The following is a 65211-nucleotide window of genomic DNA, read 5'->3' as shown; positions in this document are numbered from 1 at the left end:
AGTGCCCACATCCGCTTCCCAAAATGTCATTTGAAGAGCAACTCCGTTTGGTTCATACTTGGGCTGAATTTCTACCAACAGCTAAAAAGGCATTTGAAGAAGAATTCGGTCTGGAGAGACGCGGCAGCCAGTTACAGGGTGGCATTCCAGCTATATTAGGATTTGGCCTACACGTACGTTGCTTCAGTCTTATTTAAGCTCCGTCTTAACTTTCGAAAGCCCTCCCTAACAAAGGCAGACCCGTGGCGTTGGGGCGCTGCCTGGGCAGGTGGAGGAGCCAGCAGCTCCTCCCAGGGCCGAGCGAGGACTGGTGAGGGCGGTGTTCAGGCAGCGCAGAGCTGTGTCTGAGGTGGCAGTGGTGGGTGCGGGAGGAGCACCTGGTGGGCACCGCCCCGTCCGTCGCTCAGCGGCAGCATCCCTCGCAGAGCTCGCGGCTCACGAACCCAAGGTACGAACCCCGGCTTTGTGGGTGCCGCTCGTGGGCTGGTCGCTGGGCTTTGCTGTCCGAGCTGGCTCCTGACCCGCTTGAATCGGTACGTTCGTGTGACAGGGGGGACAAACCTGTAATTGGGGTCTCCCACGCTTGGGGGTTAATGAGCTGATGCCAGTGGGAGCCTTTGCAGAGCAGGTGAGGCCGGCACACCTGATTCTTCTCGTCAGGACACTTTCTCCATCTCCATTGAAAATCTCTGTTGTTGTCCCCTTTTTTACATCCCGACACATACTATAACCAAGAAGTTCACAACAAGGATCTGCACCTTCACCTGACCTCCCACCATCTGGGGAGCCCTGGCAGCACCCTCTGGAGTCAATGAATCTGAGGTGGGAGATGACAGCGCGGTCTGTTTGCAGCCTTAATCCGGCAGTTCCCCAGTGGTATTGGACTGCACCCAAAGGATGCCTGTCTCATCCCGAGTTTATTCCACCCTGATGGAGCAGGAAAGGAAATCTCATGTTTAGCTCATGCCTCTCCTTCAACAAACCCTCTGACCCTTCACATCCTCTTCCCAGGAGTGTTGCTCCGTCGCATTCTCCTCCCCACTGGTTGAGGTGAAGATGACAAGGGACAGGCTGCGGTTCAACCTGCTCCTCACCAGCAGCCTGATTTTCTTGCCAGGGCAAACCCGTGGGTTCAGCACAGTAAGGGCACCTTCCCTTAGGGCTGCTGCTGGCGGGGGACAGCCACCCGCTACCCCTGAGCTCAAGCCTGGCAGCCGTGTCTCCACTCGCCCTCAGCCCAACGTGATGCTTTCAAAGCTTACCCTTTTCTGTGAGCATCGTGGTGGATTTTACCCTGAATGTCTTCTGTGGCAAAAGATTCCAGCAGACAACCTCTAAATTACAGCATTCATCAGCGCTGCTGCCTAATGGCTGCGAAACTGGAACCTCGTACAGGACTAAGATACAGGGCTACGTGTCCTTGGCATGTCAGGATTTTACTGGGATGGCCACAACTCAAAAAACATGTAGCTGCCCTGAAAATAGCTTACTGCAGTTTTCCTATAATGCTCGTCTCCAAAACAAATGAGGGAATGAAAAAAAAAAATACCAAAGGGTGGGGGAGGGACAGTCTTCTGTGTGTTTTGGATGGTTCAACGATTTCAGTGACCAAGCAGAGGTTTACACAAGGGCCTGACCTCAGCCTTAGCTTCCCTTCTTACCAAAAGCGTCAGGAGTGCCGGTGACCCTGCAGTTCAGCTGGCCATTTGTCTCCTGGGCTGGCGCTCTGAAGCCAAATAACCAGGGAGCAGGCAGCCTTTGAGAATTTCCCGCTTGGGACTACATAAAAAGCATTTTACAAAGGTCGGTTTTGTTGCTGTACAATGCCAGCTGCTCTGAAAAGGCACGGTGGCGCGCAGCACGGCAACGGAGGTGGGAGAAGAAAGGTGACGGGAGAGGGAACAAAGTCCAAATGGGAGGAGAAGATTCATCCCGTGAATCTCCCCAGCTACGTGAGCCGAAGCACTGGCTAGGGTTGGCTTGGTGGCAAAATTCATTTTGACTTGTAGGAAGCCTGGACTTCATTGCAGCTGTTTGTTATTAAAGGGTTGACTGAACATCCTGCTCTCCTTGCCACGTTTTTCAGAGCTTACATCTGCCAAGGAGGAAACTTCTGGTGTGTGCCTATAAGCTTATGTTCCTTTGGAGCAGAGAATGCTGCAAATACTTGCGGCCAGCAATTACAGCTCATTTTCACTTCTCTGTCCTGGAGAATCTGAGCTGCTGCCGGTGATTCCAGGCACCTAGGAGCTCCCACCCGGCTGGCAGCAGTGCTGGCAGAGACCAGGGCTGCTGCCCGGGGCTGCGCAGCCGCCCCTGAGCCCTTCCACAAAGCCCGTGACCTGCAGTCCGAGACACGCTGAGCTGCCTCCGGCTCTGGCCAAAGGCACAGCACAAGTGCCAACAGATGAGAGTTTCTTGGCCCACTGCCCTGCCAACACAGGAGTGCTGCTTCTTGCTTGGCTTCTGTTTTGCCCTCTCTTGTCTCTCCTCTCACCGAGAGCGAGCCTTGCTGCCCCAGAATGTCACATGGTGTCGTATTAGCGAGAAGACATAAAGTCGCAAGGACATAGCTAGGTGTCAGGTGCTTGCTTTCACTGGGCACCCCTGGCATACTAAATTTCATGCTGATCGTGTCTGCATTTCCTCCAGAAACCACTAAAAGGAGTTGAGAAAGAGGGGAAAAAAAAAAAATCCCAGATGAAATAATTTGGAGTGCCCAATTTTTGGTCAAGTTGTACCATATCTCTGCCACCAGCCTTGACCCAAGCTTTGGGTCAAACTGCTGATTTTGGTATCAACTCAGCTGAATCTGTGGAAATCCTGCAACAGCTCCAGGGAAGCGCCTCATCACCAAGATGTCACCAGTAACATTACAGAAGCACAGATGACTATGAACAAGCTCAGCAAAGTATGCTCCAGCATGGTCTTTCCACCAGCTGGTGCAAAACCAGCCCTGCTGGGAGCAAGCAGCACTTGCTTATGGCTTAGATGAATCAGCTTCTGCCCTGTAGCACCATGTGGTCCCTTGTCACTGATGCTTCTGCACCTCTCTGCCAGGAATGATGTTTGCTTCCCCCATTCACAGCATGGCACCAAGCTGGGTCACTCCATCCTGCAGCCATGCTCCAGTGACTGAGACCTCTCCCTGCCCAGGTAGCCACTGGTCTAGGTCCCTTCTAAGGCTCCCCAGGGCTCTTGGGGATTGGTGTTGACAGATGGAGCAGGAACCGGGACCTGGCAAGTTGGGCATGAGCTTGCCCACCTCCAGCCCAGCCTGCTCCAGCGCTGGGCTTGCTCTTTTACAGGAAGGTTTCCCCTCCCGGGCTACTGACTCTCTCACAGCAGCATGGTTTGTTATTGCAGAAGCAGCTTAGGGAAAGGCCCTGTGCCAGGATGGGATGCTTTTCCTGAGAGGCATTCAGCTGTCGGCAGCCAGGCACCAGAGCCCACCTGCAGCCCACGGGTGCCATCCTCCTGAGCCCCAGTGCGGAAAAGCACTTCATCCTGAGCAGTCAGCCGCTCCCCAGCTCTCTGCCTTCCTGCAAAGCTCCTACCCCTGCAGCAAGCACCTCGGGGCCAGGCCACAACGAGGCTTCACCAGTCCCAGCAACAGCTCCAAAAACACTTGGTTTAAAACTCCCTGTGCAAATTCTCACGCATGCCTGGAAAATCAGGCACAGAAGTATTTGCAAAACGCGGCCATTATGAGACCGCTGGATTTTTGTGGGCATGCTTTAAACATGTTATTTCTGTCTGTCTCCACCTCTTTTGTTTCTGCCCTAAAGGGCGCAGAGCCCTGAGACGTGCAGAGCCAGCCCTCGGCCCTTCTGCTGGCATCAGCCCAGAGGTGGGCGCTGGGGACCCCAAGGTCACCAGCCTCCTGCTGCCCTTCCCTCACACTAACGCCCAGTTCTTTCCTCACTCCAATGCCGCTCCGTGAGGTCAAATGACTTCCACCAGTGTAGAGACAGAAGCATCGATAGAGATACTGGGCCGTGATCATAATGTCCTCATGAGGGAAGTTACACGATGACGAACAAGAGAATCAGGGGTGGCTTCCGAATCTGGTCTCACAGGTTTTACCCGGCAGTCGGTGACCACAGTTACAGAGGACTTCAACACACATGATTAAAAATTCCAAATCCCGACTCCTTTCAACTGTACGGATTCAGTTAAAACCCAGAAAAGCAGCAGCACTGGGCCCTTCTTGGTTCATTTGCAACCAAGTCCCCCAAGACATCACTTTCTGCTAGAAATGCCATTAGCATTTACTGTTAAGTTCACTGGGAGGCACTTCTGGTTTTAATTATGTAGCCTTATAATGCTTCCTCTGGCACTCTGAGTATGGAAAAAAATAAGCATAGGATGTAGCCAGATAAAAAAGCTATTAATTCCAGGGCTAACGATGCTAGATCAGTATAGTTACGAGCAGGTTTGTCTCCGTAACCTAACCCAAGCAGCTGGCTTTCACTGTTTGGATAGGAATGTAGCAAATATGACAAAAATGTCTTTATCTGGGGAAGCTAATGTCAGATACCATTTTTGGCCAGGCAGTAGGAATACTTAGAGAAGAAATTATTAAAATTCCAATTAGAAAAATGTGTTTGTAGGGTGCATTGCACGCGGCGTTTCAGAAGCAGTGTCCCTGCTATGTCCATCACAGAGAGACTCCGGAGCGGCTGCTCGGCGCGTGCTGCCACGCACAGCCACCGGCACCCGTCCACCCCCTCCCCACTGCCGCTCATCCCTGTGTCTGCAATGCCACAAGCCTGTAGACCCCCTCTGGCTCTCCGGGTACTCCTAGGACACGCAGCCCAGCTTGACCAGCACCCAGCCGAAACATGCAGGCTCCAGAGGTGCTGCATCTGCCTGTGGCCCCCACGAGGCTTGGACAGGTGATTGCCAGCACCGGCAGCATCTCAGCCTCCAGGCCAGCACCATGCCCACCCCACATCCTCATCACCCCTGGAAAGCCAAGGGTCAGGCACTGCGCCCAGTGGGAGCAAAGTTCCGGCCCCATGGAAGGGGAAAATACAGCATTTCAGAGTTTCCCCCTGCCTCAAGATGAGGCCAGGGTATTTAATGGTTTAAATTTTAAAGAAAGGCAGCAGAAGCAAGGCAGAACCCAACGGCCCCAGCACCCTCCTGGCACACAGGTGGTGCAGCTCAAATCCCTGCACTGCTCACCCTGCTGAGCCGCCCGTGATGAGCTGAGCAGCTGCAAACCAGCCCCGGTGAGGGCAGCAGCTTTCCTGGGATGGGGGAGAATCAGATCTGAGATGCCATGACTCGAGAAGAGTGGGCAAGACATGCAAGTGCATTTGCCATGCGCAGCATTGTAAATAGGATAATTATAACCCGATTAGAGACAGAGGAAATCACGTGGCACACAGGCAAGTTGTTACTGGAGAGGTGCACGGGAAAGATTTTTGCGTGATCCAGAGCTCTGCTGTTTAAAAATTCATAGGAATAGCTTTTGACTTCCACAGCCTCAGCACTTGCAGCCAGCTACCTCCAAAATGTGCTCACTTCAAAAGCCCGGATGTACAGCCGATCCGTTTTTGTGTACGTGCGTTCCCTTCCCGTGCTCGGTCACTGCAGGAGGCAGCAGGGCTCAGCACCGGTGGTGGATGTAGGGAAGGAGCATTCACAGTCCTGAAGGACACCAAGAGCCAACAGGATGCAAACAAATCTATAAACCCAAGAAATTGGGGCTTAGAAACACTCTTGGTAACAGCAATTGAACAGCTGAAAATCTGCCAGTGTTCCCCTTTCAGCAAAACTCTGAGGGATTGGGGCCAGCTCCATATGTCATGTCGCTCTCAGAGCTGATTGCGACACGGCCGGCTCTTTGCTGTCCCTTCAGGTGGCAGGGCTGGGCTTCCACCCCAAAACACCTCCTCCTGCTCCAGTGCCAAAGGGATGAGCTGGGATGGGAGTTGTGGGCAGCTGAGCTACAGTGGTCTGGACATGGCTGCAGGATAACTCCACTCGGATCTTTGTCTGACAGCAAACTTGGCATGACCTCGGATCACTTGCACCCTTCCAGGCTTTCCTAAGGTGATGCTGGCCCTGCACATAGAAGTGTCATGACAGCAATGTTGACATTTGCTGTTATCTTTTGAGGACCAACTAGGTAAAGGCCATAGGGGCCTGTGAATTAATGTTTTACATATGAAATAGAGAATGAAAATGAAAATAGAACATGAAAACTTCCTGGTAAAAGTCATTGTAAGTAGCTATGGCAAAGACCAGGTGCTCGTACCCCTCGTGGCCCCCCTCAGCCTCAGTGGGACTCGTGATGGCAGTATGTCCTTCCCCAAACTGCTCACAGCCCACAGGCCTTCATGGTGAAGAGACAATGGACTTGTAAATTTTGTTATTAAAGACATCATTTTGTTCGAGTGTTGAAGTTAATCCAGAGAGGTTTTCTGCGCTGAAATCCTTCAGATACTCTTTTGATAACGGGAGGTATGCTGGGAGACTTCCAGTTCACGCAGGAGGCTCTGGTCCTGGTGTCAAACATCAACACTCACCTCAGGCTGGGCGCTGGCACGCGACTCCAAGCATCACTCAACCTCCTGAAAAGACTGCAAAAAAGGATCAGCTGGAGTCACTTGGATGTGGCTGCATGGTGGGGAGTGTAAGAAATAGACCTTTTAAAGTCATTTGAGGTGGTGGCACGGGTCACCTGCCAAAAGCATGGGCTAGCGCTGGAGGAAGTGTCCCCACACTTGGCTAGGCTTCGTGCTGAGGCCTGCACAGGGACACTGCCACAGTACGAAATCAGGGCTGACCAGTTCACCACCAGGAACCCAAAAGCATTTCCCCCACCAGGGTGTCCTGCAGAGGCACCCACCGCTATGCAACAAAAGCAAGGGTTTGCTGGAGCAAGTGGTTCTCCGTACAGTTTATGGAGAAACTTACATTCAAAATACACTGATGAACAGAAAAGGCCACCTCAGCTGCCAAACATGCCTGAAAAGCAGCTTTCTGTGGCCCACAGGTGTTCCAGGACACACACGCATAGTGGGAATGGAATGGATGGGGGACAGGACACATCCGGGCTGTGTGTACGTGGTGGTGGCCCTTTCTGGGGGAGGGATTCCCAACCCTCAGCCAGGGCAGTGACAGTGGTCCTCTCTCTCTGGTATTTGTGTGCTCCGTGGTCCTGGCTGGCAGCTGCCACCCCAAAATCCTGCACTGGGAAAACAGCATCACACTGTGCCTCCAAGGGAAGGCAGATCCAGCATTTCACCCATGCTCATGCTGACGGCTGGGGGACAGAGAGTTAAATATCCTGCCCCATGCCCAGAGATGGAGCAAGGGCTCTCCACCAATGATGTCCCACTGAAGGTCAGTTTTGTGGCCTTCCAGGTGATCTGCAGGGCAGAACCCCTTGGGGCTCTGGGAGTCACCCCTCTGCTGAGCATCTCATCCTGGCACAACAGCCCCAGGGCCAGCTGGAGCAGGGGCGGGCACCATGCGCCACCAGTGCCAGAAGGTAGCTGGCAGATCTTATTTACCCTCAAGAGCACTGAAAACGCTCTTGAGCTGCACCTTACCTTGATAAATCATCTAAATCGATGCTGCTTGCCCTAAAGCTGTGTTTCAGATGGGAAAGTCTAAGTGCTGAATTTTAAACCTAATGTTGAGTGAAGCGGCAGTGTCTGCCTGCAGCATGCAGTTAGCCAGGGTGTCTGAGGCTGGCAGGGGCTGGGAACCCAGAGACACTAAGGAGAGGCAAAAATGCCTGGGATATTTTTGGTTTGCTGTCTAATTCCAATTTGACTGAGAATAAACCTACATGTATAAGGTATATGCAGGATGAAAGCTAGAGGCACAGAAATAAGCAGCAAGTACCTGCAGGGCGCAGCATATCCTTCAGGTCTGTGGATGGACACCAGGGCCTGCTTGTCCCGGCCATTTGGCCACGGCTAGAGGCAAAACAAGTGATGCAAGTTGGATAGAGCCTTTGGCATGATGGGGTTTGTTGATGGAGAGCACCCACATGTCCGGTTCCTGCTTGCTGTGGGCACTGGCCACAGTGGGATCTTCCTTACAGCCACCACAGCTGGGTTCCCCACTTGGGCACAAGGGCACGTCCTACGTCATTCCCTTCAGGGATCCATGAAACCCAGGGGATATTTCTGTTGGCTTTTCAAGCCCAATGTGCTACTGAGTAACAGGATAAACTGAATTTTCCCCTCAGGACAGAGGTGGGTCTGTGGCTACAAGCAATTGTCTGCGCAGAGCAGGCTTGGAGCTTTGGAATCCTCTCCCAGTTAATTGTGAAGCTGGATAATCCGTGCATGGCGAATGAGAAGTTGGCTGTCAGTACCTTCAGGTGACCAACTGCATCATTACCGTGGTTTGTTACTGAAGCCTTGCACACAAGCTGTCCAATATATATCTAAAATACATGTATATATATAAAAACCCTATCAATGTATATATCAATATGCCCCTGAAGCAGTGGTTTTCCATGTCTCCCTCCCTTGTTTGTGCATCTGAGAGATGCCCAAGATCAGAGAGACTATGGAGAGAAAAGAAACATGGCCTAGTTAAAAATGCAGCATTAGAAAACTCATGGTAGGTCTTCAGAGGTCTTTAAACCACTAATTCCCACTCTTGTGGTAGTTTGGTGTTGCTGTTTTTCAAGAGCTGGCTGTTAGTGATCAGGGAAACTACTAAATTAACAGCTCTGGTGACTTAATTGTCTGAACGCTTTCCATCATTTATTAGGGAAGGAAATCCCTGCCTGTAAACAAAGCCCACGTAGGGTTATTTCATGTCAGGAGCCGTAACAACACATCAAAGCATTCACAAGCCATGAGTTATGGCCACCAAAGTTATCAGCAGGTTTTAGACTTCAAAAACCAATAAATTGGGGTTGATATCTATTTGTATTCTGGTTTCTGAACCTTTAAGGCCTGCTCAAATGCCATCTTCTAGATACTCTCTGTAATCATAACAGCTGAAACTTGCAGTAGAAAAGCTGGCAATTCTCACTTTCTCAGAGGCTTCTGGAAAAGATGAAATCCTGTGGCACTGACAGCACAACCATAAGGCTGCCAGCAAGGAAGGTGCCTTTCTAGTGCAGATGAAATTCTGAGCAGCAGTGGAGTGATTTTCACCCCACACGTGGCAGAGAGCATCTTTTCAGCAAGCCCAAATCATGGGCTGTGGCTTTTTGCCGTAACCAGGGCAGAGGCACCTTGTCTGGTGCCCCTGGGCTGCCGTAGGTCCCAGCTGTTGCATGGTGATGGCACCTTGCCGGACAGATTTGTTGTGGTCCATAAGGATGGGCCACGTTTGCCTTAGGCAGGTGCATTATCCCTGTGCCTTGAGTGTGTGAGTACCTCCCTGCACCCACCCGCAGCACAGGGGTTCAGCCGCTGCCTACCCAGCCCCTCATGCCATCCTCATCGGGGCGTTTGGGGTGCAACGTGGCTGTACCCCGGCAGCAAAGATGCTCTGTGCGCTCAGCTCTTCAAATGGGCTTTGACACCCTGAGGAGTTCTTTTACTCCCAAATAGGCACCTCTTTTTAGGCAATGTAGAAGTCGGATGGCTGCCCTCTAGGACGGGCCTGGAAGAGCATGCGGTGAGCTTGAATGCAAAATTTATGTGCAATCGGGAAAGTTTCTTCCCAGTGCCACCCAGAGGTATTTGGCTAAGCAGGTTAACTGGATTTCCTGGAGGTTTTACAGGCTAAAGTAACGAAGACAAGTGTCCCATCCCCAGAAGCTACACACAGCCAGCCCCCTTTCCCCAGAAGGACTTGCCCCATCCATTGTTCCTCAGTGTCAATGGATTCTGTGGGACCTCCATCCCCCTGACACACAGCTCTCTCCTCCTCAGGTCCTTTGGGGTAGGGATGGAGCCTTTGCTTGTGGATCGCCAGGCTCAAACCCGTGACCAAGGCTGCTGTTTATGGCTTGCATGCTTTCGTCACGCTGCCAGAAGGGAGCAGCGTGTTTGCTCCCCAGTGGGCTGAGTGTACTGGAACGCCACCCAGTTGAGCCAGGCTCGTAATGCAATGTTTGCAGACCGTGGTGCGAGCTGCTGAGGGAGCTGCAGGCTCACCATGTCACACCCAACCCAGCGCTCATTTTCTTTTCCTCACATTGGGCTCATGTCTTTCCCCCAGGGTTATGCAAACTGCACCATGACTCTTTTTCAGCTGGCTGGCCAGCCATGCACCTGTTTTTGATCAAAACCTTTCTACTGTAGCTCTTGTTGGCTCAGAAAAGTGCGTTGACAGGCTTGAAATTTCCTGCCTCGGAAGGAATAACATCCCTCTAAAAGAGAGCCATGGGTTCTGTTGGAGACGTGTTACCCGTGAGCTGCAGAGAAAGCTGGACCTGCTAAAAGGATCAGAAACTGCAACAGACCCTGTATAGTGCCAGTACTGAAGATGCACCAGAGCCCCTGGCTCCAGCACGGGACACAGCTTGGGTCACTGCCTTTGCGGCACCTTCGTAAAGACACTCATCGACCTCTGTTTCTTGCGCCCCAATGTTTGCCTACCCCCATTCAAGAAAATGTGGCATATATGACGTCTTTGTGAGGATCAGAATCAGTTGCTCTTCAGCTGAGCCTGGTGGGGCAGAAGGCCAAGCTGAGGCTGCAGCTGGTTGCGACTCATCCACTCCCCTTGCCCCAGCGACATGAAGAAACCCTCCCTGAAACAGGAGGAATATTTACGTGTGCTTTCATGCTGGAGAAGAAGTCTGTGAAGATGGCAGTTTATGTACAAGCCCCTTGAGTTTTGTCTCCACTCTCCTTGACCTGTGTCCTGCTAAAACTTCCAGTAAGCTATTTATCAGGTAAATATGTAAGCTAGCCATCATCATATCAGCATATGGTGACAGTGACTGAGAGCTACCCTATTAATTGCTGACCCCATTTCTATTTCAGCCACTTGGCGTGTCCTCTAGGAAATGAATGGGATCAGTCATGATAAATCCATTCACTGTGGCACCAGATAATCTGTGTTCAAGCTAGAGCAGACGCTGAGAAGCCTGTCCCGGCAGCCTGCTGCTGCATAACCAAGGGGGGTGTAGTGTGGTGGTGGCCGCATCCCTGAAGGCTTGTGCTGGTGCCCCCTTGTACAATAAATGGTTTTGCTACACCATACCCTAGTGTCCTAAAATGCCTTGCTGAGGTATGGCACATCCCACTCCTGCATGCTGCATGGGAAGGATACATCTTTCTAAAGGTCCAACAGATTAATTCCTGGATGGCTGACAGCCTTTGATTTGGGTATTAAACTGATGCAGAAAGGCTAAGTGTCTGACAACTAGAGGAGGCTGGAAAAAGGTAAATGTTATTTGAACTGCTGAAGGGCTTGGAGCCCAGATGTCCTGTTTCTGCTGTAACCAGTGGGATATGAGGCACTGTGGTGCGGTGGTAGGCATCTTCTCAGCTCCTGGTGCTGGAGCTGCTCTGCTTTGCACAGAGACAAAGTAGAAACACTTCACCCTCGAGAGGAGCAGAAACTGCACCCCAGCAGTGGGTGCCCTGAGTGCTGGGCGGGAGAGCTGGCCACGGCTTTGCTCTCTGGCCCCGGTGGTGTTTAATGCTGCCCCACGCAGCCATGGCTGCAGGCTGGTGGGGCTGGAGGAGCCAGGTCTGTGCCTCAGCTGCGTGCGGCAGGCAGGGGCAGCAGGGGCTGCCACTCCTTTGGGCGGAGGCAGGAGCTCAGTTTGGACCCCAGCTGTGCAGCCCCTCGAGCAAACACCCTCGTGCTGGTTCTGGGATGGGCCTGGCACAGCCCCACGAAGCTGTGAGGGCCTGAGCGAGGAGGGAAGAGGAAGACATGAGGGTCCAAAGTGGCACTCTCCCTCCTAGAGCAGGCAGGGGCAGCAGGGGCTGCCACTCCTTTGGGCGGAGGCAGGAGCTCAGTTTGGACCCCAGCTGTGCAGCCCCTCGAGCAAACACCCTCGTGCTGGTTCTGGGATGGGCCTGGCACAGCCCCACGAAGCTGTGAGGGCCTGAGCGAGGAGGGAAGAGGAAGACATGAGGGTCCAAAGTGGCACTCTCCCTCCTAGAGCAGCGCAGCCGTTTCCCTCTGGGCGGTTTGTTTTCACTGTATTTGTGCCCCTGGGACCCAGCTGCTTAGCAACTGGATAAAATTGTCACAAAACGCTGGCAGTGCCCTCCTTACCAGGGCAGGGCCTGGGCTCTGTCCCTGGGGGGGCTGTCTGCCAGGCAATGTAGCCATGCGGCGCTGATGGGGAGGCCCCCATCCCTGTTGCTGTCTCCCCGGCTGGGCTGTCCCAAAGGTGCGAGGGAATTTGGCCCTCACTCGCTCTTGGCAAACGCTGTACTGCAGGCAAGGCACGCGGGCAGCTCCCCAGCTCCTCCGGCTGCCTGCAGACCCGGCAGCACCCCGGGGGCACACAAAACAGAGACACTCCTGGTCGCAACGCCTTGTTGGAGCCGAGTGGATAAATGCTTTTTCCTCTCTGAAAAAAAGTACATTTGGGGTATTCTCGTGAAGTACCTGAAAATTTAAATATTCACCGTTCCTGTGTGTTTGAGGGAGATGGGGATGAATACATCGTCTTACTTGGGCTCAGGGCATTTTAAATAAAAAAGAAGAGTTTTTATTTAAGATATATTCTTTGGGCCAGATGAAGAACAGGCATGAGACTGGTGGCTGTTGCTTGCCCTTGCCCTGTTTGACTCCTCTGCCTCTGTGGGTAATACTCAAAGAGGTGTCCAGGCTACCCAGGGGGCCGAACCCTGCCCAGCTGAGCTGACTGCCCCTGAAGGGCTGTGCAAAGGGCAAGGGATAAAAAGCAACTGAAGCTTTTAGGAAAGCAGTGTATAACACACTTGCCCTTATAAGTGGCTGACGTGCAAGTGGGAGTTGTTGGCAATTGCTGAGAGCTTGTGTGTTTACCTCAATCAGCAAGTATTTGTAATTATTTTAAAAATGCTGAAGTTCCAACCTTACGCAGAACATTAAAAACTGTGCTCGGCCCTCTGATGTGCTTCCAAAACATACCCTGCCACGAGTCAAAATGCACAAAGACTCAAATATTTCAGGGGAGAGGCGGGGGAGAAGCAAGGAGATGATGCATGTGAAATTAAAATTATTTAGATAGCTCGGTATCTATTCACAAATATTTAATTTTCATGACTGGAAACAATTACAACTCTTATAAATGGGATGAACTGCTGCATCACTTCTAGCACCTATTCTGCTTGACACCACAGCACCACAACATGGAGGCTTTGCCAGCAGCAGGATGGCTAAACTTCACCCCTGCTCTCCACCCCTGCAATGCTTCATAGAATCATAGAATGGTTTGGGTTGGAAGGGACCTTAAAGACCATCCAGTTCCAACCCCCCTGCCATGGGCAGGGACACCTTCCACTAGACCAGGTTGCTCAAAGCCTCGTCCAGCCTGGCCTTGAACACTTCCAGGGAGGGGGCATCCACAGCTTCTCTGGGCAACCTGTCCCAGTGCCTCACCACCCTCTCCGTGAAGAACTTCTTCCTGATATCCAGTCTAAACCTCCATGCTTAAAATAAGCCTGTGAAAAGAGAAAGGTTTTCTGAGGCAAGTATTGCTGCCAAGGACAGCAATACTGATCCACTCCCTGGGAGCTTTTCAAAGCAGTATGGTATACCCACACTTGTGCCCAAAATGTTTATTGACGGTTTCTGTCAATATTTGCACTGAAAAATGGCAGAATTTTGGCAAATGGCAATTTCACTGTTTTTTAGTTTCTTTACATTTCTGTGGCAGTTCTTTGAGGTAGATTTCACCCTTCTGGGTAGGCAGGAAACCTCCTTTAAGACAGGAAAACGCCGCTGCCCAATCTACCATCAGGGTGGTGGAGGTGGCCAAGCTCAGGACAAACTCCTAATGAATCCCCTCTCAAAAGGCTTGATGTTGATGTTCCTTTAAACTCAGAAATGTGCCATGTCCCTGAGAAGGGCCCAACATTCTGAGGAGCTGAGGCTGCTGAGAGGGCACAGGGGAGCAGAGGAGAGACAACCAGCAACAGGGCAGCAGTCAGCCCCACTCACCTCTGGCCCGAGGCTTTAGCAGCAGGTTTTAGAGAGATTTCTGGTTCTCTGAGGGAGTGGGAGAGCATGCTTACACTTAGCCCCGTAGCTAAGTGATTTTGAGTTTTTTTTTCCAGTGGTATAATTATGAAAAATGCTTCTCATGTTCCCCATTAATGCTGCTCTTAGCAGACAGACAGGGCTCCCAGCATGAGCCAGTTCTTGTTACAAGATCTGCGCGTACCACATTAGGAAATGTACCACTCACAGCGTTCAGAGCAGTGTGATTTGCCATAGTTCCTGTAGCGGTACAGAGCCAAGCGTACTTCCACCTCGTGTCAGAGAAGGCAGCAAGGTCTAGCTTTAAGTTCAAGATCCTTAATTAAAAGAAAAGAAGACCAGCATGCCCAAACGCCTGCTCCTGGGCACTGGGCACTGGGTCCTGATCAAACATCAGGCAGGTGCAGTGCTGAGAAGGACTATCATATTCGGGTGGGGCTTGGAAGTCAAATTTCTCTCACTCGCCCACTCACACGAGCAGTATAATAGCAGACAAAAAAAACCAACCCTTACCAGAGATTATATAATCCTCCATCCTCACATGCACTTACTTCTAAAGTTACTTTTCCCTTTTTAAGGTAGGCCTTGCTCCAACACAGAAAGAAAATGGTCTAGCACATAGGACAGGGAGGAGCAGTTGCTCTTCTTCACCTTGATTCTAGCAAGGCTTTCAGCACGGGCACCCATAACATCCCTACAGCCAAAGCGGTGAGATAGGAACCGTGCTGCGATGGACTCGGGGTGGCCATGAGCCAGCCCCGTCATATGGATGGGTTTTCTTGTGTCCAGCTCCCTTTACACGCACCTCCGCTGTGGCCATGGGTGTTGTGTGAACCCCAAGGTGGGATGGGGGATCTCTGCAGTGAGCTGCCTGGCCAGGAAAGAGGTTTGATTCGTAAAGGAGTTGGATGTTAGCTCTCCAATTCCTTGTGATACAGCCAGCAGGCAACTGCTCCGAGTGGGCAGAAAACAACTCAGGGTGCTTTTCTCCTAAATGCATGAATTTTCTTTCAAATACCGAGATTTTTACCTGTGCCCATTGCTCCCACCTCAGTATTTATCACTTTCTTATGTCTATTCTGATTCCTCCAAGACAGTCCCAGCTCTGTGCAGAGGAACAGAAAGTTACGCTGGCGATGCCAGGCATTGAGGCGTTTCTTTCCTTCTGCATAGCTTGTGAACGATATTACAGCACATGTGTGTCCACATCTAAGCTCGCAGAATGAGCCGATTAAGGATGTGATTTTTTGTTTAAAGTACATGGCCGAATGTTTATGGGACAGTCTAGATTTTAATCCAAACTTTCACAAAATTTACACAGCTGCCTCCAGTGCTGTCAAAAGGGCATACAGTCAGCACATCTGAAAATCAATACACCCCATGGGGCAGCGTACCTTGGTTAATCAAATACTGCAGCCATTAGCTTCTGCTCAGCTTCCAGTTAGCTGCAGAGCATTTTCTGCATAGTTACAAGATTATAATTGTTAGAAAAAACAGAAAGTGAGTATTTTAAACATCATGTTCCCTATGTGTTTTTTGTTGTTGTTGTTTGAACTTCGCCTTTACTGCAGCTTGATTTCCTTTCAGAATTGCTCATTAGGTCTAAATTTCAAGAAAACAAAACCCTGGCTGTCTCAGTGATCCTGGACAATAGGGAATGCAAGGTTATTGTAGGGCCATCTGTTTCACTACAAGAAAGGTTTTATAAAACAAATCTAGACAGCTGATTCATTAGAAAGTAGACACAAGTTATGAAGATAATCATGGAAACAAATCCTATGAAGACCTCTTAATTCCCTGGCTGCTCTTACTGTTATTTTTTAAGACAGCACTGGCTACCCACATCACATGAATAATAGTATGTAAGTCACACATGCAAAACAGCAATAGCTGCAGAGATCCGGGCCTTGCCGGTGGGTATATTTAATATATTTAATTCCTGTAAAATGATTATAGTTGCTCTTCTGAAGCATGGCTGGTGTAGGACACAATCTTGGACTGCTGGGAGGAACACAGCTCCACGCAAGAGCCCACTGTCTTGGGGCCCACGTGTTTCTTTGAAGGCAAGCTGTGTGCAAGGCTGCAGAGATGGCTGTGGGACACATTCTGGCCACAGAGCAAAGTGTGTAGCAGAGGAGCTTTGTTGGCAGAAGAAGAAAGATTAAGGGAAGGTGAGATGCAACAATTTTTCCCAAATTAAATCTGTCATGAATGTTAAACCTTATCTTAAGCATCCTTCTAAGGAAGCCTGGACCAGGGACCTCTGTCATAAATATTCAAGGGTGAATTTTTATCCACACATTCCCTAGTCTTCCACGGGTCACAGTGCACCAGACTGCAATTCATGTGGCTATGTCAGGGAACATGTTATGTAGCCCCACTGCATGCCCGGAAATAAATGCCAAACTGAACAAAGTTTTATGCAACCTTATATTTTCAAAAGCACCTTACAGTAATCTGTATCCAAGCAGCAATAAAGACTTTTAATCACTGTAGTTTGTGCTGTGCTGAAACTAAATACAATCCTATTTCATAAAAACCTGTGGTCAGTCAGGGACATCAGTTTCAGTCTGCTCGAGAGGCACATGTGCCCCATGCAGATGCCTCTCTCAGTAACAAATCCAGTATCAGGCTTTACCAAAAATGAAAACAAAATGTGATCTGACTGTTGAACTCATCAGCAGGGCTGGAGACCAGAAAGTGTGAGCAGCACGCATGTTCATCCGCACAAAACCTCCCAGTAAAGTTTGCACGTGAAGGGGACCTCAGGTGTTGGGGCTGAGCCTTGGAAGCAATGTCACAAGGAACTCCCAGCATCCAAGTCAGACTTCTTCAGATGTTCACTGCCAGGTTGATAAACTAATATTGGAAGAAAGATCAACTTTACAATAAGTTATTTCAGGCCCTTCTCGCCCCCCCCCTCCCTTTCCCCATGTGAAAGAGAGATGTTCTAATGAATCAACCCCACACAGGGAAGAGGATCTTTGCTCAAGAGGCTTTTATGTCCTGTCACTGAGGGGAGACCTCAGCCAGCATTTACTACTCTGTTTGAAGGGAAGGAGGCAGAGCTTTCCCAGCATCAGATGCTGGTAACGGCAGTGATTTTGTTTGCATCCCAACAGTACACATGAGCTCCCACATTTCTTGTGCCGAGGAATTCATTGTGCCTTGTCACAGGAAGCTTTGGGTTAGTGTAAAATGAGAGACAACCCACATAGGCAACAGGGAGACAGAGAGAGCACAAGAAAATAAGAAGCCTGTGCTGAGCAGCGTGAGAAGCAGATGATGGACATCCACAGGAGAGGCTGATCTGAACTCCTGGGGGATTCAGGGGGAGTGAAAGACCCCCTGTCCCGCTCTGCTCCTTCCCCTTTCCCCCATCAAGACCTAGCACCCGCAGAAGGAAAAAGCAGAGAACCTAGAAAGGGGGATGGGAAGCTGTCAGTATGCTACAGGGCAAGCAAGGAAGGAAATAGCATGGAGGAGATGTAATCACTGCATGCGCTGTGAAATCCCAGCCCTGCTGAAACTGATGGCAGATGCCCCCTGCCCTCTCACAGACAGAGATGTCAACTGAAGTGTCATGCAGAAATACTCCCTTCTTACAAGAGGACAGAATTCTAGAGAAGCCCCGTCATCTTGTCCTGTTTATGAAGCTGTGCTCATACCTCGCCAATATTGAGGTTAATGGACTCCTTGTTTTTCCCACTCAGTGCTTGGAATACTCCTGAAACGAAAAACAGGACACTGACACTATAAATACACCTCATTCACATTCATACGTGAGCTCCCCATCCCACAATGGCAGGTGGCTGTGCCAAGGAGAGGGAGCACCAGGCGGATCACTCCGGGCTGCTTGGTGATGGTAGCTGCTCTGACAAGACAAAGTCCTTGCAAGAGGAAATGTCTTGCTGACTGAAGGCCTTTGTGCAAGTCTCACTTCAGGACTTGACTGGAGGAGGGTGTTCTGGATGTGCTAAACAGTCGGATTTGGATGATACTCTGAAATGAAGCCAAGTAACTTGCATTTCTTTATATATGTTAACTTTTCTCTCCTAGTAGTTTAATATTTCTGGTGCTGCAGATTGGACCAGAAAGTAAAGTGAAGAACAAAACAAAACAAAAAACAGTCAAGAAAGTTGATTTTGCCTCTCATAGTGTGATTTGTGTTTGCTTTGAATTTGGAGCCACACTAATGATCACTTTAGCATTTATCCAGCCATTTTACCTACCTCTACTGCTGCTGCTCTGGAATGAGAGCGACCCTGCACACAAATGGACTGAGACCTAAGGTGCCTCGATGTACAGGAAACCGTATCTTCAGCCAAAAGTGGACAAGTTATGTGAAACGCACAGGAGATACCTGCCCAAGTGCTTGCCAATTATCTCTTTGCATGAGGCACAAGCAACATTTGAACCTTGAACTTCTGCGATGCCAAATTAAGCTCATGGGTGAGCTACAGGAAAGGCTATGACACAGACGTTGCCAGCATTCTTCACATGCCTTCTACGTTGCTGCAGAGTTTATGAAGCAGGCTCTGTTCACATGGGGAAATTTTCCATTAGCAGCAGAACATTTTTCACTTAACAGGAGGAAAGCCATCCTAAAAAGCAAATGCTAAACACAGCTCCTTTCTGTTAGCCATGTAGACACACTTGATCTCCAATATTGTGCAATATGCCCAACGAAAGCCAAAAGTGGAACATTATTTTTTTTTCAAAGCGGAAGAATTTCCAGAGGAAGAAGATACTCACGACTTGCGTTCTCTAAGCGAATCAAGCAGTTCAGAAAATCATCAAATCCAACCTGGAACTGTTCGTCAGAGTATCGGAGGACAACCAGTTGCAGCAGGTAGTTGTTGAGCTGGTATCCTTCCCAAGCACACATACACAGAAGAAAAGTGAGCAACCTCATAGGCCAGGGAGGAACCCGCAGATCATTATAACTGGTCTTGAAAACCAGTTAATGGGAGGATAGTCTGTGGCACGCATCCATCCACAATGTGATCTGACTACTACGTTCTTCAAGCTTGCAATGAATAACAAACTCTGAACAAGAAATTTTGCTGTCACCGCAGCTTCTAGTCCATGCATTTTTTTAATATATGAAGGACCATTCTGTCTCCTTGAAAGCTGGAGGAATTTCTGCAAAACCAGGTGCTTTAATAAAAATATCTTTTGCTGAAATACAAATGCACTGACTGCTCTTCATAACAAACAGCTTACTCTCTGTTCCTCCAACCCTTGCGTGGAGATGGACTCTGAAGTGGTTTGTTTCAGGGTCTAACCCTGCACATGAGTTAGCCCAGCTGAATTTAACATTGCTCAATAAAAATGTAAAGATTGCTCTGACTGACTGCCCTGCAGGGTTGGGGGTTCCTGGGGCAAAATTAGTCCACCCAATGTCTTCTCTAGGTGCCCAGGTCCCCTCTGGGGCTTAGAACTCCTCTCTGTCCAGGGGCACCCAGCCTGTGCAATTGGCTGCAGCCCTCTTTGCCCACAGCTGATCTGCCCGACAGGTTTCCCAGGTAAGATGCTGTGCTTGTCTTACCTGCAGCTTTAAGAGCACTGCGGAGCTCATAGGAGGACATGGAGCCAGATTTATCAAAGTCAAATTGAAGAAAGATATTCTGTTATGAAAGGAGAAGATGGAAGGTTCATCATTTGCAGATGAAAGGGAGCACAGGTATGGCATAGAATGGCAAGGTGCTTATCTCTAACTGCATAGCATGGGCATTTAAGAAAGCTGGCAAGACTTTGGTCTAGATCCAGTCTGGTTTTGTAACTGAGGAGCAAATCTGGGTCCCAGTTCTCTTTGTCATATGAATAGGTTGTTGTGAAACTTGAACAAGGACTGCCAAACCCAAGCATTCAGAAATAATGAGTTGCTCTTCATAAAAAATTCCATGATTTTTTAAGAAGTGATTTTATCTGGGAAGGACATATTGTTCTTTGACTTTTAATTCTTGATCTCTTTTTATGTTTTTCTGAATAATTCTGAAGGCTAGAGACAAATTGTTTAACATGAAGTTAAGATTGCCACTTACTCATTTGCTTCTAGGTGTAAAAGATCTAAACAACCACATGCATGGTACACCCAAGAGAACTGGTTCAAATGGTTTGAATTTTGACCTAAACAGTAAGTAATTATTAAGCTGGAGTTAAGTTCCATCCTTTTAATGAGATGACAAACACGACTCTCCCTTGGAATACAAGTTATTTAGAGCTGTTGTCACAGTCAGCTTAAAATTTTCCAGCAAGTATATGTGCATATCTTCCTAGAGGATACAAGGATGTCTCAAGCCCCCTTGTTAAAAAACAATGTGTCCTTTGTTAAAAGAGATGTGGCATTAGTACCCAAACAAAGTGTTTGCCACTTCTGATGGGCTAGACAAGAAGCAGACAACTGCATATTTTGAATGCTTGGGTGAAGCATGAATTCAGAAGAAACTATTAATGACCATGAGGAAACAATTATGATGTCTTTATTTAAATATTCAGTCTGTGGCCTGATTCTGCAAGCTTGCTTATTCTTACTGCCATATTCAGTGGCAGGAAAATGTGTTTAAAATTAGAATCAACACTTTCCCAGACTTCAGTACAGTTGACTCCTGAGAGATCGATAATGGAAATGCAGAGACTTAGGAAATGATTGTTTCCTACTAGTCATGAATCATCACTTTCTTCTTCCATACAACAGCCGCAATGGAAACTCCTTAAGTTTCATTTTGATTGGCTTGCTTGTTAGTGCCCGCTGCATTCTTTATCCCAAACATAATTGATTTGCTTACAAAAATCTCTGTTATTTCCAGAAAACCATTATGGTTTAGCATCACGGAAAGTTAAGAATGTCTTTGACTGTCCAAAACAAGCCCCCATACTTTTGAAACATTTGTTTTGAGTTAAAATTTGTGGCTTGTAAACACTCCTGTCTCCATTTTTGTCTGTGTATACATAATAAACTATGCAGGAAATAGCTAATGAAATGGAGAAACAAATACAATGAATAATGCCACCTACTATCCATTTCTTCATTTTTTCCCAGAAAACTTTGAACTCACTAAATTCCAGTTTCCCGTTGCCACTGGTCTGGTAATCTGAATTAAGGAAAAGGATTTGTTACAGGAAGGTCTGAATCTACCAGCGCTGTTCCTTTTAGCAGAAAATGTTAAGTTGCCTGGAAAGCCTATGTTGCCACTGAAACTGGTACTGGGATTTTTCATGAGGTGCAGCTCGAGCAGTTACAGTCATGGCTGTGGCTTGGGGAACATTATGTGATATAAAAACACAGCTGAGCAATGCAGGCTCCACAGGAGAAAGAAAGACAGATTGTTCTAAGGCAAGAACAGCTTTGGATGTAAATGGGATATAAATGATTCAGAGGATCAAATTACCTGATTAAAACAAATCGTTGCTGTACTCGAAGGATTTAGTCAACCATTGTGCTATTCATTATTTGTATCCAGAGACCAGGCTCTGTTGCAATGGCTCAACCAAAAATTAATGGGAGTTGTGGGGTAAGGCTGGCAAAACTGGTCCTTATAGTCTGAGAAAAAGGTCTGTATAGTAGTTCTGAGGGGTGGTGATTAGATCTGCCTGGCCTTCCCTCTGCCTGAAGTGTGAGGGTCCTAATACTTACTGTACTGAGTTACTGATGTCACACAAGCACAGCTCACTTGCAGGATGGGGCACATGCCCTGAAATGCTCAATAACGGCCCATTCCTCTTCTCCTTTCCATCTTACTTGCTAGGACAAAGCCCTTGCTCAGACAGACACTAGCTTGGCATGAATTCACAAAGGTCAAAACATGCCAAGTGGGGTGCAGCTCATGCCTGCCGTTATTTAAGCACCTACACTGGTGACATTATGGAGGGCACTCACAGATCCCAAGGATGTTACCACTCCTGCAAAATGTCTGTCTTTTTACCCAGCCAGATTCTCCTTTCCAGGATCATGTAGAACCGTTCCCCTGCTCCACACCGCAGCACGGTGACTGTAGCCAGGCATATGACATGGAGGGGACTCTGCCAGCATTGGCTCGGGTTTGCTTTTGTGTCATTTTGCTCTTCCATTGTGCTCCAAATACCATGTCCAGAGCGGGATGGCTGTGTCTGCATTCTTTGTACTTCCAAAGCAGAGGAAGGGATGTCTCCCCATTTATTCAAAACTATGCAGAGATTTGCTTGGAATCATTGCAAATCATGGAAACTATTTAGTTATATCCTAAATAGTAAACCTAGGATTGCTGCCATGCTCCTGGGTCAAGTGCAGACCATGGGTCTGTCCCAGTACCATGTAAGGATGAGATGTGAACATGGACCAGCTCCTTCCTGAAGCTTGGTTTTTAAGGGAGGAAATTTAGGACTGGTCTCCTGTTTCCCATTGCATGTGCATGGTGACTGATGGGCACTGAATCAGCTGAACTTGCAAGACATGAACCGAACGTTAGATACTTGCTTTGTTAGGACTGTGTCTGTTTTGTGTCACGTGTAACAAAATTGTCTACCAGGAAAGCATACTGCAAAAACCAGCTACGCTAAGCAAACTCAGCAGGCACCAGAACATCACAACGGACAAATCTGGTGGGGAAGTACCAGGGCTGTGCTTCATCTCACCTGATGTCTGAGCAGTCCTTCAGCATCCCTCACCATTGGGCACATCCAGAACAAGCCTAATTACACCATCCTTTTCTCTACCTACAAAGGAAGTCTAGAAAGCTGGCTTAGATGTAGACACCTACACCACAAATGCCTAAATTTGGACAGACAACTCTTGCCCACGCGTCTGCTTCCTAGAGTTCCAGGATCTGGCTGAAAGACCAGATTTTCCAGCTTTTAGTCTGATTGTCAAGAGACCCACAGCTTTGATTCCAGTAATTTTCAACGCGCCGCTGATCCTTAATTTCTGACCCATAACTTGCATACACGACTGGTGAATTCAACCCTCCAGACAACAGATTTTTCTTGAGTTATCTCGTCTAGGCCTTTTTCAAATAAACCATGGCTTGAAAAATGCACTGTTCTATACAGAAATAATTTGAGGTTTACTCTAAAAAGTGCTCAGCATTAAAGCATCTGCCTCTAAGTCTGCTATAGAGAATGGTCTGTCTTGAAGCTCCTAACCCTACATGTCTGAAATAAAAATCAGGACACAAATTTCACATCATTTTTTTCTTTGGGTATTGTTCTGCCATGACATTGCCACATCTCTCTGATATCCATGACAGACAATGCTATGGACAATTACATTCAGTATTCATGTAGCCTCAAAAGCACTTATTTGAAAGGATACATCCATAAGAGAAATGATATTTCGGCATGAAATGAGACTTAAGTTCTTGAATTTGATGTTCGTTGCTGAAAAAGAACAATAACAACAAAGAAGTCGTTGGGCAAATCTGCCTTTTATAAACTGAAAGTAGAAAATAGGGTTTCCTAAGCAGAGATAGGTGGCACTTGGTCCTCACTGTGGGAGGACCTGTGCACTTGAAGGTGAAGACAACCCTCCCTATAGAGAAGTCACAGTCCAGACAGAGAAGGTATTTCCCAGAGACACGGCAGGAAATGCTGTCCTTGTTTCGTAAATCAGGAGATGAGGTTCAGAGAGCGACAGCTTTCCCATGGTACAAGGGGCCTGTAGCAGGACCATGAACTACATCCTGGTCTTACAACTCCCAGCCCAGTGCCTATCTCTCCATGGCAAAGCCGTAGTGCAGTGGGGAGCTGACATGGATCATGCTGGAGGCAGGGCAGGCTCATGGTTACATCATATGGACCAGATGTTTTCCTGGCTCAGCCCTGGCTGGCTGGAGGACACCAGGCAGGAGTTGTAAGGCAGAATTTTCTATCTGTGAGTGAATTTAATGGCAGATTTTATGACGTTCTTTATAGCCCTTAGAGGTTATCAGTACTTACATTTTTTTAATACAGAATTCAGAACATACTCGAGTTCTTCTGCAGCTATCTCCATGTCCTAAAGTAAAAAAGTGCAGCATCTGTTACTTGAATGTTTCTGTAATCAGACATACCAAAAATCTCAGAAAACACAAACATTACCCATCTGTACTTTATTGCAACTGAGGAAAAGAGAACCATACATAACCAAAAAAGGGCTAAAAACTAAGGGCTGGCAAAATACAGGAGTGCTGCTGTGCATAAGGTTGTCTGAAGGAGATCTCAAGCAGGAACCATTGATGCAGAGAGAAATAAACTGCAGCTGGACACTGAACCAGGCAGGCTCTCTCAGAGCCTGGGTTCTAGCTCTGGTCCTCCTGCTTGCTCATCAGGGACTGCGCCCTTCTCCACCTAGACATAAGGCATGGTGACATCTGGTGCCCAAACAACACACTACAACTATGCATCTCCTAAAATACGTTCATTTTCTTTTCACCTGGCCTCGGTTGGGAGCAGATGCGTCCCCCCTCTTTCTGCATCTTGCTGTGACCCGCAAGGGTTTTCCACTCACCTCTCCTGAAATCTGCTCAAACAGTGCCTGGAACTGCTTTTCTTCTTCAGTTTCTTGTGGGCTTGGGGTTGGGTTTAGAGGCTGCAGCATCAACCACAGAAGTCATTATAAGAACTGTAAAGCATGACATTTCTCCTGCACATAACCCCTCTGTTCCTCAGGGGACCATAGTACATCTTAAAATGAGGGCACATGTGCTGCTAGATGCTAGACCTGAGGCCTCCCAACAATCTAGCTGCCGGAGGGGACTCTCACCCCCTTGTTTCCTTTGCCTGCGAAATGGCGTAGCCAAGAGCACCCATTCTGGAAAACACCTCTCCTCTCACACCACCCCTGTGCAGCTTTGCTTCCCCGGTCCTTGAACAGCCAGAGCCCTCCTGAGCTCTTTCTAGGGGCATCATTCAGGGACCCTTTGCCCTTCTGGAGAACACCAGCCAGAGGTGGCTGCACTTGGGCATGTCACCCAGCGCTATCCTGAGCCTGGGTCCAGTCTACACTGACGGGCAGAGAGGTGCAGTACTGTAGAGTCACTGCTATAGGCGGAGTGACCATGTGAACAGAGAGGAGCTCTTGGGTCAAAAATGTGGAAAAAGAAAGCAACAGCCCAGCACTGGAAGCAAAGAATTGGGCTTTGTTTTCTCTACCCACAGAAGACACAACATGGGTGCTATTTTGTGTACTGACACCAGGGTGGCCCTGGTGATGCTGCTTGGCCACTGACACATTTTTTGACCATATGTGTGTTCCTCACTTCCTTCTGCTTGAGGTTGGATGCAGTCCCTTAATGACACTGGGACAGGTGAACAGATTTACTTTGCTACTGAGCATGGCCCTGAGAACCCAGAAATGGAGACGCACTTGTCAGCTGGTCCCTGGCAGAGAGTTTTCTAAAGAGGGACACATGAGACCTTGGCTTAGCTTGTTTCCATAGGAAGGCACACCACAATTAATGGCTTATTTCAGTGATACACTTAAACAGGAGCTGACTCAGACTCAGCTGCAATTAGTGCTCAGCAGGCAGACCGGGCCTTTCGGAAACAGAAAGAATTTAATCATTTCAGTAGGCACACACATGCATCACACGTTCCCTCCCAAGCCCTGCGGATACTAGTAAGTAAAATATTCACATGCAAAATGAATGTAGGTCTGTGGGCATTTTCTTGCCTCTTATTTTTTCATAATAAATAAAATTGTAAAAGATGTGCACGGCCGTGTGCCTCCCCGGTGCTAAGGGGTGCACTTTTGGCACACTCATGGTGGCTGATAGCCGCCTCTGGCGCTGGCTGATGCTGACTGCCTTGCGGCGGATGCAGAAGCATAACGATTATGATCTTGATTGTTACAGCTCTTTTACCATATTCAGCAGAACAGACAGTTTCAGTCACATAGACAAAGCTGGCAATTGTGTAACATTCCTGGGAAATGAACGTGTTTCAGCCAAAGACAGTAAAAGCAGTGTGTGCCAGCTTCTGCTGAACTATTCTCTTGCTATTTTAACCCTGTAGACTTACCTCAGGGAGATCAATGGCAACGTTTTCATCTAGATCCCTGGAGAAAACAAAACCTTATTCAGTATCTGAAGATGTTCAATGTCCGCTTGAGGTGGAAGCTTGCATATTACATTTTCCAGAGGTGAGTGAGAAAACTGGTTTTTTTACTGAACAGGTTAAGTTTAGATAAAATTCATCAGACAATCAGATTTTTGCATGATTTAAATCTTGGTATAATCCCTTAAAACAGACTTTAAGCGGGACTCAGGGAGGGTACAGCTGTGCATGCTGTCTGTTAAAGGACTAATCTCATTCTATAGTCATTGTGCACATATTTTTTCCTCAATACTCTTTTTTAGTATAAAATTCTCATTTGGACAAATGTTGTGAGGAAACAAATGGGGAACAAACACTGCTGCATTCACAGATGCCCGAACAGTATCAGGCAGCTAACAATTCTTCCTTGTCACGTTTCCAGCAGATTCACCACAACAAGCCCTATTTCCCTACCTCCTGAACTCCTCTCCAAAAAAAAGTGAGGGTTAGCAAAAATGGGAAAATGCAAAAAAAAAACATCAGGAGCTCCAGTGTTCTGCTGTAGGGCTTGGCAGACAGGCTGTCCCCAGCAGCCACCAGCCCCATGCACAAGTGAGTACCAGAGAGCCCAGGGCTTGCTGCTGACTTACTCAGTGATGGCCTTCTTCTCAGAGAAAATCCTCAGGCAGAAATCTGCCTCCTGGTGAGGCTCAAATGTGGTTGGAACAAGAATGTAATCCCCCGGCGGCAGCTTGAATCGGTTAGATACTTCCCTTAAATTAATGTAGGTTTTGCTCCTGGCCTTGGAGGGGTGGTACCTGAAGAAGTCTTTGTCCAAGTGTCCGTCTCTGCCAGGACTCTAGGAGAGGAAACAAAGGCAGCGCTGCACTGTCTGTGGTGTGCTGAGGGCCATCCTTGCCCCTTTCCCAGTCACAGAGTCAAACTCAGTCTGGCACAAGCCTCTCCCCCTGCTGTGACCCCGATTTTCATCCCTTCACCCAGATTCTCACAGCAACCTAGCTCTCTCTTTATGGCAAGGATCTGTTACCGGTGGCCCTTTCCCACCCAGAAGGCAGTCTGAGAGGGGCTTGGCTCATTGCCTTCCTGCTTAAACATTCCCTGACATTAAATATCACCATTCCAGGTGGGGTGTCACAGGGCAGTGACAACAGATTTGCCAACCATAATCTCACCCAGGGACAGGCACCCCTACATGTGATGCACCCCAAGAGGCTCACAAGAAGCCACATCCCCTCTCCGGGGGCCAGGCAGGGCACGACAGAATCATGGGGACAAGGAGTCTGTCCTGGGAACCTGTGGCCCCATAGGGAGTCCTAAATCCTCCTTGGAGAGGGCTGCATCCCAACCACGTCAAAATTCTCTGTGGAGCTTGATGTAACTGAGAAGATTATTTTAAGAACAAGGGCCCTAAAAGTACATGATAACTGGCAGGGGTACAAACCCAGGCAAAGACGCTAATGGTGATAGTGCGGCTACAGCACTCTAAAAGCAATACAATACCTCATAAATGGAGTAGCCGATGGTTAGCTTTTCAGCCCCAAACCTCTTGAGTTTACAGCGGTCCTTTTGCATCAACGCTGCTATGAATGTGCAGCCATCTTGTCCATCGTCTTTCTCTGTCAAATGTAGCTTGATTTGTGGATTTGTCCAAAAAGTCTCTGCCAATGTAAAAAACACCAGAGACTTTCTTGCCTCAGAATAATAATACCACCACTACTACTACCAAAAAAAAAAAAAAAGACAGAAAGGACAATTAAGCTGAGGTTTTGCTCAAATTTAGTTTTTCCATTAGCTGTCATGCTTCTTTCCACTAAGCTCTGCAGAAAATAAGCCAAATCCCAAAGTCCTTCATGGAACTAGGGTGTAGAAAAGATTTTAGGCCTGATATTTTATTAAGTTACCATGGTTTAAAGTTGTCAGATGGGATTTTGTTAAAAGTACATAGCTACAATGATCCCACAGTGCTGGTGCCAGTCTGGAGTAACACAGTTCAGTTCCACGATGTTACTTCAAAGCCGCATAAACATGCTGGCTGAGCTGGATTTTTGTCTCATTTTACACTTACTGCTGCAGTTTTAGTGACTTATCTGGACCTAGGCCTGTTCATGCAAATGTAAATGAGAGGCAAATCAGATCCAATGAACTTGAGAGCAAAGAAAGCAGCTCTTTTACCACAAAATCTCAAGTGGGACCACATGAACATTTGTCCCTTTGGCTGGTTCCTGCTAGCTGAAACTTAGCTGACCTGGCCTGCACCCACAATTCTGGCTATGGGGTAACAGGAAAGGTGGCTGAAGAGCAGTAAAGGCTTCAGGGCAAGCTTCTCATTTTCAAAGCAGTATCTATTTACCTACAAAATTTCTACATCCTCCCGCGGTGGATCCGCGGACCCAGCTCCCCTGGTGGGTGATCACCTCCCACTTGTGGGCAATGCTGTCTTCCAGGGCATCTGGAGTCAGATTGCAGATCTCAACTTTGTCAAAATGTACTTTGAAGTCTTCAAATTTCATCCTGAGCAAAAGACATGGGAAGGAACAGGGTGCGTTCACTCACTGGTATAAAACACAAGCAACCTTATTGTCTGGGTCTGATTCTGACACCTCTTACACCTTTCTTTTCACATTATAACTTTGTTGATTTTATTCAGTTACAGTTGAGTATCAGATGAAAAGCAGAAACACTGGCACAAAACCTGTGGTGGAAAGAGCTATTTCATCAACACCGTCCTGGCTGCACCTATATTGCCAAAGAGCTAACCAAAGGTTGGCGGGCATCTGTGCAATACCTAAGTCTACTTAAAAATCATCCGTGTGTTCCATGTCAGCCACATGACAGGACTACAAAAGACACATGGTGATGGATTAGCCAAGCCACAGTATGATTAGCCTGTCCACGCTTCAGTTGAAGTCACATTTGGGTCTCTGCTAAGGTGCAGAGCTCAAGTTGCTCACCCTTCTTTCTCTTACGGGTGCCTGGGACCTCGCCCCAGCAGAAACATACACCAAACATGAGAGACAAAAAGTGTGTTTGGACTTGAGTGGCAGCTCCTACCTTCCCTTGAAGGTGGTATAAACACTGCTGCATGCTACTGTGTCACGTATATTGCACTACATATATTTCATACCCAAGGTGGACACATATGGCTATGGGAAGGAAGAAGCAAATGCCACAATAAGGATATTTTTGAGCTGCTAGGCTGGGCTGGTTAGAACTAGCCTGCTCAGACGCTGAGAAGCAGATTATCCGTGTGATTTTATCTAGCAAGTCAAAGGGCAAAAAGACAGCAACAGTCCTGCTGGCCAAGGAGCCTGGTGTTCAGGACTGAACAAACAGCCAGGAGTAGGGCTAGCCAGAGCCAGGCACCACTGGGCATGGTGTGCAGCCCTGGGCAAAAGGAACAGGGCAGGGAAGCTAACTCAGAGGCAGCAGCTCACATGATGGCCACTGCAAGGACAGGAGGCCCATATGCTCTAAGCCCGAGGGTAGCCTTAATAGGCTGAACTTCCCTCTGTAAAAGGGGAGAGGTATTAGGTCTTCCTGAGGGCAATTTAGCATCCAGATACGTCCTCTCCTCTGAACCACTATCTGTAAGAACCCCTCTCTCTCCTTGGACCATAGAAATAAGGCAGAGAAATTGATCTCCTTCATAACACAAACTTTGATAACTATCCTTTTCCTCAAGCGGCTGATGCCTCACAACAAAACAGAGTAGCAGGAGAGCAAAAGTTCTCCAAAACCACGTGTTTATCTGTGGCAGTGGCAGATGGGACCCAGCTAGCCCTCAGTGTAGCTCACCAAACACAGCTAGCTCCATTTTTCTGCTGCATAAGAAACAGTTGTCTGTGGTGGTATTAATTTACACATTCTATGGGCCATTTTACAACTTGTTTTTAGTGTGGGAAGAAACAGCAGGGTTTGCTTTCCTGAGCTCTATCCTTTTTCTTGTCAGCTATTGCCATGTATTGGTAGCCCTAGGCACTGCTAATCCTCACTCTGATGCTCAGTACATTAGAGCAGGGGCAGCATAGCAAAATCGGTCTGTAAGTGGCTTGGTTTCCTGGCCACACTCTGCAATTTTGGTCTCTTTTACAAATGTGCTGCAAAGCAGATGACGGAGTTGCACTTCATAGGTCAGATTTGGCTCCTAAGAAGTAAAACACCTGTTCTGACTTCCTTAGGGCTGCCTGGGATTTGTACTAGTGAGGGGAAGCGAGGACTGACCCTCTGAGTTCAGGAGGGAAGTGACTATGGTGAGTGAGAATCTGATTTCTTAGCAAACAGCAGGATGCCACCTTCACATCTAGTAGAAGCATCTAGACAAGACGGATATGAACTGCTAATATGTAGCCAAAATATCTTTGGGGTAGTTAATGAGGTCATCAGGCCCTCAGCATGTTACCATGAAGATGTTCTTCAGTCCTTACAAATACAAAGAATGAAAGGTACAAAAGGTTTTATCAGACCACTTTTCCCACCTTGGCTGCCTTCTTCCACGTAGCCCTCTACAGCTGAGCTGCCTTTTTGTATTGACTGATATTGACACTCTGATGATATGACACTTATCTTGCTTTAAATGTTCCATAGTTTTTGGTCTAATTCCCCTCGCTGCATTACCCTTCCTCCTAGCCTTCATCTTCCACCTAGGATGAAATCTAACACAACACGTGACTAAACAGGTATATTTCTTCTTCCTCCTCTTTCATTTAACTGAAATGAGCCTGTGTAGGAGAAATGACCATCGCTTTGTGTGCAGGAATGGAATAAGCTGGGTCCAAAACCTGCACCACAGTTACAGAAGTTGTTCATGGGAGATAGTAGGTTTCCTGGGTTCCCTTTCACCTTCCAGACACATTAAGAAATGACGTACAAAGAGCTCGCTGTCTGTAAAACTATTAGGTCTAATTTAGTAGACACCAGTTGTGGTCAATAACAAGAGCCCTGCTGCACCTTATGTTCTTTGCTAAGCCCAAGGATAAGGCATATCATGGAGAGTATGCTTGGAACTCTTGAGGACCTAATTAATTTGCTACTCACTATTTCTAGCAGCACGTTTCAAAGCACCTCATAAAGGCTACCCCAGCTTTCCAGGGAGGCAAGCCAAGTCACTACCAGGAGTGGTGAATAGACTGTCTGAAGGTCCTCAGCTGCAGAAGCCGTAATATCGCTCACTTGCCATCTCCTCAGCTAAAGTGCATCAGCAAGACCACCAGCAGGAGCAAACTGAAAGCTGGCAAGAAGCAGCTATGTTCATCTCTTTCCTCATCTAACCATTTAATGTCTTTAGGGATACATCACATTATTGCTCATGCAAAATCTATGTGTGAAGCCTGATGGGGAAACCATTATGGTGTGGTCTAGAGGGGGCAAAGAGTCAAAACAATACTTAGAGAAATACACAGAAGTCAGAAGGCATTAGGAAAAATAGGTCTGATGGGCTGGGTGGAGGTTTAGCTGGTATCAGACTTGCCTGAATGGTTTTGGAAGTATTTCTTATCTTCTGCATATGATTTTTTTCCACTTAAATCCTTCAGTGGAAACTTCAGTCCCAATGGCTTTTGTTTCTGCTCTGAATGGCTGAGATGCTGGATGAGGAAAGCCAATATTTCTCTGGGTATGCTCAACTTCAGTAATTTTTATTGGCCTTCTGAGGACATACTTAACTATCACCTTAACTCTGTTGGACAGATGACTTTTTCATTAATTTCAATGCTCATTTGGCACCTACTTGCATACTTGTACCTCCATTACACAGTCAGCCTTTAAGTTATGCCCTGTATTGAAAGACTTGCTGGAGTAATTTGGGTTCTAGGTAAATTCTTTGCCTCCTTTACATTTACCCCATAAACTCAAGCTGTAGTCATGTCAAAAAAAGATTTAAAAAACCCACAAAAGCTTTTGGAAAAACTGGAAATGCCCTACTATATTTGCAGTGTCAATAGCAAAATAACTCAAACTATCCTATGTAAAAATACTTAAGCAAATGGATTGGCCACTGGACCTACTTCCCTACAGAGCTATCAAAGTTTGGAATAAATCATTTTATGTGACTTATCATCCTGAATTATCTATCTCAAATCACTTTTCAGGCCTAAAGTTGAACCTTGGTTTAACTTGCAGGAAAAACCTGGAATAGCCCCAGTGCCTACCTCTCTAGATTTAACTCTGTGTAAAAGTGATGAGCTTCTGGCCCTAGAAGATGTGACCAGGCACATTCTCACTAGTGCACAGCATGGTTTATATAGGGGGGAATCATGTGCAAGTCAGCCATCTGCTCTGTCTGAGATTGTGTATTTGGCATGAAGAACACTTCACACTTCTGAAGCGATTTCTACCACATTATTTTTCCATTTAATTTCATCTTTTCTTAACATTTTCCACCATTTCACACATATCTTGGTGTTCTTTTACTTCCTGAAACAAGTACTATTGCTTCTTAGGATTCCCTTCTCTTCCAGTGTATGCCTAGCGTCAGCTCTGAAGGTATTTCATAGGTGATGCAGTGCAATACGATGCTCCCTTCCGTAGAGACTGCCTTTGTTCATGGGAAGGATTTGAAGGTGTTACATTCATGGGAGACACACAGGTTTTGAAATATGCTAATGCCATTAACTAATCTGTCTTTTAAAACTCTTCTTTTTTTTTAATTAAAATAGACATGGGCACACATGAAACACCCAGAAAACCAAGTAAGCATTCTACCTGCCCTCTCCTAGGCAGAAACCGAGCATTTCCTCACACAGAGATTTCTTCCTTATTGCTCGTTTTGGTCACTTGAACCTTGATTTCTGCCTCGAGCCACACACTTTAAAAACCTGTGGCTTACCAGAACTCTCCATCATCCAATGCTGCCTGACACAGGCATCTCTGCTCCGATGGGCTGACGGAACGCCACTCCAGAGAGCTGCAAGAAAACAAAACCAAGCTTTACTACGGGTACATGGCAAATAGTTTTCCCTGGCTCAGAACAGAGCTGGACATAGCAGCAGGCTGCTTTTCTTCCAGATGTGTTTTATTTGAGTGGCTCACACAAACATGGATGCATTTAAGAGGTTTCCCTGAACCCTGCTGTTACTCGTGGTCACAGAGATCCAACTAATGTAGTTGGAAGCAGGACCAGGGCAAAGATCCCAAGGCTGCTGCAGCATAGTCCTGCGTGAGTTCTTGCCTGCACTCAGAGCTGGGACTGCTGTCAGGGGTTGGGGTTGGCTATAGTAGGGCTATTGGTAAACCTCAAGATTTTGGTAAGTCACACCCTTCTTAAAATCTGTTTTCCATCTGTAGAACAATCTCCTCTTTTGTGTTTGTCAGTAATTTAGGGCCACATGGTTCTTCAAAACTGAGTCAATGGGAACTGAATAGGCTCCTTCCCCTGTACAGAAAGACTTGCTGGGGTAACGGGGGTCCCAGGTAAAGTTCTTGCCTCCTTTTTATTCTCCCCTTTCATTCCCTTTCATTCAGCCCATTCAACTCCATCTGCAGCAGGTCAAAACCAAACAAAAACTTGCTAAAGGTTTTGGAAAAACTTAAAACACCCTACTACATTTCCAACCTGACATAATAAACAGGGAGTAGCAGGCATCTTGTGTTGAGGCTTTTAATTCCAGCAACCACTGCAAAATTTTAATACAGATTCCTGTATTGATCTGCGAGCCCCTCTGCATCTGGAGTTCCAGAAAACCTCCCAAGTGCAGAATCAGAGCTCTGCATTGCAGAGACAGCCATTTCAATAAATAGCACGAGTTGCCAGATGCCTGTCCTGATCTTAACTGCTCCATTTTTTGAGATTTAATCACTCATTATATATGCCAATTATCCACATTTTTCTTTTTCAAGATAACAAGGGATCAGAACTGATGTGGAAATATTTATTTCTGAGTCATGTTAAGCACAGGGACATTCAAAGGAGTCCTACAGATGACTACACATCTCAGCAATTTTAAAGGGCCAGGCAAGTTATTGTTCCTCTCCTCTACACCTGTGTGAATAAAAAAACACAGCAGAAGAAAGTAAAACAAAAATGAAGCCATGCATGTGTGCAAAAAGTATATTGAAAAGCGTATGTTGGGGGGGATGTAGTGTTGGTTTTTACTATATATTTTTTTTCCCTTTTGTATTATTTGCAATTTTTTTACCTTTGATAGTTAAAACAGACTGGTTTTCAGACCAATCCAGTTGTGGTTTTGGGTCCTTCCACAACTTTGGTGGGTATCACATGGGGAGCGTTTCATTTAACGGTCATATATAACCTGTAAGGTTCCTGCCTATTCCTGACATGTTTAGAAACCCAGAGCAGTAAATGCAACTGGAGACTCAAAAGTTACTTAGAGGAGGTAATACAATTACCAGTTTCCAGCTTCTCTGCCGTAGGACAAAATATGGAATTTGTGTTACAAGTACCAGAGCAACAGGCTTGCAAAAAATAAAAAAAATCACTACAAATGTAGAATTTTTCCAATATCAGGAATGTCTTAAAATTAACTTATCCCGTTTATATTAATGGATGGTTTTTTGCTAATGCTAGATTAGGATAATTGAGCAGGTTTGAAAATACGGAGGGTGACAAGTTAGTATGTCATTAATAGTGTTATCCATGTGCAAACTCTTGATTTAGCTTTCCATGGACCAGCACGGGCAGCTGGCTGGGGTGAAGTGGGTGGGATTTGGCCTGTTCGAGGCCAGCGCACGCACTTGTCACTCCAAGGGCCATTCCATTCGACCTGTCCCCAGGGGTTCCTTATCCTTACAAGCTGCACTTGCTGGCCCCGATAGCTCACCTGTGGAAGAAGGAAATAGAGAAAATACCACATGTCAGTAGGTGATTCTCCAGTGTGCAGAGGCTGGGCAAGGTGGTGTAACAGCTGGACAAAAAGTGCAGACTGCTACAGGAGATGTAGGAGGGAAAGACGGATGGGAATTTGAATAACTCCCTCAGGATAACTTCCCCTGTCACCTAAGGTGAGGGGACACTCCCTTATCTCTTCCCCAGGTCTCTCCTTGCCCCATGCTGCTGAACGTACCTCGTCAATGCCAGTCACGGAGTAAGCATGACCCTTTATAAGGCCAAAGGGGGTTTTGGCTTCTGACTCTGCAGCACTGCTGATCTGAAATATGGGAAAAAAAATGTGAATCTTTCCTTTCAGTGAGATTGCAAGTGGTGCCACCCAGTCCCTTTCAAGCATCGGGGCAGTGGCTAAGCAGTACTATGAACAGGTAACTTGTCTGTCTGCTTGATGCAGGCAGTGATGATGCAGTGGTGCCCTTTGAGGAAAGGAAAGGAGGGGGTTTTGGTTTTTTTTAGCATTGTTCACTCTGAGGGAAAATAAGGTGGTTCCAGACTGAAATAACTGCTCTGCCCCTGTGACTTTGCACCAACATTATCTACATTTCCAAGATCTCAGTCTTAACTCCCATTCAAATATAGTTTGTGTCAGCTAAGGGATGGGAAAAGGTGCTCTCAGACTGAGATCAGGTGTTAATATGTTGTCATTTCTTGTAAAAAGACATTGATGGAGCAATGACAGCAGTGAAGGGTCCCATCAGGCAGCTGAGGATCACACACTCTCTCTAGTGCAATAAATACTTCTAATTAGTCTTTGCAATCAGCAAGGCTTCATCAGCAGAGAAAGGGAAACTCAAATCAGAAAACACCAGTGCCCAAAGTTCACACAGTCTTGAGTAAAAGAGAGCCTGTGGAAAACCCTGCTTTCAGTCAGACAGGCAATGGGTTTGAGACAACAGGTCTCCCTGAGCCTGGCCAAATGTTCCAACAGTAAGGCTCTTGGGCAGAAGGCAAACAAAAAAGCCTCTTTCCATCTCCCCCAGCCTGAGCACTTCCTTTGCCTTTGTTACAAGTGGCCAAAAGGGAAACGAAACATTTTGTGCTTGGTGAGATTTTTCATTTGCTCTGAAACCTTTTCCTCCAGCTGCTCATGCGGGGGGAGAAACCTGGCACACTTATGTTTCCGAACTGCCTTTCCCACTGAGCACAGTCAGCAAGGAACAGCAAAAGGTCTTTCACTCTCACTGTTCAGCAGCTCAGGCATTTTTCACCAGAAAGCCAAGGGCACTTGGACAGCTCCTTTTACCCTGGATCAGACACACTGGCAGAGCAATGTAAGTAACCTGTGCAGGTGCTACCCACCAGCAACCTTTTCTCTGGGAAAACTGGAGGTTTTAGTCTCTGGAAGGATAAACCCGACATATCCTAAGGCCCGGACCCTGTTTACAAACACTGATTCTGAAAAATGTCTTGAGTCCCCTAGGTCCCCACAGGTGTTGTTACAGAATTCAGTGCCGAAAAAATTCTAGTTTTGTAGTCTCCGGAACCAGTAAGCCCTCAAAAAGCTATGGCCAATTTTAATGCTAAGTGACCAAATAAGTCAGGAAAGTTCACACTCATTGAGTGCTTGTACTCATGTCATTGCCTTAAATACAGTGGCTATCACCTGCAGAAAAATGATGAAACATTTTCTTTTCTTTTAAAGAACTGTACTGAGGACTACATTAATATTATATTTCTATCAGTTCATAGGTATTATCTGCAGAGTTATGTGCATATCCATCTACTTGTCATTAATTCAACCAGTCCTTAAAAAGTAGGTGTTTTTAATGCAGAAACCACAAAACTAAACTGAGAAATTCAGACCCCATTTCTTACTTACATTAATAGAGCACCCCACCATGGAGCACCTTTTCAAAGATTTCTCTAGGATTTCATAGAAATTGTCAGGAGCCTTTTTAACCTCATACATTTCTCCTACACCGCCAGTGAAATCTTCCATGGCTTCTATTGAACTGCCTCCTTTCAGAGCCTCATAGCTGCCGTTCAGCCTGGAAAACACACGCTGATCATGAGACGTGCTTTCAAACCTCTGAAGATTCACCCATGTGAGAAAGCTCTCAAGCATGGGTAAAATCGCAGCAATGGCACTGAAGTCAAAAGAAGTATCCCAGAATGTAAATGTAACTAGGATATATGGGAGGAATATCGGGAATCATTCTGCTTTCCTTGTTAATTGTATTTCATTAATTCATTTCTCCATATCCTTAAAGCCTGGGGTTTTTCTTTCTTCAGTGCCAGTTGCCCAGTTGGCAAGGACTGAATATCACTGCATGACAGTGGCTTGTTACCTTCCAAATCGTTTAAAAATACAGAGTTAGCCAGAACTATCAATTGAGGTCTCATCAAAGACACAAATGGCAGGATTCAGGCTTTGATCCAACTGTATTGCTATCAGCCAGGGTTGTATCTAATGATGTGCTGGAAGCTGGACCAGCTCACAAGAGATAGACATAACATCTTTAGACCTGGGCAGCAGCAAATACAAACACTGCCCCCTCCTCCCCCCTCCCCCCAAAAAAAAAATACTGGATAGAAGATGATCACTTGAATTGTGAATAATGTATGTACAAACAGCGTATAATGTATGAGCAGTGTGACTTACTTGGCATAGGCTTTCTCTAGTAAGGCACTCCAAAATTCATTGTGTTCAGCTGAGTGCAGAAAAACCAAGCGCCCTTTGAAGGTGGGTAGTCGGTCGTCAATCACAACATCCAGCCACTCGTTGTGCTGCCAAAACTATTTAGAAAGGATGGGGAATGAGTTTGCTGCCAGCACGTCATTTACCAAGCATTAGGACTGGTGTCTCAGTACTTCTAATTATAAGTTAGCAACAATCACAGACTTGATTAGAAGTCATATGTGAATCATCCATTCCCACCACACCATGCTAGGCTGCACTGAAGGAAGGGTAATCTTAAGAAAAGACTAAGACTAAAAGCATAGAGCTGTGCTGTAGCTCCTTGTCTGGATAAGGTCACTGATGTAGCTACACAAGTGGCCACCACATGATTCAAGACACCTTTAAGACACACACGTATTACAGATCCCAGTTCAGCTCCTTTAAAGCTTTATGTCGTAGGTGGGGCTTGTGTGCCCAGGAAAACGTAAAATTATTTCTAAAGCCATATATCTCTCCACAAAGCAGAAGTGGTTACACACGTGCCTGTGGGAGGCTGACATAGCCCTCTAGGTTGTTTCTCAAAACACAAACAACAGCGTAAACTCAGCAATCCCTGTTTTGTTTTTTTTTTTTAATGACTCTTCAGCAATAACCAGCAAACCCACTGCAAAATAGACCATGACATGTACCGACAGAAATGTGTTCATGCTGTGCCAGATGTTCACCTTACCCGAAAGTGAAATATTCCAGCATAATCTGGCCCAAAATTTTGATCCAGTGGCACCACTCTTGCCAGTGTTTTTTCATTCAGTGTGAGAGAAGCTATGGCCGCCAGTAGCCAGCAATCACCTGTGAATTGAGAAGGGGACAAAAACCCTAACTCTTTTCCCTTCAGAAGGAAAAGAGGTGGAGCAGGGGCCAGAGGAGATGTTGTGGCAATTAGCTGCCACCCGCCTTGAAATCCAAAAGACAGCCCTTGTGTCCCCAGGAACCGTGTCCCTGCCTGGCCAGGGCAGACTGCGCTGCAGTTTGGAGGTACTGATAGACAAAAGGCTCCCTTGGGCTCAGAGTATCCTCATGCGGAAATCCTTCCCTGATCTTGAATCCCACTGCACCAGGATGGTCCCTGGCATGGATGGGAGGGTGCTACCAAAGAGGTGGCTGTGGCTGAGATGAGCATGGGCGGTATCTTCAGCTTCCCTGCACCCACCAGTTCAGGAGGGACAACATCCCTCTGCTGCTCCTCACAGGGTGTAGGAATGAATGCATCCACCCTTGGGGGGAATCACTCACCAAGATCCCCTAGGCAAATGTCAGTTCTTGTGGCTCCTCCAAGGATGAACTTGGGGTCTTTGACAATGTCCTGTGAGAGTGGGAGAGAGACACAGAAATGGTTGAGAATGTGCCAGGAAAATGCCACTGTCACTGTAAGCCCAGACATGCAGCATGGTGTGTGCCGCATGAGCTGTGTTACGCAGTGCAGCCACCACAAAAAAGCTAGCTAGGGAATCCTTGCTAATTACTCACAGTGTGGAGCAATTGAAGAATGAAGTCTTCTTTCTTCATAATTAGTTGGCTGCTAATAAAAAGCTGGCGTTCTTTACTCAGCTGTAGGCAATTGTTAAAATATCATAGCACAACCTGGTTCAGAATCTCGACTTTAGGCTACACCTCTGGTTAATGGGTGTTTTTTGGTTTTTTGTTTTCCTCCAATGGCTGGAAAAACTAAAATTGGCAATTTACCTTTAAATACACTATTAAGCCTCTTATTTACCTGCACATAATACCCGGAACATACAGTGTCTGACAACCATGAGACCATTTTCTCCCCAAATAAGCAAACAATAAAGGTAGACTCCAGCCTTGTTTGTTTTACAGAGTTGATTTTTAGGAGGAGTCAATGCTACCCACCCTTGTGTACTCTGAGGTCAGAGGGACTGGTGCTCACAGTGGCATTACAGCAATTCTCCAGCATTCGTTTGAGTGTTTTAGTTCCATTCCTAGCACCACAGCTGGGTAGAGAAATTACAGGGGTAAACCAGTAAGTGTGGCAGGAATTGCCTCTTCTTCTCACCTTTCCCGTGAACTGTAAATTGTATTTGATTTATTGAACTGAATAGAAAAGGGAGGAGGAGGGTATCTGACATATTACAAGAGGAGTATGCCTGTAGTTAAGCAGTCTGCCCTGGCACGTAATTGCAGATCCCATGGCATGAAGCAGATCCTCTGCCTAAGCGCCAGAAGCTTGCAAAAAAACCCAAAGAAATTAAAGAGGGGGAGGAAAAGAGAACACCACATTCAGCCATTTAACCTCTGCATTTGCCTAGAAGGAAACTGAGCTGCTTTTGGTTCGTATCACTGCGTTGTGTGAGGCCATCGAGGCAGGGTACCAGCAGTTTTGTCCAATTTCCTGCACTTGCAGCTGAAGCATCTGCTGCTGGCTACTGCTGAGCCAGCGCGCTCGCGCCGGTGAACCAGCACCGCTCCTGCGGAGCTCACCCTGCAGAGGCAAGACTCAGGAAAAGGCTGGTTTCCATCTTATTTGTTTGCCTTTGCTGGGGAGAAGGTAGTGGTCAGGTTGTGTCTCAGCCACAGGTGTCCCGGGGAGGAGGCACTGCAGCAGGATGTGACCCCAGTGTGTGGAGCAAAGGGAAATCAAACAGCAGCTCCTCCTTACCTGGTCCGCCTGCTTGTTAAATACACTCGGTCTTGTTGGGACTGGACGTGAACAATGAAAACCACAGCTCATTGCCTTTAGACATAAATGTAACAACAGCTGATAAAGTAGCTGATCTTTAAAAACACACCTTGTTTTAGCATCATTGCTCCTGGGGAACACGATTCTCACGGTGAGAACTGTATTTGGCTGTTACTGAGAAGCTCCATGTGTTAGCAAGGGACGAGAGAAAAACCTTTCCACTGACATGGGTCTGATCATTAGATTCATGGCTTATTGCTAATTACACAGCTCTACAACTGACATATGAAAAAATATTTGCAATCTCCTATGTATAAAGCAAACAAAAATAATTTTAAAAAATCAATAAAAAGGAATTGAAAGGATTTTGCTGGACCTGTACCACGTGCTCTGCTACACAGAAGAAAACCATGCTACAGGTTTTGAGTAGATATTGCAAAACTAATACTAATTGTTAAGGGATTTTCAGACTGGATGGCATAATAATGTGTGTCAGGGCTTTCAGGATGTTACAGGACAAAACCCAGGGCTGGATCTTGCATTCACACACAGCTACAGCAATTCAAAGATTTTCCTGCACGAGGATATTTCCTAGAAGTAGGGATGTGCAGTCCTCAGAGGGAGGAAACAAGGCAACTTGTGACACTCCTGGTGCTACATCAAAGCTGTGTTTCTTCAGACTCAAAAGAAAACAAACTGCGTCTCCTGTGTCTCTGTCTCACATTGGTAGAGGGGGTACATGGAGACATAAAAAAGGCTGAGGCTGAGGCTATTTAGGTGGCCTTATTTCTGTGATTAGACTTCTCTGACTGGTTCCAGTACACAGTACCTGTCGTACCAGCTGCCAGTAGCTGTTCATATTAGGAGAATTTCCTTCTTACTTCCTCCTGTAGACCACAGGCTCCTTTGGCATTCGTAAAACACATTTGTACTTCTTTTTTTGTTGCTGTTTTGTTTTTTTTTTTCCCAGTTTTTCAATTTACATTACTAACTTTTCCAGACACTGGGCTGTTGAATTTATTCCAGCAGTTTAGTTTAGATATAACTTAAGAAGGAAAAAAGGGAAGGAGAGGAGAGGATAAATACAATGAGAAAAGGGTCTTCTGTTTTTGAGATTACTATAAAACATTGATAAGATACAATTTCAAAGGTTTAAGCTGTAATGAAAAGGGATTGCTAAACAAAATCGCTCAATATCTTTCTGAATCTTAGAGCACTTAAGATATATGAGGAAAGCAAGATGTTCATCTGGTGCAGATCCATGTAGCTCACTGATTGCTGTGGGAGATTTACAGATGAAGGCTAGCTGAGGGGCTTGTTCACACTGCATGCAAATGTGTATACATGCAGGTGTAGGCATGTCAAAATGAGAAAGCCTTTCTCTACTCTCATTACTAAAGATTAAGCTCTAAAAAGGTATAAATCTGAAGACTAGCATTATTTGGCCCTGCAATTACCCTCATGTATTCTGCTACATTTCAACTAAGCTACTGTAAAATACTGGTAGGAGAGGCAGTAAAAAGCAGTCACCGTGAAACGCCGTTTGAACACAGGCATCCTACACACAGGCCGTGCTCTTGAGCTCACCCTCTCAGGCACCATTTTCAGCTGAACCGTGGCAACTAACCTGGCACATGCTGCAGGCCTATATTACTCTTGCAAAGTAAAAAGCGTAACCTCGAAATGGTGTTAGAATGCCTCTATTTTGCTGCTGTTCCTGGTGGATAATAGAGATGAAACTGATACAGCTTAAACGCAGAGGAGCCAGAGAAGAGCGTAACTAAACCCCTGTACTTACACATCCTCTCAGTCCCCCCTGAGCTTTATTTCTTGCTGTGCAGCTCACGGGAGTTCACCCTTTTGTATGGTGGGAATTGGAGTGTAAAGGCAGATCTTGTTTCAAGTAACTTACTCATCCTGGAAATGTTTCCAGTTCAGCGTACAAAGACCCTGAGGAAGACTTGTGACAAGTACAACAGACCGACCGCTCCCTGCTGTCCCTAGGTACCATGCACAAGGACACTCAAGCCCTCAGCTCCTCCTGGTCACATTTTACAGCGAAGTTTAACTATTGTGATGCCTCAGATGGAAAAAAAAGACAAACTAGCACCTAGTATCTGGACAAAGGACCATTCTTTCTGATTCAGTGTTTCAGGCACTTGCATTTTTGATGCCCCACAGCACTCCAGAGCCACGGCACCAAAAGCATCCCAGCCCCACAGCCCCATCCTTTGCCTGGGAACAGCTCTACAGCCCACCTGGGTTTTGGGGCACAGGCAGGCAAGGCAGGCAGCAGTGCCTCCAGGGGCTCCACTTACCGTGTGTGTGGATCTCCTGTTTGTTCACGGCTGAAACTTGTCCAGGAGTAAGGGCTTTAATTCTGCTCTGCACTACATTAACTGATACTGAGGCATTTGAACGTCTGTGATTGGGGATTAAGTTAAGCCAAAATTTAAACCCATCTTTAAGCCTATTTTGTTCTTTTTCTCTCTTGGTATCACTATCGCCACAGGAAAGTTTTCTACTAAAGGAGAAGCCTTCAGACTATGAAGAAAAGAGAATAAACATCAGTCATTAGCAATGAAATGAAATGTAGCCACAGATTTTCTGTGCCTATTAGTTACAGAGTTAAGTGGGGAGATGGAACCTGGAGTGATGTTGGATTTGTGATCTGAGAGCATGTGACTAGTGAAGCTTCAGGCTCTTGCTGTGTTATTAATGATTGTTATGCAAGATGCATTAAGAGACACTCATCAAGCCCTTGGCTACTGCTGAATGGCTCAGTAACCATGGCATGTATTCATAATCTCTCACTGTTTCATGATGGAAGAGAGCAAGTAAGAGTCTCTAAAAGTTAAAAAGTTTGATTTTTATAAGTTTAACCTTAATTATGAATTTCCTACATTAACGACACTTGATGTTTACATAGTTAGAATATCATCATGATGGATTTTGCCCTTAGGTTCTTGCACATCCTCTTATTTTCATCTTAACATTGCTTTTGTTTGGCAATAATGCAAGAGAGAAGGCTGATGACAAGTTGTTTACGCATGTACATAAATATATCTGCATAAAGTGTGGCTGTACAACGAGCTAAATCTAAACAAATGGGATAAAGCCTTCCAGCCCTCTCATCCCACAGATCGAGCCCTTTGTGGCTGACATCCCGACCCCACGCCACTGCCCCACTTCACCTCCACATCGCCCTGAACACGCCACGCATTTGGTGCCATCCCAAAGGACAGCAACATCTGATTTTTGGCAGGATGAAAGGAGAGGGAGGCTCACCCTCCTCTGCACAACAACATACTCACCGGGGGCCTCTTCCAGATGAAGGGAATAGGTGGCTTTTCACTGAAGAAGAGAGAGGAGCTGCAGGCAGGGAAGTCGGGGTCCTCAAAGAGGACCCCCCTGTTCAGGCAATCCTCCTTCAGCTCCTTGTAGGCCTTCCCCGAGCTGTGGGTGGCATGTGCGGCCCCAGGCATCGCAGGAGGCCTCGGCTTCGAGTCCCGGTACAGGTAGGGCATGGCTCCCTCCCGCCTGCCAAAGAGAGATCCTAGGAGCCGAGGCTTAGCAGACAGTGGGGGCAGGAGGAGAGGAACAGGAGGAAAAAGAAGAGGGAACAAAAACACCTCTAGTGCCTGATGAAAGACAAGTTGGAGGAAAGCAGTGGGGAAGCTAGTGCTGTCCTGCAGCCCTGCTCCGTTGCAACTTTTTGAACTGCAGTGCGAGGCTGAGCTCCCGACTTCTCCAAATGGCAGCAGAGGTGAACACCCTGAAAGCAAACAGGGAGAGAAAGCGGCCACCCCAGCCACCCCAGCCGCTCAGCCAGGAGCAGGAGTGCCCGGCAGGGAAGGGCGTGCGCAGGGCCTGGTGCCACTCCCCGCCAGGCACTGGCCAGGCAGGGGGTTGCCGCTGGGCCAGGGATGACTTTGAGGGACGCAGCACCCAGCCAGAGCCCTCTGTCATGGGGTGGCAAGGCCTGGGAGGGAAACCAGAGTTTCAGGGCAGGGTGTAATCACTGTTACTCACAGGTGGGAGAGCAGCCCTGCTGTGGCTAGCAGCAGGGCTATCACAGCAGGTGGGTGTTGTCTTCATCGGATGGCACACAGGGCAGAGAAAGCCCAGCCAAAAGGTGGCCGGGGTCTGGACCACTCTGCCAGGGGGGTCTGGCTACAGGGCAAGGGCTGGGTCTGCACAGGAGGGGTGGGGGTAGCTAGTGGGGGTAGCTCAGAGCAGGACGGGTACCAAGAAGCAAGGAAAACCCAGGAAAAGTGCCAGAAAATGTTAGCCTGAGGAGGGATTTTAATAGGCTGTGCGTTGAAGGTGTTCTGCATGCATTGTAATATGAGATTTTAAAAACAAATACATCAGTACTTGCCACAGACTTCTGGGTTTCAAGACTTTGTTCACCTTTTGTTTTGCTTCTCCACTATCCAGCTTTTACCTGCAGCATCGCGTCTCACGCTGGACAGTAAAACACTGTGCTGGTGAGGACACCAATCAATGCACCGTCAGTGCTCTGAAGTAATAACAGCAAGGCTCAGAGCTAGGCGGGCATGGATATTCCTCTCTTCTTGGAAAGGATATTCCTGTCTGCTTTGCCACCCTCTTGGAACAAATTACAGTTCCTGTAATGCAAAACACAGCCCTGAGTACAAACAGCGCTCAGCATCCCTTTGTTTTAATTGGCCCGCTGGTGGACCAGTCGAGCTTGCTGCCAAGAGATGATTTATGGGGAGCAATTAGGTGAAACAGAATTAGTTCCTTTCTGTTCTGCTATTTTTCACAGCAGAGCTGTGAGGAAAGCTTTCTTTTTCAGAACATATATTCCCATGTTTATTCCCCATAATTGCATCTATTGTTGATGTCTGCAGGCTCCCTGCTGAGACCAAGTTCTTTTTGTCCAAATGTATGGATGCTGTCCAAATGTGTGAGAAGAGGCAGGCTTGGTGTTCCAAACATGGCTGTCACTTGACCATACTTCAGGTCTGCAGAACAGAGTCCAGATCATTCTCTTCAGCTTTTTCTACAGCCAGTGTGGAAGATTGGCACCTCTAGAAAGTGACTCACTGTGTACTCATCCTAAGATCCCACTGGAGACGACGATGTCTTTCATTTGCTTGTAGTTGGACCCTCATGGACTAGCTTATTAAATGCATATAGTCAAGTGAGAGAGATCCCAGCCAAGGGGCTAAGGCAGGCACAAGGCATTTAAGTGCCAACACAAGCCCAGGGACACAACATACCTAACATCTCACATTCAGCCACCGGCAAACCCAGGAACTTACTTTATCCACAACACCTGTGTGTGGGCCAAAGCATGTTCTCATATACCAGACTAACATGCTGACTGGGGAAGGAGATGTTCAGTGTCCGAGGCATGCAACCTCTACACCTGCTATGGCCCAAGGAGAGTAACCACATCACTTCGGAATTTCTGCTTTTCAGAGTTCAGTTGCATACTAACATGTGTGATGAGCTCTGTGGGTGCTCGTCCAGCTGCTGGGGAATCCATGCAGTTTCTCTCTTATGTGGATGCTCAGGTGTGTAAAAAGTGATGTTTACACGCTGCAGCCTTTCTCCCGGAGGACAGGGACAGCCTTTCCCACTCCTCAGCCTGCTGCTGCATGTCATGACACTGCAGGAAAACTGCATGTCTCTTGAGATCAGTGCCTTGGTGACAGTGCCCAGGAGAGATGGTGCCTGGGGAGGGCAGGTGGAAAAAAGAGGAATGAGCAGAAAATGCTAATAAAATATCTGTTCTCATTAAAACACACCACTTTCCCAGTCACAAGCTAAGAACCACGGTCTCATCCCTGAAGCTCTCTGGTCTGGAGGGTCAGAAACATACAGACGTATGTATTACTTGTGTACCCGCCCCACCCAAGTGTTCTGCAAAGAGAAGGATTTAAAGCAGTTTTGCTCTTTTACCATGAAATTCCCTTTTGAAAGCAGTGAGAAGGGCATTTCTCCGCTAGGACAACTCTTGTTATTGCTGCCACGTGGTGCTGCCTGTGGTTACCCAGGGACTGCTATAGGTGGGAGGAAGGCGAAACACAGGTATTGTGATACTCCGACATGGACAGACACCGACAACACGGTGCTACTAGCTCAGGAGAGCGGCGGGCAGGATTTGAACGACTGACCTGGAATGGCTTTGCTCCTTCGACGGACTGGTCCAACAAGTAAATGCAGGGTCGATTTTAACACTCCCTGAATGGCAGGAGAACACCGACAGTAGGAGGCTGTGACACCAGGCTGCGTACGTTTTCATTTGGCACGCTGTTACAACAGACATGTCGTGACATTAAAGCAATGCAAGACAGCCCTGAGGAATAAAGTCCTTCCTCCATGATTACACTGTCTCAGAACCAGCAGGTTTCCAGTCCACCACCCTCTGCTAGCAGGGGTGACAGGGTAGGTCTGTCTTTGGTCTGCAAAGCGAGTGCCTGCCAGGGTGTGAAGGTGATGCCGGCTGAGAGAGAGACATGAGGTGAATGCGATTAATTCCCAACAGGTCACCTCTGGAAACTATTAGGCTCCCGCTGCCCGCAGATATTGCTCTACAAGCCAACAACGAGGCAAGATTTCAAGGTGATGGCATAGCAGCATGAGTGATGCACGGGCTGGTAACGTATGCTAGAACAGAACACTGTTTTCTTCCAGGCACTGTCCTTAAATGCCTGTTCCCGAAACACCAGGAGTTTTATCTGTTACCTGCAGCCGTGGCTCCAAAGCACACAGAGAGTGTGAACACCAGCGCAGTCGCAGCTGCTGGCAGGCACTGCCCTCCCCCCTAGACACACTGCTCATCCTACGACATCCACAGAGGGGCCTGGGTGGACATTGCACTGAAGAAGCGGGGGCTCTGGCAAAGGGCAAGCATCCTCTGCCAAGAGCAGGGCTTCAGGCACACTTACTGCTGATAGGAACAGGAGCAGAGTGATTTCTGTCATTTCTTTTTCTATCATCAATGCTATCGGGTTAGACTTCTTGGATGTTCTTGTTTCCATCAAGAAGGCAGAAAGTCTGATTTGGTTCTCTGTGTTTATAACTGCTCTTTTGTTATTGAAGTAGAAGGTGACATAAAGGGAACCCCAAAGGCCTGACGTAGGAAACTATGGTTTCCACTTCTCCTTAACCTCCTTGCTACAGCTCTCACTTTCAGCCCCATTCAGCCACCTGACGTGTGCTTTTCTGAGTCACTCCGATGTAATTCCTTCCCCATTAACATCAGGTGGACCCTGGGCATGCAGGATTTAAATTTGGTTATTCAAATGACAGCAACCTGATTAAGCCTTTCATATCCCTGTTGTCATTAAACCTCATGCCCTTCCATCAGTTTAACGTTGGAGGGTTTATCCATAGCCTTTGACTTCATGGAGCCCAAGTTCTCCAGTGCTTGGTGCCTGCTGGCTAAGCCCTTTCAGTGTCATCTGACCTTCTCTAAGGGACTGTTTTAGGCTAGATGATTCATTTTGTGCTCTTTCTCCAAGGGTTTGAGAGTCATGACTGGTTTTGTCTTGGTCCATTTATAGCTCCTTTATATCTGCAAAGATTTAAGGGTAGACGTTATTATGCGGACTGAGGTACTATCTGTGAAGCTCAGCAGCTCTCTGTCCTTCCTTCCTCCTCTGAATGTGTATGAAGTTATATAAAACATCTTTGTTCTGTCTCTGAGATTAGTCTCATTTCATAGTGCTTGGCGCCCTCTGAGCCTTGCATTGATTTGAATCCAAATGCCACAGTCACAGTCACATGAAACCATGCCTTTTCTTATACCTTCCATTACTTTGGCTCAATGCAGAGCATGGACTTTTGCCCGGTGGCTTGCAGCCTGGCAGGGTTTGCACATGCTCCTGCACACACCTCTGCTAACTGGGGACATGTTATATTGCTCTAACAACAGCTGAGACCAGATGAAATTGAGCCCATCTTGAGGCTGGTTTTTTAGGGGCTTTTCCTTCAGCTTCCAGCAATATGGTAATACAGGCATTCACTGGCGTTTCCAGGGTTTGCTGCAGAGGGGCTGGAGCATCCTTCTCTCCCTCATTTCCAGAGGCAGAAGAGAGGCGGAGGGAGGGGAGGTGAGAGAGGTCATGCAGGGCTTTATGGTTTGTGCAGGGACTGCAAGCCAGGCCTGAGGGCTTGACTGCCCTACAAAATGCTGTGGACAGGCTGGTGAAAAGTGCAACGAGAAGAAGGGTACTGAAAATCAAGGGGAGGGGTTTTAAGAAGTGCCCTTTGAAAAGCCTGTCCTGAGCTGATTAAAGAATAAAAAAATGTATCTTGGAGGGATTGCAGGATATCAACCCTCATTCGCAGGAGGACCCTAAAATGCCAGTGAATGTCCCTCACCGCTTTGCACAGTGCTGAGAAACCAGGGGCCACGGCCTGGCTGCTCCCCCTGTGCTGTGTAGGAGCAAAAGGCCCTTGTCCTACAGGGGCGTCCACCCCACGGGTGGTTTTAGAACTAACCTCTGCTGACACCACCCCGTGATTTGCCATCACTGCCACGCCTGGCGATGAAACACCACCAGGCAGGTTGCAGGGCCGAGGGGAGGCGCGTGCTGACCTGTCACCCTGAGGTGGGGTGACCTCCCGGGGCAGCTCCCCCACCGCAGCCCACCTGGCCCAGGTTACCCTGACGCTTGTGGCACCCCAGGGCTGGGAGGCAGCTCCGCTCTGCCCGTTCCCCTTCTGCCCAGTATCACCCCATGCTCTACCCCGATTTTGTACGCCCAGAAAGAAATAGGAAGCGCATCTTGTGTGCTTTGGTAGGTAATGACAACATTAGCTGTGGTGGCAGCTGAAATATTGCAATTAGACAGAAATCTAAGTGCTTTACTCAAACAAACAGGCACGGCTTTCCGAGCTGTTGTCCCAGGCTTTTCTGAGAGCTAAGCATACACCGCTGAATTAATTAATTGCTTTGGAGGAGGGGCCGTTTTACAAACAAAAGAGGGCTTTTAAGATTAATCTTATGGGGTTAGGCTGTGAAACACCAAGTGGCAGTGTGGGAAAAGAGCCAAGCTGTGGCATGTCTTCAACCCCCTGAGTCAGAGGCAATCTCTATGGCAGCTCAGCTTTTCCTGGGAGAATAGCTGTAAGAGCACCCACTGATTTTTTTTTTTTTTTTGAAGTTGTGGTTTTCAGAGGGTTTCATCAGTGTGCGTTTCAGCGCCCCGATTGGGAGTCAATCTTAATTCTTTTCTCACTACGAACACCCTGGACTGAATTTGCTGCTCCTCAGCTTTATCCCTTAAGCAGTAAGCTAAAATGTTATTTCATGTTTTTACAATTAACACTGAATAGGTGGAAAAATAAGGCAAAGTAAACGTAAAAAGAACCCAAATCTGCAGCAAACATTTAAGCCTTTTTTAAAAAATCAGCCAGTAAAAGCAAAAGAGCAGGAAATTCTGATCTGTGAAAAGACTGATTTTTGCCACTTACTGAAAGCTCAGAAACTTCAATTACAAGCTCTTTTTTTTGTTTTTCCTTGTAAAAAAACACCGCTGGATATAAATTTAGCTCTTCCCTCCTCTTGCTTCAGAACCCTTGGTTTCACAAGGCGCGGTAAGGTAACATTTCCAGATGCTGGCGGGCGCTCGGCAGCACGGCTGGGAGCGGCGATGCAGAGGCGCTCCGCACGGAGGCAGCTTCGGCTCAGGAGAGAGAGATCCACAGCAATCCCTGCGGTTCTGCAGCTGCCTGGATCAGTGCAAACTTCACACCTGTGAATAGTCGCACACGGGCTGGGAAGTCAGCTCCCACTTCCACGTGGAGTGGAAGGAGGTGCTGGGTCTACACCGCAGGCCGGAGGGGAGAGACCCTGCGGGGCTGTAGCAAGCCGGCGGCCTTAACAGAATGCATGGCTCAGTCTGCCCCTCTGCTTTCTGCCTTTCTGTCTTTCTACTGGGAGCTGAAAGCGGGAGCGAGTCCAACGAATTTGCCGTTGTCAGTTGTGCACCCCTCAAATTAAAGTGAGTCTGAAAGGCACGCCCTCGTCCCAGATCACAAAAGGCATCTGTCCTTTTTTATGCCATAGATTATTGGTGCTGGTGGCCCCAGAGAGACGGGGCTTTGCCCCTGTAGCTGGCTGGCTGTGCAGCAGCTGCCTTTCGGTGGCCGCCACTCCAGACAATGGAAGAGTCCTGTAACCGCCACTGCATAAACCATATAGGATTAAAACCACTCCTTGAGTGAGGCAGGAGACCACCATGGATAGTATTCTCGGAGGAGCACGGAATAGCAGCCAAAATAGCGGAGTCCTGCTGCTTGCAACGATTTGACCACCCAGGGCAAGAAGCAGTGGGCAGAAGAATGGGAGGAAGGGTGGGGATGGCTGGGGAAAAGATGAAGGGGAACCTGAGTTTGCATAGGGAATAGGAATATCCCAATTTCCAAACATCTTCCTATGGCTCTGCTTTTAGTTTCACTGTGTAGAAGAAAACACTGTCATGCTTGCTGCCCTGGGGACAATTTGGCTCAGGACCAAAAGGTGCAATTAGAGTTTCAAAATCCCAGTAGTGTCAGCAAGGATTAGCCTCCCAAGGTCTCACTTGGAAGATCCCCAGGGAGTAAATCTTCACTGACCTTGTAATACTGAGAGATGTGGGATGTTTGGTGGTGGAGCCTTTTGAAGCAGAATGTTGTGGCACCTCCCAGACAGCCGTCACCTGTCTGCTTCCCTCACCCGTCTCAGGGAGCAGCTGGAAGACTTTGGTGGCTGACTAGGCTGGGAAGTGTTGGGACAGTGCAAATTCCCTCCATGATACAAAGGCATTCAGCAGTAGAATATCATAAAAAGCATATCACCTGTGATAACAAAGCCGGCTCCAGCTCGTCGAGGAAGGCATCTCACTGTCCATGCTCCTCTGCCTTGCTGCTCTCACCTGAGGATGCAGGTAGAGTGTGATCAAACAGGTAACACACTGGGGTGGGCATCAAGAAACCTGGGTGCTTGTCCTTGAGATGTTACCAACCTGCTGCATGACGGAAGGTGAGTCACGTTCCTGCTTCATGTCCGCTTTGCCTCTCTGGACAGGCTCACTCTGCCCTGGCTGCTTCGGTCTGGGATTGTCTCTCGCTCCTCACAGGCACAGCACCTGCTGCAGGAAAGGACCCAAAATCAATTGTAGATCGCCAGTATAACTGTTACACTGCAAAGTACTTTGAGATCCTCAGGGTAGGAGGTTCCCTTTGTCCACAGACACAGTATGCACACAGTCATGCCTGTGTGTGCACGTGCAGACTGTGCATGGAACGTTCTTAAACCTCTATTAAAAAATGCATCTTCCACTAGAGGACAAAAATAAAACAGGTTACAAAAACTCAAAGAGATTCGTACACTCAGGGCCTGCAAAAAGAAGCCGTAACAAACCAAATAAACTGGAACAACATGTGCTAGTGTTAATATAAGCTCATTTGGGTATTAAGTTGTTAGAGAAGCTCCACAGGTAGGGGATAATCAGCACACAGACCTCTCTCAAGGGAACTGTTCCTTGAGCAGCAGAAAGAGATGTGGAGATGGTGATGCTCCCTCCTCCATCACAGAGGGTTTGTGGCACTGCCGGTGTGGTGGCTGCTGGGGCAGCTGGCACAGCTAGGGCACCCCTCCTCCTGCAAGGAGGAAATGCCATGCCACACGTGCCCTTTTGGGGAGGCCCCAGCTACCTGAGTCAGCTTTCCGGCCACCCACTCACTAGGTGCATTTTGTCATTGTCCAGCTGGCACATCGGGTCCCTCTGCCTCAGCGCAGAGGTGGCACACATGGTCCTTGGGGTTTGTCACAGCCACGTTATCAATTTTTCCATTGCTCCTCACTCTGAGAACCCAAGGCAGGAGCAGGATAATCTCTCTCTTTCATCATCTGTACTTTGAATGCTATTATTGAAGAGCATTTTTGCAATCCTCTTTACACAAAAAAATTGGGCAAGCTTAGTACATCCCCCGTGCTCACCAGCTGCTCTCACAGAAAAGTGGTTCCAGCCAGCAAGGGCAGAGGTCAAGTATACAGAGAAAACATGGGAAAAAAATCACATGCAAACCTATTCCTTATCAAAGGTTTATTAAAACAGTTAAAAAAAAAAAGATGACTTTGCACAGCCTTTCACCACCAGAGATAGTAAAAATAAACAAATTAAACCAGGCCTAAGGCAGCTTGCCACAGTTCTCACAGAACTGGGCGAAAATTGGTTTACTAATGTATAGAAACCTGCCTGACCCGTGGCCAGGGCTGTACCCCTTCTTCCCTACTTATTTACTCTGGAAAAAGGCACTGGGTACTTTGTGTGCGGCTGCAGTGAGAACAGAGCCCAGAGGTGTGGCAGGAGAGAGAAAGACACATTTCAGACCCAAGTGCAGGGACTCTTCCACCGGTTAGCACACGTACCCTGCTTAAGAGAGAAAAACCCTGAAAAGTGGCTAACTCATATTAACTACCCACAGTTTCTGAAAATTGTTCCTATTTTCCAGGGCTTATGTTGACTTTGAAGACATAGCGGTGGGTTCCTAAATCTGTTGTGCACAGGAGCACACCCCAGGAACGCCGGGGCTGAGGGTTGGGTTTGCTGGGCGGGATGTTTCACTGGCATAGCACTACTGAAAGAGTATTTCCCGTCTGTGCTGCAGGGTCAGCCGGTGTCGGCTGGCCTCGGCTCAGACATCTCTATTTCTATCACAAGTCGAAGACAAACCCTTGGAGAGGAGCGCGAGAGCTGTTACATGGATCAAGCTAAAATTCAGACAGCCGGCTGTCAGGGGATTTCCCGTGTTAGTGATCGCGCGTGGGCCATCATTTTCTGCAGCTTCCGATGGCCGTGCCCTCTGTGATTTCATTTAATCTCTTTTTGTACCAGCTAAGACTTTGGGTCTCCGCAGCATCCCATGGCAGTGCCTGCCGCAGCTTATCTATGTGAAAGGGCCCTTCCTTTCATTTACATTTGCTGCCTGATAATTGTACTGGGAATGCACCGATTCTGGCGTCATTACAAAACAATGACTTGGGACTTTCAGTTCACCTTTGTCATATGACGTTTATATACCCCAGACCGGTGGATGCTCTTCCAAACGGAAACACCTCCATCTCCACAGGCACATTATGTCTGAGTTAGCCCTCTATTAATTCATAATCTACGTAGGTCAGACATGCCGACTCAACCTACGAAGAGTCCACGTGTAGGTCTGTGGTCAGAGGCTGTGAGCAGAGTAATTTATTACCTCTCCTACACGCCACCCACCGTAACGTTGCAAGAGACAAGAGCGTCATCACAGGAGTACGTCTGACTCCTCGGAGTTCAGATCTCAGAGCAAAATTTGGGAAGGCTGGAAAACAAACCGAACCAAATGGAATAAAATATTTACTATTGTCTCTGCACAAAGTGCTGAATTTTGTACAGCCTTTCCCAGAACGATCCAGATCAATGAAAACATTTTTTGACAGCGTGGAGATGCAATGTTCTTCAGGGAAAGAATAGCCGCCTGGCTGATCAATCGAAATTCTAGCTTGGGCAGAATCATTTTCCCATTCAAGACTGAATTACTCGCTGCCAGCTGTGGGGGTTAGTGTTGCTCTGCCAGGGTTAACGTTTCCAAAGCCTATTTAATGTTCTTTACGTGAAGTAGCGCTAGCAGCACCACCACTGAGAAATTTTCACAGGGCAGGGGAGCGCTTCCTTGTCAGCGCATCTCAACAGAGATCTCAACAGAGCGAAGGAGATGAGGAGCACGGCTGCGAGGGAACCCATAACCGCAGCATCATTGTTTTTCCACCCTTCTTTGCTCCCTCTCAGCAGCCACTGGGAATAACAAGCAGGAAAAACAGAGGCAGGTTTTGAAGAGAAATGAGGGCAGTGGAGGGAGGGAGGGAGGGCTCCGCTTATGCAAGAGCAGGTATAAAAGAGGGAGCCGAGTGCCCCCCTCGAAATCGGGAGGAGTGGGGCGAAAGGACAGCGGGGACCTCTTCGCTGAAGAGCAAGTTGGAGAGGTCTGTGTTTCTCTGTACCTTTACTGCGGCCATTGCAGGGTGAGATCCGTTAAGAAACGTGCGTGGGCCCAGGGCTTGCTTTGCACAGGGGGCGATTTAAGGAAAAGCGTCGCTTTCCCCTTCTCCAGCTCTTCGTTGCTGGAACGCTTTTCACCCAAGTTCGGCCAGACACAGTTTTTCTGGCACAGCTCTCTTTGGGGAGCCAAATCCTCAGACACCAAGGCCGAAGGGCAGGCTAGAGAATCTTCTTCCCAAAGTCAGAACTCTACCTTTAAGCACACGCTCGTTCCTAAACCCATGGCAACCCAACAGCAAAAAAAGCCGAACAAAACGGTCCGTATGTAGTAATCGAAATAATGCTTGTGCTCGCTCGCTTAAAAATGGCTCAGAAGTAAAACGTAAGACTAACTGTCGTTAAATCCTACCAGGATGAAATGCTTTCCGGGTGTAGCAGTGTATGTTCTTCGCAGTCTGAAAGCTTCTTTAGCAGAAACTGTGAGAAGATAAAAGACAAAGATCTAAGAAGTGTGCTAATGTGCAATGCATCTTAATAGGGGAATATTAATTGAGTGAGCACAAGTGACTGGCAAATTAGGAGGGGGTTGTGTCTGAGGTTTGTAGTGGGGCATGAACAGAAGCTGAAATCAAAGGTTCTCCCTCATTACTGAGGCCAGCTAAATTCCCGGTGGTCTGAAGCAGGAGAAACACTATGGTGAAAGCAGGTGATTGAACGTTTTCTGGTGAAACTTTTTTTCTGGAGAAATCTGGCTATTTTAATTCAATGATTGAGTTGGGGGTGGGGGTGGAACCAAATAAACCAGAGACTCCTGCACTCCTCAAAGACATTGACAACTTTTTGTCAACAGGAACTGAGTGCCTGGACACTAAAAGAGCCCCAAAGGTCAACTTGGCTGAAAATCCTGAGACTTTCAACTAAAAATTGAACTTCCTTTACATGACAGAAACACCAGAGCTGCCGTGCAGCTGCCTCTGGCTCCCCCTCTTCTGCGGGGCAGCATCCCCCGCAGCCAGGGGTTCCTGCCTTGGTGCTGGTGCCCATAGCAAAAGGAGAGCAGCAGGACCTGCCGCATGACTTGGTCATGGACCGCGGGGGTGCTGGAAACAGGAGATACCCAAACAACACCACCCTCCAGGTGCTAGAGCAGCACTTCTGAGTCATGCATAGAGGCATCGTGTTTTAAGGAAAAAAACCCACCATGGCTGTGGGTTATGCAATTTCCCTTTCCAGTGTTTATTGTTGGCAGTAAACACCTAATTCTGGCAGCTGTTGGATATGTTATTAGCATCACTTGTATCTTATTAGCCAAAGTCGGTAATTCTTGTTAACAAGGATACGTTTCAGAGTTTTACAGAACATAAGGTGCCCTTCACTGAAACAGCCTTGGTTTCTGCGTCTTTGCTACTGAGAGTACTAGGCTGGTGTGCTTTGTCCCTGCGTGCAGGCTCTGCGCAGGAGGAGGTAGCCGACTAGCTGTAGCTCACAAGCACGGCGTGGTTTGGCCGCCTGCACACACCGCGGGTGCCTGCTGCCTCTCTGGACCCAAATGGGTGGTGGTGCAGGAGACGCAGGTTTGGGGTTGTGCTGTCACACGTCCCACCTGCACCTCCACCAGCTTCTAGGGAATCAGCTTTCTGTCCAAGCTGAGCCCGACTGTGGGAAGGACTCTCTGGGGAAGAGCAGAAAGAAGGGAGATCGCAGCTCAAAGCCTCGCTCGTTCTCTTCGGCACTTAGCTGAACAAAATGCATTTTTAATGGAGGAACTACTTCTCCCGTTGCCTGGATCCGTGGCTGGGTGCATGCATTTTATAGCTGTCTGGAAATGGTACAAACACTCAGACACTGTTCTGTTGCCAGATGCTTCCTCGACTGAGACGCTCAGGCAGTAAGAGGACAAAACACCTGAAATATTTCAAGCTGTTTGTTCGAGCCTTGTGTGCATGATAGCATGTCATGCGGGCCTCTGCTCAGAACCGCGTTCAGACCTCACTGAGCTAAGTTAATCAGACTGTTTAAACGAAAAGCAGGGCTGCAGAGACCCAAGTTTCTCCTCCCTTTGGTGTTCCCATCATGGCACAGAGGTCGGGCTGGCAGGACTCAGGTGTCTCTGTCTCCACCTTCAGCTCCACCAGCCCCAACCGCCCAGGTGCACTGCAAACATCCCCCTCTCTCTGCTCTCTCCTTGAAGCCAACGTGCAACTGGGCACCACAGTATAAACCTCACCTGACTGTCCCTCTAAAATAAGGGCACGGATGTTAAATTAGCCCTACTCCCATTAGAGCCATAGGATTTTAATTAGTAACTACAACTGGGGCAGTGAATGAGACCCAGTCTAACCCAACTGCATCCTCCCCGGTTTGATTCACTGCTTATTTGCTTAAAGAGGAAGAGGGGGAATGCCAAACTGGAGGACCATTTCAAAAGCAGCAGGAAGATCTCCGAATTCCCCCCGCCCCTGTTGCCAAACAGGACTTGGCAAGCTGAGACTGGCAGGGATGATGTCTCAGTGGTCTGGTTCTAGCAACATAATCCATCCAGTTTGTGGATTATCCATCCTCTCCTTTTCAGCACATTTTGTTTTGAAGAGGAAAATAAGAAACCTTTCATCTTCTGGATAGGTCAAGAGGGAAAGGAAGGGTAAAAATTGAGAGTTTAATCCTTTCACTCTGCAGTAGCATACGTGTCCCTCTCACTGATGGGTACTCAAGCCGCAAGGTAGAGATTTAAGGCAATTTATCAGAGAAGAAAACAACTCTGGTCGAACTGCACAACAAATACAGGTACAAAGAAATCTGCAATTCTTTGGCACAAAACGAGCTGAGTTATTTTCAGCTCCTATAATCGGTTCTTCTGCATAGTAAAACACTTGTGCCTGTTTTAGTAAATGTGTAACTGCAGGCTAGAGTTACATGCAGACATGCTGGGCCCGGTTAAAGGTTGCATCCACCCCTGGAACTTTCTATGCAGCCGGTGTTAAGCTGTGGCCAGGTTTCATCAGGACCTCTCTGGCCTGCGCCAACTTCTCTAGTCCCCCCCGGCCTGTGATGTAAAGTAGCTTTGCGCAACGCCACTGCAGACATGTAGAAAGGGCCCTCCCGTGGAAAGGGCATAAATCCACCGGCAGTCAGGCCACACCGTTCCCAGGGGGAAGAGGTGTCGCCAGGAGCCTGCCAGAGCGGGGACGGCATCGGTGGGACGGCACACACCAGGACAGAGGCAAGTAACCACCCTTGCTGGATTTACTTCGAACGCCAAATTTTCAACCCAAGTTTTGAGATTTTGTGAAAGGCTCTGGGCTGATTTCTTTACGGAAATAAGCCACGCTGGCTTTCCACAGATGGGGCTTAGTCTGAGTGCTCCCTGCGGTGCCTGATGGCACAGCCTGACCAGGCGGCACGGAGTCATCCTCGCTGCTGCGCCAGGAAGGATTAAGAAATGCTTCAAAAGAATTGTATGATGGGGGAGAACAGGGTGGGAAGGGCAGTGCCTCTAATTTGTGGCTTTCTGTTTTCTTGAGCTGTCCCAACCTGGAAAACACAGGGAGTAAGCTAGAAACATACAGTGGCTGGGCTGACGGTGAGCGTGAAGTTGGGAAGACGCTTCCCAAGATAATTATTTCACCGGCCATAGGGAACGAGGAAGCCCTGCAGTGCTGCATGTCACCTGCTGCCAGCCAGCTGGGGAGACAAAGACATGCCAGGGAGCAGAAGGACAGCAGCACTGACTGCGGCTGCCTACACACCAATTCAGAGGATGGGGTGAGGTGGGAGTTAATGGCGAAGCAAAATCCTTGGATGAAGGCACAGGACTGGAGGTCCCACACTACACCCCTCTGGGCAGCAAAACGTTTCAGGCCTAACTTGCAGGCACCCACAAGGAAGATGCTCGGACATCTCGAGGAACCATCACAACAGCAGAAACTGCATTTCAAAACCAAGCAGGGAGATAGGAGCCTACAGTCTGGGAACGTAGATGTGCACGTTAGCAGACATCCGTGCTGAGCAAGGTATGCCCAGCTACCAGGCACCTGCGCATCTCAGGTTTTATATTTGCAAGAGAGTGGTGATACTGCAAAAACCAGAGTGTTACTAGGCACGAAACACTTGGGGAACCCTCAGTAAATATGGTTATACACCGTAAATCAGGCTGGGAAGGTGACGGGTCTTGAACAGCTGGATTTAAACCCAGACACTTCCACCCTGTGTAAATTAGTGTTGGTGGGACAGACATCGCACTGCGCCCTCTCAAAAGGCTCAGGCTACCAGAAATACAATACCTGACAGGCTGGCATGTCTCAAAAACTCTTGGAGAAAGAAGGCAGAGACCAGAGCTTGGTTACTGGCAAGGCTGTTGGCACATTGCCCATCCAATGAGTTCTGCAGAGCTTGGAAAGGGAAAAGAGGGTGAACAGAGCTACAGTAAGCAAGAAGTGACTAGCAGAATAAAAATAGAGCTCTGAATAACAGTGTTTCAGCCAATGATAAGTGTTATAGGTGCATAATTTCTGATACATTTAGATTTCAAACACACAAAGTCATACACTAGAAATCCAGGGAAGGTACAGCAGAGATAACAGTTGTAAGAAAATCAGATATAGAAAAAAAGAAAATTATAAAATATAAAACTCAGTGTTTGCACACATACATACGTACATGTGTGCGTATGCGTGCCCGTGACTTCCTCATTTCCAATATGCACCAGATCCTTTGTGCCAAAGCACCAGTGACGTTCATACCCAGTAAACGTCTCTCCTCCTCATCAGGAAAGACAAGAGCAGCAGGTGGACTTTCACCACAGGAGAAGGTAGCCTGTACGGTTGGGTAAAGCTCAGCTTACAGCTTCTGACTCTGTATTCAGATAAAGAAGGTGTTACGAAAATGGTTTCAGCGTTAGCACATTTGCCTAGAATGTGTGTTCGCCTAGAAGCTAGAACGAATGTTTGCACTGAGCTACGAAAACACGAAATGCTCTGCTCGTGCCAACTGTTACGCTGAGTGGATACACAAAGCAGGATCAATCAGGGTTTGGACCTTAAGAGACCTGGTTTCCAAACCCACTTCCTGCGTGGCAGCAGGCAGATCCCTCAGCCCGCCGGCGCGTCGGCAAGATGTAGCGTGGCAGTTGGCGGGGGTAGCTCTGACAGAGTCCCAGGACCAACACACTTGCATCATAACAATGTCCTGCCAGAACTGGCATGCTCTGTTTTGTGAGCCTAACTCGTCAACATGCACAACAGTATCGTTCCTCGTGCTGAGTTGCTAGGGTACTGCAACGGGTGACGGACTCAAATCTGTGCTTAGAATTTTTCCCCACCTGCCACCATCGAAACTGGTGGCCGTCACGGCCTGGGCTTTTCAGGGGCAGAGTCAGACCAGCCAGCACTAAATACTGAAACTCCTTCCCTGTAGCTCCAACGCAGCAGTAGCACCTCACCCTGCGAGTAAGAGAAACTCTATTTACAAGGGGCTGATCAGGCTTCTTCCCTCCCCACTTTTTCTTTCAGCAGACACCGTGGAAACCATTTTCCGACATGAACCTGGCCGCAGGCCTTCTGTGTTCGTTGGCATGCCTCACCGCAGTGACCTGCGACCGGGTCTACGTCCACCCTTTCAATTTGTTTTCTTTCAACAAGAGTACCTGTGAGGAGCTGGAAAGCCTGGTCCAGGAGGGGAAGAAAACCTTTGTTCCCACCTCGATCGAGTCTCAAACCACACCTGCCTATGAAGAGGACCCGAGCGACAAGGACAAGTCAGAAGCCCCGAGCCTGAGCGGCCAGGGGAGGCAGAAGCTGAGCTACCTGAAGGACTTTGTGTACGTCCTGGGCATGCGGTTTTACAGAAAGCTGCGGGACGTGCGGCAGGGCCAGAACACGCTCCTGTCCCCAACCAGCCTGTACGGCTCCCTGGTGTCTTTCTACCTGGGTGCCTCAAATCAGACGGCGGCCGATTTGCAGGGCTTGCTGGGTTTTGTTCCCCCCTCTGGAGACCCTGACTGTACCTCCAGGGTGGACGGACACAAAGTCCTTTCCAGCCTGAGGACAATCGAAAGCCTCATCAAGGGCAATGACCAGGAGCTGCTCTTTTCCAAGACTCTGTGCCTGTTCTCTGCCCCCGGCGTCCCTCTATCCCAGCTGTTCGTGCAGGATTTGCTCCCCTCTGCTGATGCTTTCTACGCCCGAGCTGTTGACTTCACAAACCCAAGCGAGGCAGCAAAGCAAATAAACGCCTTCGTGGAGGCCAAGAGCGAGGGCCAAAGCAAGTGCTTACTGACAGACATCGATCCCTCCGCCGACCTGCTGTTTGCAGTGGACGTCCGCCTGGCAGGTACGAGGCAGCACTGCTGGTTTTGGGGGCAGGCCGGGGGAAGGACGGGCAGCGGCTCTGCTGCCGGGAAGGAAGCGAGGTCCTTCCTGGCAAGAGGGAAAGGCTCAGGTGTGAGGCTGGGCTGCTGCGCCACGTGCGGTGCGCTGGTTCCCACTGCTGGGCTGGGGATCCTGCCGGCACTCTGCCGCGAGCCAGCAAGGGCAACAGGGAGTAGGTGGAGGGAGATGGCCTCCCAGAAATTTTCCTTGTTCAAGAAGCTACGAATGAGGCAGGGTGAGGGGAAGGTGAATAAGAGAGGGTCACACAGCGTTTCTGACTGGAAAGGAACCAAAAGGGTCCTCCATCAAAAGCGATCAGGTTTAAAGCAAGCCCAATAAATACCTTTCTGTAGAACCTGTTATTTCCACAGGGCAACTGGGGGTAACAGGTGGGAGGTACAGATTCAAGAAAGGCTAAAAAATTTATAATGGACATGATTCCTCTAGTAGCTATTAAACATGGAAGTCTAGAGACTACTTCTGGCTCAGGAAGCAACCAAACAAGCTACCAGTTACGGAAGCAGGGAGCATAAACAAAACTAGAAGTAAGGCAATCCCATAATTACCTAGGCTCGTTCCATGCTGCTGTCCCAGAAATCCCCCTCTATCACAACTGAGCCTCCTCTTCTGAGCGTAGCTGCTTTTTAACATCCTTGTGACTGAATGCAATGCCAGGGGTCGCCTGCTCTCGGAGAGCTTGCCTGCCAGCGGCCGCGTGTCAGAAAGCTTGCAGTAAGCCGTAAGTGTCTAAGCGGGCCTCCGCTGCTGAAAGTGGAGCTCCAGTGCCCATGAAATGCTTTCGTGCCTTCATCTTCCCACCCGTAAACTGGATATCAGGCTTTCTTTGCCGTTCAAGGGCGCTGTCATTAACTGATTGCAACTCCTCAGGGAGCTGTGAGCATCAGCTTTCTCTTCAGTGTAAGGTCTAGCATAGAGATGATAGTGCGAAAATAATTCTTGCGTACAGACTTGGTCATGGGCACAAGAGCAGAGTTTTCCTTTAGCAGAACAATTTTTTCCTCTTAATCTGTATTGGAAACTTGTAATTTCATTATCTTAGTAACACATGCTCAAGAGTCTGAGTCACAGGATCAGTTCTACGACATCTTCTCTCTCAGTAGGGTGCACTTGAGATGCTGTCGTCTCCACACATGGGATGGAGAAAATTAGCTCAAGAACAAAGGAATTAGATAGGCAACTCTCTTCTAACAAACACAGGAGATGACTTCAGCATTTGCTTTACTGGAGGTTGCAGAGGGGCAACCATGACCAACAATGCTGTCACGATCCATGTCTGTCCCTGTACCGCAGAAAGGAGAAAGGAAAAAGTACATTTTTTGGGTCTGAAACGCATTATATGTGCTCCTGAGATGCTACCAACAGTCATAGGATTGATAAAATTACAGATATCCATACAAAACAACAGCTAAACGTGCCAGTGGTCTCAACCGTTGTTCGCTCGCACAGAGTTTTCACATTTGTAGACTTGCTGCTGAGCAGGGACTGCGATTTCGGGTCCAATGCAGAACATCAGGTGCAAATTTTACTGACTGGCGCTTTTCTTTTTTTTAAGTTGCAAAGTAATTACAAACAAGTGAATGAAAACGGCATCGTGAGACTGCACAGTCTGAAGTGCCCTTGCCTTATTCCCTTTAAACTCTTTTGAACATACAACCCTCAACAATTTCAGTTTTAACTAGAAATTTGGTAGGATGCTTTTTACTGTTTTTTGAGGGGTTTTAAGTAAAAAGTTACAGCTTTCCTCAGAAAGTCACCCTCTCACCAAGCTTGTCAGGCTGGCATAAAGCCTGCAGTGGAGAACATTGATATCACCACCTGAAGCAGAGCGGCCCCGCGTTTCTTTGCTGCGCTCCCAAGTCAGCGCTGCAGGGTGCTCTTTACTCTCCCAGGCTACATCTTTGCTCTGCGATTGACAGCCTTGTTCACTTCCGTTATCTTCCCTATATTGTAGACACAGGTCTCCTCCCTGCCCTGATGTGGTTGCCGAAACGTTGCCCAGTCCCACAGCTTCTGTGATACACGAGATCTCGCTGTAAGAAACCATTTATCCCAATGTGTCAGCCATCACCTTCTGTATAAGGGAAGTTCATCTTCTTCCGTTTTCCTCATTTCGCATTCCAGGTGCCTGAGGCAAAAAGCAGGGTTTCTTTCGTAAATACATCTTTCCCACATCCTAAAACAACGCTGTAAGAAACAAATAGTCACATGAGGACTACTAACACCTTTTAGAGCGCTTTCAGGGGAATGCACACCTGGTTACACGCTCGAGGGCCCAGATGTCCAGACCCTCACCTAGCAGAAGGCTACAGGGAGCCGTTTCAAACACGGGGGTGCTGATTTGCCGCGGTTCACGACTGGCACAACATTAATGGACTTGGTCCCAAAGTCAATAGCAGAGCTTTGAAATTTCACAATCTTTTCCAAGACTATTTAAAACCAATTACTATCCCACCTCGATACATTTAGCTGTCTGCTCAACTCTTTTCCTTTTATTTAACTCTGTTACAGTTTTGACTTTTGCTATCCTGCGAGAACAAATTCTGCAGGTTATACAGACCCCACGGAAGTGGCTCCTTTCTGCTTGCATCCTTCACTCTTATTAAGAAAAAAGGTGAACAACTCTACTTCCTCATTCTTTGTTTTACTTACACCTCTCGTATCTCCTACCTGCTGCTGCTTTTTGGCAAAGTTACGGTAGATGAAAGTGCCTCAGTGCTCTTCTCATGCAATGTCATTTAAGAGGCAAGCATTTCTACGCAAAACCACTTACTACATATTAAATATGCTAGGGTCCAGCATTTTTCTGGATTTATTGGAGAGCAGACTCACTAATAGTACAGCTCCTACTTTCTACTAATATTAATTGCTTCAACACAAAGAGGTCCTTCCTCTACTGCATCATACACATCCGTTTTCCTAATTCCCTGATTCCACCAAATAGATGGGAGATTTCTGACCTGAGCCCTTCTCGCTGCTGGCGGTAGTTTCTTTAATGTCAGCAGGATTATCTGCCCAGCTGGGCGGCAGCAGCACCGACCTATGGCAGTGAGCAGGTAACGTGTTGAAAGGCAAAGCTGCACGGAAGCAGCGGGAGGCGAGAGCGAGGCTTCCCAAACTTGTGAACTGGGTAAGAAACCTATACTAAGGTTTAGCAAGTGTGCAATATGTCCTTTCTAACCTCCTTGGCTCAGTCAACACTGGTGCTATACTTACATTCCCCATTACTTTGGTTCATGAGATGGCCATGGGCAAGACCTCGGCCAGAGCAGAAACGCAGGAGCTTTGGCCACAGAGCGGATGGGTGGTCGCGGTCCCTGTGCCGTGAGCCCATACCAGCCTCTGCCTGGTGCTACCAGAAGGCATCGAAAGGCAGGACATGTATGTTTACAGTAGCTAAACGTGATTTTATACAGAGAGCCCTTGTCAAATGCAGAGTGCGTTGTTTTTAAACAAACATACATACCAGCTAAGGGGCAGAGAGGGGAGGAGTGAAGAAAGAAGAATCAATTTCTTCATCTCAATATGTTTTTCAGTGAATGTTAAGCAAGCCTCACGGCTCAAAGAGCCCCAAGAGTTCTGGGTGGATTCGAACACAAAGGTCTTGGTCCCCATGCTGTCAGTCACGGGGACACTGAAGTACAAAACTGATGCCAGCGGGACTTTTTCTGTGGTGGAAGTCCCTATCAGCAAGACGGTGCTGCTGGTGCTGCTACAGCCCACCAACGGCAGCGACCTGGAGCACGTGGAGTCTGAGCTGTCGCTGCAGTCCTCATCCTGGCTTCAGCAGATGTCCCCAAGGTAAGGCTGGGGCACGCGTGCCACCCCGTAGGGACGAAGGGGGCAGGGTGCTCCCCGCAGGCCTGCCTGCCGACCGGCACCGGACCCTGCCAGGGAGGGTTGAACACCGAACACCAAGACCTGAAAACCCAGGGAGCCTCACTCCGCGGGAGCTTGACTTCAGCGGGATCGGCTTTTTATCTGGGGGTATTTCAAGGAAACAACCAAGTGCATTTCCATAGCTGACAACACAGGACCCATGAAGAGGGGTGATCTGGGGTTTAACAGCTTACCTGGGGAGGTTTAGGATGACTTCCCCCTTGGGAACAGTAACATGATGCCCATCGGCTCTTGGTAGCCATCTGTCCCCACATACCAAGCATTTCTTGCCACAGTTTCCACATCCCCATTCCCCAATACTTCCCAAATGCCATGCTTCCATTCTGCAGAGCACACACCCACTTGTCTCTTTTTTTTTTCTCCAGAGAAATTAAATTAACCCTGCCAGAGTTAATAATAGAAGGCAGCTCCGATCTACAGGAACTTCTTGCAGATATGAAACTGCCGGCACTGCTGGGGAAGGGGGCAGATCTCAGCAAAATAAGCGACGCCAATCTAACAGTTGGAAAGGTACAGTATGCATCACCGGCACTCAAAAAAATCTGCCTCCTGCTCAGTTTCAGCCTCTTGAACTGTGTAAATTTACCTAGAACAAACCAGTCAGAGCCACGTGGGACACATGCCAGCCGGGGACTTGCCAGATGACTGAACGATGGTGA

The 65211-nt window shown here is 47.7% G+C and overlaps 2 protein-coding genes across 3 annotated transcripts in view; one reads left to right on the top strand and one right to left on the bottom strand.

Moving 5' to 3' along the window:
* Positions 1-16923: 16923 nt before the first annotated feature.
* CAPN9 (calpain 9) lies at positions 16924-43790 on the bottom strand. 2 transcript variants are annotated; one of them, XM_010149487.1, is made up of 20 exons: positions 43578-43790; positions 38859-38928; positions 38296-38414; positions 37548-37681; positions 36765-36933; positions 35121-35204; positions 34792-34877; positions 32927-33004; positions 28454-28614; positions 27604-27761; positions 26733-26941; positions 26068-26104; positions 24557-24637; positions 24007-24064; positions 23384-23448; positions 21112-21180; positions 19643-19721; positions 18847-18963; positions 17760-17818; positions 16924-16950 (listed from the first exon to the last, which is right to left on the bottom strand). In XM_010149487.1, exons 1-20 carry the CDS (start codon positions 43788-43790, stop codon positions 16924-16926), a joined length of 2073 nt encoding a protein of 690 aa, XP_010147789.1. The 2 variants fall into 2 exon arrangements, with proteins under 2 accessions (XP_010147789.1, XP_010147790.1); XM_010149488.1 differs by lacking the exon at positions 32927-33004.
* Positions 43791-59803: 16013 nt separating this feature from the next.
* AGT (angiotensinogen (serpin peptidase inhibitor, clade A, member 8)) overlaps positions 59804-65211 on the top strand; it is a 6271-nt gene continuing 863 nt past the window's right edge. Inside the window, exons 1-3 of the mRNA XM_010149491.1 lie at positions 59804-60596; positions 64189-64453; positions 64918-65062. Coding sequence (XP_010147793.1) covers positions 59804-60596; positions 64189-64453; positions 64918-65062 — 1203 coding nt within the window. The remainder of the gene's footprint in view (positions 60597-64188; positions 64454-64917; positions 65063-65211) is intronic.

This window comes from Eurypyga helias, unplaced genomic scaffold (genome assembly GCF_000690775.1).
Source record: "Eurypyga helias isolate BGI_N326 unplaced genomic scaffold, ASM69077v1 scaffold22013, whole genome shotgun sequence".
Lineage (NCBI taxonomy): Eukaryota > Metazoa > Chordata > Aves > Eurypygiformes > Eurypygidae > Eurypyga > Eurypyga helias.
Note: the sequence above shows the minus strand (reverse complement) of the source record. Positions and strands in the feature narration are given on the sequence as shown.

Bases quoted from the DNA above. Each gene is read 5' to 3' on its own strand.
- CAPN9 (XM_010149487.1), bottom strand. From the start codon at position 43,790: ATGCCCTACCTGTACCGGGACTCGAAGCCGAGGCCTCCTGCGATGCCT. The intron at 33,005-34,791 runs GTGCGTGCGCTG...GTTTTCTTGCAG, and splicing joins AATGGCCCTTGGAGTGACAA to CTCTCTGGAGTGGCGTTCCG. The intron at 27,762-28,453 runs GTAAATAGATAC...TTACATTGGCAG, and splicing joins AGGATGTAGAAATTTTGTAG to AGACTTTTTGGACAAATCCA.